The 72,004-nt window shown below is 37.4% G+C and overlaps 1 protein-coding gene across 2 annotated transcripts; it reads right to left on the bottom strand.

Annotated features, from left to right (window-relative positions):
- Window positions 1-12,316: 12,316 nt before the first annotated feature.
- On the bottom strand, window positions 12,317-71,621 carry RNF19A (ring finger protein 19A, RBR E3 ubiquitin protein ligase). Of its 2 annotated transcripts, none has more exons than XR_014291665.1 (11): window positions 71,372-71,621; window positions 46,552-47,317; window positions 34,940-35,148; window positions 29,933-30,077; window positions 28,930-29,092; window positions 25,565-25,679; window positions 24,897-25,058; window positions 22,836-23,049; window positions 21,190-21,333; window positions 14,219-20,529; window positions 12,317-12,883 (listed from the first exon to the last, which is right to left on the bottom strand). XR_014291665.1 is itself a non-coding variant. In XM_082601835.1 (11 exons), exons 3-11 carry the CDS (start codon window positions 47,223-47,225, stop codon window positions 19,839-19,841), a joined length of 2,517 nt encoding a protein of 838 aa, XP_082457961.1. In that variant the 5' UTR covers window positions 47,226-47,317; window positions 55,144-55,220; window positions 71,372-71,621; the 3' UTR covers window positions 18,330-19,838. The 2 variants fall into 2 exon arrangements, 1 of the variants encoding a protein (XP_082457961.1); XM_082601835.1 differs by lacking the exon at window positions 12,317-12,883 and adding an exon at window positions 55,144-55,220 and having other exon boundaries at window positions 18,330-20,529.
- Window positions 71,622-72,004: the final 383 nt, after the last annotated feature.

Genomic DNA, 72,004 nt, shown 5'->3' with positions numbered 1-72,004 from the left:
AATGTGAAAATACCTTCTCCAAGACACGTTGTAATGAAACTACCAAAAATCAAAGATAAAGAATTCTAAAGGCAGCCGGGGGGGAAAAAAAAAAGTGTAACCTACAAAGATACATCCATTGGGCTATCAACAGGTTTCTCACCAAAACCCCTGCAGGCTAGGAGAGAGTGGGATTACATATTCAGAGCACTGAAAGATTAAAAACTCGCAGCCAAGAATATTCTGTCTAGCAAAGTTATTCTTCAGATATGAAGGAAAAATAAAGACTTTCTCAAGACAAACAAAAGCTGAGGGAATTTATCACCATTAGACCTGCCTTGCAAGAAATGTTGAAAGGAGTTCTTCAAGCTGACATAAAAAGAGGCTCATCAATGACATGAAAACACCTTTATGCCTGTAAAGGTGAAAAATACATGCTCAAATTTAGAAAATTCTAATCCTATAATAAGACGGTGTATTAGCCACTCAATTACAGATAAAGGTTAAAAGAAAAGAGTATTAAAAGTAACTATAGCTACTATAATTTGTTAAATACACAACATAAAAAGATAGATTGTGACATCAAAAATATAAAAGGGGGGATAGTGAAGGGAGGAGTCTTCATGGGTGAATGAAGATGCTGTCAGTGTAAAATGGACTGTTTCACCTATGAGCTGTTTTAGCTGAGCCTCATGGTAACCACAAAGCAAAAGTCTAGGGCAGATTCGTGAAAGATTTCAAAAAGGGAAAACAGCCTATCACCATGGAAAATCACCAGTTTACTAAGATGAAACAAAAGGAAAAAGAAACATAAGGAAAAAACAGAAACAGAGGGGAAAGAAACAATGCAAATAGAAACCGGAAAGCAATCAATAAGATGGCAATAGTAAGTCCGTACATATCAATAATTACTCTGAATGTATGGATTGAATTCAACAGTTAAAAGGCACAGAGTGGCTGGATTGATTAAAAAAACAAGACCCAACTATATGTTTCCTTCAGGAGACTCACTTCAGCTTTAAAGACACACAGGTTCAAAATGAAGGGATGGAAGATATTCCATGCAAGTGGAAACCACAAAAAGTGGGGATAACCATACTAATATCAGACAAAATAGACCTTAAGCCAAAAACAATAACAAGAAGCAAAGAAAGTCATTATGTAATGATAAAGGGGGTCAGTAAGCAAGAATTTATAACAATCATAAAGATGTATGGGCTTAATGTAGGAACACCTAAATATATGACTAAGTGGGATTTTATCCTTGGGATACAAGAATGGTTCAACACATGTGAGTTAATAAATCTATATACCATATTAACAGAATGAAAGAAAGAAATCACATGATCATCTCAACAGATGCAGAAAAAAACCATATAGCAAAATGCGACATCCTTTCATGATAAAAACCCGCAACAGATTGGATATGGAAGAAACATACCTCAACATAATATAGGCCATATGTGACAAGCCCATAGCAAACATACTCAAGAGTGAAAAATTGAAAGCTTTTCCTCTAAGGAACAAGACAAGGATGCACACTCTCACCATTCTTATTCAATACTAGTATCAGAAGTTCTCACTAGAGCAATTAGGCAAGACAATGAAAGAAAAGGCATCCAAATAGGAGAGGAAGAAGTAAAATTTTCATTATTTGCAGATAGATGATATGCTTTTATATACAGTCAGCCCTCCGTATCCATGGCTTGAATTCTGGGGTTAACTGAATCTACAGATTTAGAATCCATGAGAGGTTTATATAAGGGACTTGTGCATCTGTGAACTTTGGTATTGGTGGGGATTCCAGAAACCAGTCCCCCACAGATACCAAGGGACGACCATATAGGAAATCCCAAAGTCTCAACCAAAAAAAACTGTTAGAACTAATCAACAAATTTAGTAAATTTGCAGGATACAAAATCATCATACAGAGATCAGTTGCATTTCTGTACACTAACAAACACCTGAAAAATAAAACTGTCCCACTCACAATAGCATCAAAAGCAAAATACCAGGAATAAATTTAATCAAGGAAGTGAAGGATCTGTACAACGAAAACTACAAGACTTTGTTTAAAGAAATCAAAGATGATGGGCTTCCCTGGTGGCGCAGTGGTTGAGAATCCACCTGCAGGGGACACGGGTTCGAGCCCTGATCCAGGAAGATCCCACATGCTGTGGAGCAACTAAGCCCATGTGCCACAACTACTGAGCCTGTGCTCTAGAGCCCGCGAGCCACAACTACTGAGCCTAGAGCCCATGTTCTGCAACAAGAGAGGCCACCGCAATGAGAAGCCCGCGCACCACAACGAAGTTAGCCCCTGCTCGCCGCAACTAAAGAAAACCTGTGCACGGCAACAAAGACCCAAAACAGCCAAAAATAAATAAATTAATTTTTAAAAAAGAAAATCAAAGATGACTCAAACAAATGGAAAGATACCCCACACTCATGAATTGGAAGAATTAATATTGTTAAAATGTCCGTATTACCCAAAGCCATTTATAGATTCAGTGCAATCCCTATCAAAATTCAAATGGCATTTTTCACAGAAATAGAAAAAGAAATACTAAAAATTTGTATAGAGCCACAAAAGACCCCTATAACCAAAGCACTTACGAGAGAGAAGAGCAAAGCTGGAGGCATCACACTTTCTGACTTCAAACTATACAATAAACCACAGTAATTAAGACAGTATGGTACTGGCATAAAAATAGACACAGACCAATGGAACAGAATAGAGACCCCAGAATTAAACCTCCACATATATGCCAACTAATATTAGACAAGGGAACAATAAACACCCAATGGGGAAAGGGTAGTCTCTTCAACAAATGGTATTGGGAAAACTGGGTAAACAAATGCAGAAAAAAGAAATTGGACTCCTCTTATACCACTCAGAAAAATTAACTAAAAATAGATCAAGGACTTATAGACCTGATACTTTAAAGTGCCCATCAACTGATGAATGGATAAAGAAGATATGGAATATATATACTCAAAGGAATATTATTCAGCTGTGAGAATGAAGGAAATCCTGTCATTTGTGACAACATGGATGGACCTTGAGGGCATTATACTAAGTGACATAAGTCAGAGACAAATACTGTGTGATACCACCTATATGTGGAATCTTAAAGCTGAATTCATAAAAACAGTGTAAAATGGTGCGTATCAGGGGGTTAGGGGTGGGGGAACAGAAGAGATGTTGTTTAAGGGTCCAAACTAACAACTAGTAGATAAATAAATAAGTCCTGGAGATCTAACACAGCGTAGTGATTATAGATAACAATATTGTATTATAAACATCAAACTTGCTAAGAGACTAGACCTTAATTAGTCCCACCACAAAGAAGAAATGATAATTATGTGACGTGATAAAGGTGCTAGCTAGCAGTACCACAGCAATCATACTGTAGTATATAAATGTATCAAGTAACATGTAGTACACTATAAACTTATACAATGTTATATGTCAAATATATTTCAATGTAAAAAAAATTGCAGGTGATATTTTTTTTTAGCTTCACTTTGTGCCGGGCACTGTGCCTAGTTTATCATACATTGTCTAGTTTAATCCTAATAACAACTCTGTTACCGATGAGGAAACCATGGCACAGAGAAAATTAAAAACAGAAAATTTAAGTTAAATTAAATCCTTATGAATTAACAAGGATTACAAATGCAGCAAATGGCCAGTCCAAGATTCAAACCTGGGCAGTCTTTCTTTTGAACTCATATGCACTGTGCTGTGTAACGGAAAATTTTAAATATATGAATGGAATAATGAGTAAGGTGCCTGGTCTTTAAGAGTTACAGCTTAGTAGAGGCAATGGATATGTAAATTTACCAACTTTGGTACCCAAATAGAGGTATCAAGGAGTTAATGTTGCAGCTTGAGTTTGCCATTTGGATGTGAGAAAAGGATGTGCCAGGCACAGGAGATAGGAGACAAAAAGCATCAAGATGCGTAGTGATGGGGCTTCCCTGGTGGCGCAGTGGTTGAGAGTCCGCCTGTCGATGCAGGGGATACGGGTTCGTGCCCCGGTCCGGGAAGATCCCACATGCCGCGGAGCGACTGGGCCCGTGAGCCATGGCCGCCGAGCCTGCGTGTCCGGAGCCTGTGCTCCGCAACGGGAGAGGCCACAACAGTGAGAGGCCCGCGTACCACAAAAAAAAAAAAAAAAAAAAAAAAAAAAAAAAAAAAGATGCGTAGTGATGGTGCGTGTTGAATGAAAGGGTGAAATATGTGGACCCGTTTGGGGAACTGTATTTCATCTTAGTACTAGTGGAGCCTATGTGATAAAGCCTGAAGGAATTACAATTGGATAAAGTAGATAGCTGCATGCTGCACATGAAATGGTAGCTATATCGGAGTTTTAATTATACAAATAGTTCTTTTCCTAGCCAGGCATTACCACTCTTAACCAGTACCTTGTTTTCTTCCCCTTCTGGGCATACCCAGAACGGTACTTTTCAGCCTCTTTGTGATTGGTTGGAGCCAGGTGACCTCTTCTGCCAATAGGGTAGAGCAGGGGTCCCCAACCCCCGGGCCGCGGACCCGTGCTGGTCCGCGCCTGGTAGGAACCGGGCTGCACAGCAGGAGGTGAGTGGCGGGCGAGCGAGTGAGGCTTCACTGCCGCTCCCCATCAATCCCCGTCACTCGCGCTCAGCACGCCTGGACCATCCTCTCCGTTCGCTCACATTACCGCCGAACCACCCCCGTCAGTGGAAAAACTGTCTTCCACGAAACGGGTCCCTGGTGCCAAAAAGGTTGGGGACCGCTGGGGTAGAGGTAAAAGCTGTCCGTCACTTCTGGGCCAGAGTATGCACGAGCTGGCACAGAGCCCTCACGCTCAGCCTTTTCCCTCGCTGCAGTGACTGAGAAGGCCTCATGTTCCAGTTAGTGGGTCACAAGATGATGACCCCTCCAGCAGCCTGGTGCTTTGAGTGTGGGTCTGAAGCAGAGGCCTGCTAATCTGCCCTGGACGGAGAGCATAAACAAGAAAGAAGCTTTTTTGTGTTGGGCCACTGAGATTTTGGATTGTTTGTAATTATATCCAAAGACTTAACCTCTCACAGTCTGTTTCTGTATCTCTTCCACCTTAAGTCCTTAAATCTTTCATGAGTTCCTGGCCTGTAAAGCCAACTTCAAATGGTTCATCTCCACCTGGATGTCTCATTACTACAAATGTAATGTCCCCCAAACTAAACTCTGTTCCCTCAAACTTAGGCTTCACTTGTTTGGTGAAAGTTACCAGCATTCATACACTGGCCTCGGCCAGGAACTTTGGCTTCATCCTAGACTTTCCTTGCTCTCTCAAACTCCAATCCAATACTTCATCCAGGCAACTTGTTTCATTACCCAGTATGGCGCACTCACTCAACACTGTCTGCTTTCAGGGCTTCCCTGGTGGCACAGTGGTTAAGAATCCGCCTGCCAATGCAGAGGACACTGGTTCGAGCCCTGGTCCGGGAAGATCCCACATGCCGCGGAGCGACTAAGCCCGTGCACCACAACTATTGAACCCGTGAGCCACAACTACTGAGCCCACGTGCCACAACTACTGAAGCCCACGCGCCTAGAGCCCGTGCTCCACAACAAGAGAAGCCACCACAATGAGAAGCCCGCGCACCACAACGAAGAGTAGCCCCCGCTTGCCGCAACTACAGAAAGCCCACGTGCAGCAACAAAGACCCAACGCAGCCAAAAATAAATAAATAAAATAAATAACTTAAAAAAACAAAACAAAAAAACACTGACTGCTTTCGCACGGAATGTTTCCCTGCTCCCGATGCTCTTCTCTCTTCCCTCCAAAAAAACCCACAAGAGTGAATTCTTAGTCATCTTTTAAAATCCAGTTCAAATGGATTTTAAAATCCAGAGGATTTTCCTCACCTCCCTTGGCTGAGTTAGATGATCTGTCTTTGTTTCCTCACGGTGCCATGTGCACAGTTCTATCATAGCTCTAAGCACTGCTGCGGTGTTCTGAGTTGACTTGTCTATGACAGAAAATGTCTGGTTTAGTTCTGTTGCCTATCTTGATGAGCAAAATGCCGGACACAGTAGAGACTCAATAAATCTGCATGGAATGAATGAGAAGCATTGCTAACTTTATCATTATATGTTAGGGTACATATATTAAAGTATTTCAGGAGAATATTTTCACTTGTTATATCTGATGGGTTGCTGTAAATCATGCATCCAGAAGTAGAAAAGTCTCAAAGTAATTCTCTATTAGAGTGAGGCTGATTTATCATCAAAGTTTAAACTCATGCCTTAGGGACCTTTTTAAGCAGTTTCTAGACTAGGAGTGAAGGACAAAATAGTTAAAACAGAAAAGAGAAAAAAAACACAGGCTTTGAAAACTATACATGACAATATACCTGAGCAAATCATAATAATTAAGTTTGCATATTTTTAAATGATTAGTAGCTACCGTCTCGCTGACAATCATGTTTGTTGTGGAATAACCTATGAAAATACCTTTTAAGCTATACACGACACAAGAGGCTATCATTATTTCTGGTTCATGGACAATATGAAAGCTCCCTCTGTATAGAACCTGAGTCTAGGATTCTACGTCTCCTAACTATGGCCCATCAGTTAATGTCCAGCCTCTGCAGTTGTTACCACATGATCCTATGGTCCACTGCCCTGGCCACCCTCAGCCTCCTGACCTTAGCAGAAATAACTGAGGCCATCCCATACGACTGCTCCAATCAGCTTCCCTTCCTCTTGGCTTATGACCAAATGTTCCCTGCTCCTTCTCTCTCCCAGAAAGCAGTATTCCTCTCCTTCCTGATGCTGATCCTTATCCCACCCCCAAGAATAACCTCTTTTGCATCTGCAATATGTCCCTTTCTATTACTGCCCCCCCCCAGCCTACAAACTGACTCAACTCTTCCCACCTAAAGAAGAGCCCCTCTTTCAACATCCAAGCTTCCATCCTTTTCTACATGTTTTCAAAAATAGATAATTTTCTCCATTTTCCCCACCTCCTAAATTTCCTTTTTTGAAAGAAATTTGGCTTCTACCTCCCATCACTATTGAAACTGCTCTCAACAACCTGGATCAAATCCAGAATTCTGCCTTTTCTTAGTCATAGAATTGTGTTATACTCTTGTAGCCTAAAGAAATTTTTTAGAGATAGTCTCACCTAAAGCTAATCCCTTTATTTATACTGAAGCCCAAATAAGAACACAACAGAATATTGTATAGTATGAAACGCTGAGAAGTGGTGACTGCATTGGTTTTGCCCTTTTGCTGAGCCTTGTGGGCAAAGGAGGTGAAACTGGAAGGTGAAGAAGCAAAGCTTTAAGAGCAGCCATAATACCGAATCTAAACTGGCTAATATACTTCTGAATTGCTCAGAGTGAGCGCTAGTCTATTTAGGCATATTCAGAGAGTACCTCCTTCATGAGCAAGATCTCGAAATGCAAAGGGCTGTACACACTGCCACTGCAAAGTGGTGAATATTTTGAGAATCTGATGTTTGTCGGGAAAGCTTCAAAAACATGGAGCTTTAAGTTTAGCCTGTTCATTTCTACTTATACATCTTGGTGAAAATTCCCTTCATGTGACCAATTTGTGGTGCCTCGCGATTAGGGATGGTGGACTCCTCACTAAAGGCCTTCTCAGAAGGGAGTAAAAGGTTTGATGCTGTGTTGTGTGCAAAGAGATTAATCATGAGTTACAGCAAAACGTACATTAGACTGAGTTCAAAGATAGTTTATTATACTTGCTTTTCTATTATTTCATGGGTTTGCTATCTAGAAACAGGGTGAAGCAAAGCGGGTTCATTAGGAACTTGTTTTACTCTCCTATTAGCCAGTGGGCACCACCCAGACCAAAAGGACCCCTAAGGACTGATGTGGAAGTCATGGGCCGCTGCCTCTCTCAATTTCCCACACAAGAGACGTCTGTTAGCGCGAAATCTGTCTCCAGAATACAATGCATTTCGTCAAGTTTATCGGTTTTGATACCTTTTGCCAAAAATCAAATAAAAGAGATGGTTGAAGGTTAATTTATAATAAAGATCAGTGAAACAGCAGCAGGAGACAGAGCTGCCCCTTCTGTTTTTCTGGGAAACTGCTTTAGTGCATAGACTTTGGCATTAGATAAACCTGGAATTAAATCCCAACTCAGGATTTAATTGCTACTCAGGAGCTGTATAAACTTGAAGACTTTAGATTCCTCATCTGCAAAATGAGAAGGGATACCTTCCTACCACTTAGGGTTGTAGGATTATGTAGTTCTTGTAAAATGCCTGGTGTTACTTCATAAGTTCCTTATCTTACCTTCTATGTATAGAACTCCTTTCTTCCCATAAGTATAATGATCTCATCTATATTGTTAGAGAAGGATAATAAAGCTATTTTCAAATATTAGGGACACCTTTATATTTACTTACTGGGTAAGTCACACACATTAAGACCACACCAATAGAAATGGGATAGCCAGAGAAGTGGTCTGGTGCCATCTCCTGGAAGTCAGTCAGGTCACAACAGCCAAGAGATTACTCCACATGTTGAGTTTAACAACCTATTTGTAATAGCATGTGTCTTTTCCAACCTGTCACTGTTTTGAGAGTGAGCCAACACAGATGTATATTCAGAGTCTGGCATAGGTTGGTAGGTGCTTAGCAAATGTTGAATGAATGAATCTAAAGAACACTGCCCTAAAAGGTACCCTGGTTTCCAAAATTCAGATTAGAGAAGTTCCTATCACTGAGAACTTTACAGTGACACTCTAAATATTTCTCAAACAGTAGTTCTTGGAATATTTGCATCAGAATCACTTGGAAATCTTAAGAGTCCAGGTGTTGGGAATCTAAATTTTAAAATATTTCTTGTGATTCTTAGGCAAGTTGGAATATACACCCACTGTCCTAGAAGCTGAATGTGTAATAACTAATTAATATCTGAGTTGCATAAGCATCTAAGTGAACTAAACTATTTATGATCCTCTGAATAAAGTATCGTAGGGGATAAATAAAAAGATAGCTCCTGCTTTTAATGAGCTTATGACTAATTTGGAAGAAAAGGAAAATAAAACCAAGTTCAAGAGACTCTAGTAGGAAAAAAAAAAAGCATCAATATAACGTTCAAGTGTCAAAGTTATTAAAAGGGCCAAAGTTAATCAAGAACATTTTCAGGAAGAGGTAAAATCTAAGCCATATTTTTAAATTAACTTGGGTTGATGAGAAGAAAGAGCTCAGTCTGATTGAATTACTTTACTGTAGAATTTCCAGTGTCACAGTGCACTGGAAACTTAGTTTGAAACTCTGCCACTGTCGGCATGCTTCACTGTGAAGTGGTCAGAAACCAGTCAGGATACTTACAAACCAAACTTGGTTTTCTATTTTTCTTATTTTATATGTGAACTATATCTCAATTTTTTAAATTGAGGGGAAAAAAAGCAAACCATCCAATTCAGACAACAACTTAAGGTCAAATTCCAATCATTTCAAACAGGTCACCCCCTTTAAGTGTGTCACCCCTTTAAGCATGGTCACCCCTTTAATTTATCAGAAGGAATAAAAGCTATGGATGAGTGAAAGACTAAACACTTCCATGCTACAATGGGAAACGAGGATGTCTACTCTTAACCATTCCCATTTAATGCTGTATTGGAGGTTGAAGCCAGTAAAAGAAGGAAAAAAAGAAAAGTTACTAAAGGCTTCCAGACTGGAAAGGAAGAAATTAAGCTGTCTTTATTTGTAGACATGATCGTCTGTGTAGAAGAATCCTAGAGAATCTGCCAAAAAATTATTAGAATTAATAAATGATTTAGAAGTTTGTAGGATTTCCAGATCAATCTACAAAAATTGTATTGCTATACAGGCAACCTTGGAGATATTGCAGGTTTATTGTGAATATCACAATAAAGTGAGTCATATGAATTTTTGGGTCTCCCAGTGCATATGAAAGTTACATTTACACTATACTGTAGTCTATTAGGTATGCAGTAGCATTATGTCTAAAAAATTGTATGCACCGTAATTAAAAAATACTCCATTGATGGGCTTCCCTGGTGGTGCAGTGGTTAAGAATCCGCCTGCCAATGCAGGGGACACGGGTTTGAGCCCTGGCCCGGGCAGATCCCACATGCCGCGGAGCAACTAAGCCCGTGGGCCACAACTACTGAAGCCCGCAGGCTGTGCTCCGCAATAAGAGAAGCCACTGCAATGAGAAGCCCGCACACCACAACGAAGACCCAACGCAGCCAAAAATAAAACTAAATTAAATAAATTAAAAAAAATACTCCATTGCTAAAAAATGCTAACCATCATCTGCCACAAAACTTCAGTTTATACAAACACCATATCTTCAAAGCACAATAAAGCAAAGTGCAATAAAACAAGGTATGTCTGTATACTGTTAATGAAAAATCAGAAATTGAGATTTAAAAAAAAATCTACAGAAACAGTTTTTGAAAACTACAAAACACTGTTTAAAGAAATTTAAAAAACTAAATGGATAGATACAATGTATTCATGGATCAGAAGAGTCAATATTAAGATGCTAATTTTCCCCCAATTAATCTATACATTCAACTGAATCACAATAAAAATCCCAGCAGGCTTTTTTGTAGAAATCTAGAAATTCCAGTATAAAAACAGTATTCAGATCACAGGGAAAGGATAGATTAACAGTGTCATCACAAACAGCTTTCTAAATGGAAGAAAATAAGTTTGGACCTCCATATTACATACTAAACATAAATTCAATACAGATTAAAGCAAAGGTAAAAAATTAAATAACAATCTCTCAAGAAACCTAGGAGACTAAGTATCATTTAGGAGTAGGGGAGACCTTAACCATGATTAGAGGCCTGAAATATACCATTAGACACATTTGAAAATTAGAGCTTTCATATGGCAAAAAAATAATATATATGAGTAAAGAGTGTATGGGGAGCCTCTGAATTATCTTTGCAACTTTAAGTTTAAAAATATTCTAGGGCTTCCCTGGTGGCGCAGTGTTTAAGAATCCACCTTCCAATGCAGGGGGCACGGGTTCGAGCCCTGGTCAGGGAAGATCCCACATGCCGTGGAACAACTAAGCCCGTGTGCCACAACTACTGAGCCTGCGCTCTGGAGCCTGTGAGCCACAACTACTGAGCCTGCGTGCCACAACTACTGAAATCCGCACACCTAGAGCCTGTGCTCCGCAACAAGAGAAGCCACCGCAGTGAGAAGCCTGCGCACCGCAATGAAAGAGTAGCCCCCTAAAGCAGAAACTAGCACACCATTGTAAAGCAATCATACTCCAATAAAGATGTTAAAAAAAAAAGAGTAGCCCCCGCTCACCGCAACTAGAGAAAGCCCGCGCACAGCAACGAAGACCCAACCCGGCCAAAAAAAAAAAAAATCTAAATAAAGTTGAAGAAAAAAATGCACAGCAAGAAAAGTTAAAGTCAATAATCAAATACTAGATTTAGAGAAAAATATAATAAAAATATAACTTAATAGTAATATATATAATATATAGCTATTATGATAGCTATAATATATAATAAAGATATCTTTCAAACTGACAAGGAGAAAACAACTAAAAAAATACAGGCAAAAAATATTAAAGTCACTTTAGAGAACAGCAAATCAAATACCATCATTTCCCTCCCCCCATAAAAAAGAAAACCACACAAAAAGATGTACAAATTCCCTCATAGGGATATGAAAAATCAAGTAGTAGGTATTACTTTATACCAAACAGCCTTGCAAAAACTATAAAGCTCCTAATATCTATTGTTGGTGGAATACAGGGGAAAGAGGACTCGTGTATTGTTAGTAGAATTGGAAATTGTGACATTTTGGGGAAGGCAATCTGATAATCTTATTAAAATTAAAAATACATATACTTTTCAATGTAGCTATTTGATTTCCATGAATCCATCTCCCATACTCCAAACCACCAGAAAACAAGGACTTATGTATGAGGATGTTTCTTGCAGTGTTTGTAGAGAGGAAAACAAAACAAAAGAGACACAAAGTGAATACCCATGAACATGCAGCCATCAAAACGAATGAACTGGAGCTATATCACGTGACTTGGACTGATTTCTGAGATATTGAGAAAATCACGACAATAATCAATACATATACGCACTGTGTAGGATTATATGAATGTAGAGAAAGCTATGCTATCACACATACTTGGTCATTGCAGTGGTTATGGGGGAAGGTAATGTGGGAAGAAGGGTAGAGAAGGGAAGGGGGGAGCAAAGAAAAAAGAGAAACGAAAAAGGGGGAAGGGGAAAGAAAGTCTTTTGTGCACAGTTTATTTAAACTCTCAGTAGTACTTGTCTCTAAAACATCAGTTTGCACATTACCTCTAAAGCAACGATGATTTCTTTATTTAGCTGAATGTATTACATTTTCCTTAAACAGAAAAAAAAAGCCCCCGGAAACAGAAGTAAAATGCCTTGGCTATTCCAACCCCGAAAAAAGATGTTCCAGTGGCTGTCATACATCCTAGAATATTTATGAATTAACCTATTTGGCATAAAACCTTGTTAAAAGTTTCAGCCACTGTCTTGTTTCAAAACGTATTCTAGTGGACAATGTAATGAAGTGACTGGTCACCAACTCTGAGGCCTTGGTCCACAAATATTCTCATGTCTTTGCTCAGTTGTTCTGTCCCGTCATAGCAAGCTTATCCTCAATTCCTTCTCCGTAGATGAAGTACTTATTAAGCACACAAACAGGAAAAAGTAAAGATACGGTTCTTGCCTCCGAGCCTACAGTTTCTTTCTTTTTAAGGTTTCTGGTTTCCTAGTATCCTGAATTCAGAATTTGGAGGCACCTGGTACACATGGGGTTGTGAAATATCTAAGTTTTACCTCCTTCATGCAGGCCAAAAGGTAGCAGAAATAGGTGCTCCAACATCATTAGGCAAAAAGCTGCAAAGAAAAACAATAAAAGCAGGAATATGTCAGCACCAGACAACCAGCAAATTGCCACACTCTAGGATTAGCAAACTCTGTGATCACAGAGGAAAGAGCTTGCCACGCCTTGCTGCTCCTATTATGTAAATGAAAAGGAATTGCTTACTAACTCTGAAAATGTGGACCTCCGTGGTATAAAAAAAAGAAAAAAAAAAAATTCAGAAGGTCCAGACAGCCTTAATAACAATTTCTACCAAACATTCAAGGAAGACATAATTCCAGTCTTACATACTCTGACATTGAAGTTTATCCCAGGAGCTTAGTTTAACATTTGAAGAATCAAATTCACTATGTTAACACATTAAAGGAATAAATCACAATTACATGATAGATGACCCTCCCCCCAAAATAGCAGCCAATAAAATTCAGCATATTTCCCAAGGTAAACATTCTTGGCAAACTAAGAGTTAGAAAAGAATTTAATAATTTTGATAAAGTGTATCTACAAATATATCTACAAATATAACTGAAATATAAATATCATAATTAATGGTTGAAATGTTAAAAGGGTTCCCTTTGAGATTATCAACGAGTTAACAATGCCCCCAAAACCACTGCTATTCAGCATTATGCACTTGAAGTCCTAGCCAGTCCAAATGGGCCAGAAAAAGAAACATATGATGCGGCGATCAAAGAGGAAGATTTGAATCACTGTTCTGCCACTAACCAGCAATGTAATTCTGGGCAAAATGCTAACTCTGTATCTCAGTTTCCTCATCTGTAAAATGGGGATAATGAGTACCTCCTTCACAGGGTTGTTCTAAAGAGTAAACAAGAATATTTTAAAAGTACATAGAAAGTGTTTGACACTACAAAGCACTGTAAAAGTGTTTGTTAAATAAAAAAAATTATTCACAGATGATGACTGTGTATAGAGAAATCTCAAAGAATCCAGAGATAAACTCTTGGAATTAAGAGAACTGTTCCCTAGATGCAAAATCATTACATAAAAATTAGCCACATTTCTATATACTAACAAACAGAAAATGATACCTAAAGAATCAAGTACCCGGGAATAAAACTTAAAAAAAAGATGTGAAAGATCTCTAGAGGAATAATTATAGGTTCAACGCAATCCCAACCAAAATTGATGGAATGCAATGAGGTTATTCTAAAATGTTTATGGAAATGTAAAGTGCTAAGAACAGTCAAGACACTCTCCAAGAAAAACAAGGAAGTGTAAAGTGCTGAGAACAGTCAAGACACTCTCCAAGAAAAACAAGGTGGCCAACATATTTCTAGATATCAAACAAATTCCAAGACTGATGTCTAACTCGTCCATTAACTCACCTGGGGGGAAGATCTCTTTCAGGAATGCTCATCCAATAGGTATGTCTTCATAGTTCCTCCCTCACTTCCTTTAGATCTTTGTACCAATGTCACCTAAGAAGACATCTTTCCAGTTTGCCCTGTATAAAACAGCACTACCCAATACTTCTGGTCACTTTTCCCCCCATCCCGTATTTTCATAGCATCCATTATCTGACATTATTTTAAGGTATGTGTGTATGTTTTATTTATGTCACTCTCTTGACTATAAGCTTGCTGAAACCAGAGAATGTTTATTTAGTACAATGCTGTATCTCCAGATTTACTCTTTGTTGAATGAATAAATTGGCAGAAATCACAAAGATTCTCACTGGCATAGGAAATGTAGCGATTAAATTTGAACTAAACTTATAAATTGCAAACTCTCCTTCACTATTCATATATTAAATGATGGCTACCAAAATGCTATAACTCTCCCCAGGTTTAGAATACTATTTTGGGCATCCAGAAACAACCAGTATGTAAATACTGGCTTTAAGCAATGATATCTCATACTTAATTAAGGGAAATAAATGAAACAAGCCCATTAAAAGAGCCATATAAAATGTAGCTGAAAATCTTAATTGACTCTAAAATTGGCAAAATGATATAAGGAGTAGGAGTTTAGGTATTTTGCTCATGTTACATATGAATTAATAGCTCTGATGGTTTTCAACATATATTTTATCCTTTGGTGATCAAAGTTTATTTTTTTATTTTTTAATTGAATATAGTTGACATACAATATTATGTTAGTTTCAGGTGTACTACATAGTGATTTGACATTTACATACATTACAAAATGATCGTTATGATAAATCTAGTAACCATCTGTATCCAAAGTTATTACAATATTATTGACCATATTCTTTATGATGTATATTACATCCCTGGGGCTCATTTATAACTGGAAGTTTGTATCTTTTAATCCTCATCACTTACTTTGCCCAAAGCACCCTCCTTCCCCCGAATCTGGCAACCACCCATTTGTTCTCTTTATCTATGAGTCTGTTTTCATTTTGCTTTTTCAGATCCCACATATAAGTGAGATCATATATTTGTCTTTGACTTACCTCACTTAGCATGATGCCCTATACATCCAGCCATGTTGCTGCAAATGGCACAATTTCATTCTTCTTTATGGCTAATATTCACATGGAAAAACCGGAATGAACTTTTGGCCAACCCAACATGTGTGTGTGTGTGCGTGTGTGTGTACACACACACACACCTTCTCTATCCATTCACCTACTGATGGGCACTTAGATTGCTTCCGTATCTTGCCTATTGTAAATAATGCTGCTATGAACATAGCGGTGCATATATCTTTTCAAATTAGTGTTTTTGTTTCTTCAGAAAAACACCCAGAAGTGGAATTGCTGGATCATTTGGTAATTCCACTTTCAGTTTCTTGAGGGGCCTCCATACTGTTCTCCATAGTGGCCGTACCAATTTACATTCCTACCAACAGCGCAGGATGGTCCCCTTTTCTCCACATCCTCGCCAATACTTGTTGTTTTTGTTGTCTTTTTTTTTTTTTTTTTTTTTTTTTTTCTTTTTGCGGTATGTGGGCCTCTCACTGCTGTGGCCTCCCCCGTTGCGGAGCACAGGCTCCGGACGCGCAGGCCCAGCGGCCATGGCTCACGGGCCCAGCCGCTCCGCGGCATATGGGATCCTCCCAGACCGGGGCACGAACCCGCATCCCCTGCATCGGCAGGCGGACCCTCAACCACTTGCGCCACCAGGGAGGCCCTGTTGTCTTTTTGATTACAGTCATTGTGACAGATGTGAGGGGCTATCTCATTGTGGTTTTGATTTGCATTTCCCTAATGATAGTGATGTTGAGCATCTTTTCATGTGCCTGTTGGCCATCTGTATGTCTTTTCTGGAAAAATGTCTATTCAGTTCCTCTGCCCATTTTTTTAACGGAATTTTTTTTTGATATTCAATTGTATGAGTTCTTTATATATTTTGGATATTAACCTCTTATCACACATATCATTTGCAAATATCTCCTTCCACTCAGTAGGCTGCCTTTTCACTTGATAGATGGTTTCCTTTGCTGTGCAAAAGCGCGTGGGTCTAGGACCTGGGCTCCTTTCGAATTTCTCCCTCTGCACGGGGACTCTGAGCACGTGAGACTTTGCATGTGCCCTCTAAGAGCAGAGTCTCTCTATCCTATAGCCCTCCAGCTCTCAAACATAAGCTCTGCTTTTCAGAATCAGCCTGTTTTTAAAAAGCCCTATTTTCACAACCAGATGTCCTGGGGGGGCTCATCTTTTGGTGCAGAACTCCTGGGCTAGGAGCGCAACATGGGGCTCAGACCCCTCACTCCTTGGGGAGGACCTCTGTGCTTGTGATATTCCTCCCATTTGTGGGTCACTGACCTGGGGGTGTGAGTCCTGACTATACCGAGTCTCCACCCCTTATACGCATCTGTTGTGGCCCCTTCTTTATATCTTTAGTTGTGGAAAATCTTCTCTGCTAGTCTTCGGGTCATTTTCATAGATAATTACTCTGTACGTCACTGTAATTTTGGTGTGTGCCCGTGGGAGGAGGTGAGTTGAGAGTCTTCCTTCTCCATCATCATGGGGAAGTTCTCCAAAATTTGTATTTAACTAGACAATATGCTATGGAAAATCTTACATATTTACAAATTAACCCAATTTCTGGTGAAAATAAGAAAGATGAATTGTATATATTTAACATAAAAAGCTTACTAATTCAGTGCTCTGAAGCTGGAAATTTGTACATTTAAGAGAATTCAGTTAAACTGGTAGCCCACACAATGAACAGTAGGGTGTATGATCACTATCTGTGTATTCCTTCTCTCACTACTATGCGATTTTCCCCTTAAAGAAAGCAAAGTGTAAAGGGCTTTTAAAAGATTTTGATGTGTTAAGGCCTGTCTTGAACTGTGGAGTATTCTCTTACGCTATGGTAGCCCAAGGTTGAGCTCCAGAGGAATCTGGTTTGGTCCTTAATTAATCCAAGTTTGAAGGAACTTAAGTCAGTTGAAAGGATTAGACCATTTTTAAAGTGAGACTGAGGCAGTACTGGTTGGGGTACAACCAGGAGAGGGATGGGGTGCACTGAACGCACAGGCCTCCTAACTCGGCACCGCCTTTGCTGTATTCCTCCTAAGATCATTTAGCTTTCCATTTACTCTTTAGCTTTTTACAGAAATGTCAAGAAGGCAGTCAACATATTCATACATATTATTTTCATGAAGTATTACCTATGTAACAGGAAAACAGAAAAAGCATCTATGTATGTTATAGAGGCTATGAGAATAGAAAGCATTTCATTACAATTATTAGCTTGAATTTAAATGGCTCTAGTTTCATAATCTAATGTTGCCAGAGTAGAATCTCTTAAAACAGTCTTTTAAGACCTTTTTACTTTTTTTTTTTAATCTTTTTCTTTTACAAATTTATTTATTTATGGCTGCATTGGGTCTTCGTTGCTGCACATGGGCTTTCTCTAGTTGCGGCGAGCGGGGGCTACTCTTCGTTGTGGTGCGCGGGCTTCTCATTGCAGTGGCTTCTCTTGTTGCAGAGCATAGGCCCTAGGTGCACGGGCTCAGTAGTGGTGGCACACGGGCTCAGTAATTGTAGCTCGTGGGCTCTAGAGTGCAGGCTCAGTAGTTGTGGTGCACGGGCTTAGGTGCTCCACGGCATGTGGGATCTTCCTGGACCAGGGCTCAAACCCGTGTCCCCTGCATTGGCAGGCGGATTCTTAACCACTGCACCACCAGGGAAACCCTACTTTTCTTTTAAGATGAGGATTTATAATGCTTATCTCTTCACAATTTAAATGATAGATCTATTTACTTTTCAACCAACATACTTTAAAAAAATGAATTTATGTTGATGAATAAAGCAGCTTCTTTCTGGAGGAAAGGCAGGTATTCGACATGAAGAAAGGATAGTTTCTAACATTATTTGTTGAGAAGTTCAGCAGATGCTTCCCTCTAGGCTGAGACTAGAATGCAGAATCCTCTCAGTGGCTTGCAATATTTACGAATTTGTCACATGGCAAATGAATATTCCTGTTCTTATAAAAACGTCAGTGCACAAACCATAGGCAGCGATACATTAGCATTTACATTTATTTCATGTATGCAGTTTACACGCTCACTATTGAACAAAATTTGAATGCAGACAAATATACAAATACCATAATAAGCATTATCAAGTAAAATAACTGGCACTAGTGTTATAAGCATATTAATGGGCCTGGTGAGAAAAATGATGAAAGAAGACTGCAGCCCATGGCATTTTCCTTTTTATCAGAAGAAAAAGCTCTGTAGCACCATAATGGTAATACTTAAAAGAAACACATAAGATGGAATATTTTAACTGCTATCACTGAGGTTAGCCTGTTTTATTTAAGTGAATTATATTGGAAGTTAACAGTATAGGCAATATTTTGGCCAACTTCTGTTTATGTCAGCTGAACATCTTCCATAAACAAAAGCAAAGGAAAATAAAGCCAGCCATACACAGACCCCTCCTTAGTACTTGGTACAAACTCCGCTTTGATTTCATGATTAGAGAAGATATACATGTGCTAAAAACTGAGGTTATGTAAAGTTATTCACTAAAGCCTGAGTGTGTCTTTGGTAGGCTAATACTTTTTCAGCATTGTTATTGTTAATCATATTTATGTTTCTCTATACTGTATTTTTCTACATAATCCAAGGTGGCTAGAGAGGACATTATGGAAAACAATACAGCAAAACCCTCAAACAAGTAGGCCCTTAAAATCTACTCTATTCTGAAGGCACCAAGAATCAGTGGGGTGCAAACTTCCCCTTAGTGAAAGGTGACTTTTTTGTAATACTTACAAACTAATGGAATTTTATTTTGCAGTTTTATATATTTTATTTGGTGCTGTCAGTATACAGTATACAGTATTACCTACCTTTACACTTTTCTTCTAAGATGGCAACAATATACAAGATATATAGGGTACCAGGTATTTCTATTTCAAAGTTGTGCAAAAACTGCCACAATCTTGCTCAAAGTGTCTAAGTATCCAAATGGTAGCAAATGGGCTGCATTAAGCTGTATATATCCACACTGCATATGAAGAAAAAAATGAAATTTATGCCCAGTTATGAATAGAAATGTTACAAAGTGTATCATATACTGCGAGTAACCTGCAAGGTTCTTTAAACAGTATCTTTTAGTGGTTTCAATAAAATGTCACTAACCACTTAGCCCTAAGCCTCAAGTTCTCTTCATAAGAATGCTGTAGAACTGCATTAGTATTTTATATTGATTATAAATTAAGCCAAATTTCTATCTAAATACACAAGTATGTGCTTCAAGCAATGTTTTGTGGCAAACACACAAAACATAATTCTCTTAAGAATTATTGTCCTTACAATAATGCACTTTTAAAGCCTTCCTTTCATAGTTTGGTAATTAAGATCCACATGAAACACAATGCTTTGCTGAACACAGAAAATGTATCTGCATTATGATGATGCAACCCAGCGTTTGCTGGCAACTTGAAACTTAAAATAGTCACGTGCAGTTCAACCAGCTCCAAACAAGGTTTTTCAAGTGGTAATTATTTTGCAGCACTTATAGGTCTATATATCAGTCTGAATTGCAACTTTTAATTCCATGGTCTGATGTGAGTGGTTGTTATTTGCTTCCTTTAGTGCACTGCCAAAATATAAATCAATATTGGTTTTTATTCCACTGTTGCCATGTTCTTCAGCAATATGATTCAACTGTGGAACTTCTGAACATGAAGCAGTTTTAGTAAGCACAGAAATGCTACACTGATGGGGGGAATTTTCCAGACGGTCGTTTTCTACCTCAGGAAGAATGTTAACAGTAGCAAAGCGGGTGTGATAATCAGTGGAACCATGACTACAAGAAGTTTTCATGCTTTCTAGGTCAGAACAACTAAATTCAGAAAAATGACTAGAGTGGGAATCTGCTACAGAAGGCATACTGTCACTGAGGGATGGCGCCTCGAATTCACTTGAGTTCGTACTCTGTTGTTCTAACAACTGTGCATCCATGTCCTCTCTGGTCTCATTTATCTTCATGTTACTCTTTTTCCTCAATTTACCACTTTTTGATTTCTTTCCTGCTGCTGCTTCTTTGGACCACTTGGTGGCACTGGATTTACCTTCAGGCAAGCCACTGGACGAACCCCCAGGATGACTTCGGGTGGCACTGCCATCCTCCACACTGCTGCTTCCACTGTTGTGCCTGAATTTGGATGGCTTTGACTCTATATCTACCTGAACCTCCATACTGTTGCCTTCTCTGGAACATAAGAGTAACACATATAAATTTTTGACTTCCTCTTTTTAAAAAGAAAAATGCAAATGACAGCAAAGGGGGAGAGGCTTCTGTGTGAAAACTTCAAAGACTATATAAAAGCTATTAGAACAAATTAATGCAGGATACATTCTACTAATAGAAAAAAGTTGCTTGAAATAAGAGGACTATCTTTAAAATAATACTTCAATTTAAAATATATAAAACAGAAGCAACTACATTCATTGCTTATGCTATTCCAGGTACTACGCTACCTTCTCCATTTTTTTTCCAGAACAGTTGTATTGAGATATAATTTGCATATCATAAAATTCACCTGTTTCAAGTGCACAATTCAGTGGTTTATAGTATATTCACAGAGTTTGCAACCATTACCACTATTGAACTTCAGAACATTTTCATCATCCCCAAAAGAAACCCATTAGCAGCCAGTTCCCACTCTTCCCTCCCCCCAACCCCTAGCAACCACTAACCTACTTTCTGTCTCTATGGATCTGCCTATTCTGGACATCTCACCACTTTCTTTTTCCAGAGAACCTAATAGTAGATAACCATTATTCACAATAATTTTGCCTAATGATAGGGATAATTCTTTACAAATTAATTTAAAAAATACTTCTGACTTTATAACAATTTTTTCCTTACTTGTCCAACGGGATGTAGGAATTCAGAATGGATCCTGCCATTGCCTTGGTGCTGGCATTATCACTAACTGTTCCCAAACTGACTGTGCCAGATTCTCCACTTAGGCTGTACCGTTCTTTCTGTACATCTGCTTGTACTTCCAACCTTAAAGAGAGGGGTATTAGAAAAAAAAAAACTACATATAATATCAACACTACTATAATATGAGAATGTATCTTTAAATAATTTAGTAACAAGAAGCTATTTTAGAAACAACTATAAACATTATTTTTTTAAGTTTCCTTTTATTTGATTATTCAAATTCTACTGCAGTGCAGCACATTGAACAGTACCAGCCATCCAGATAAAATGGTAAAATTAGCTGTCTGCCAAGTAAGGTAATAACAGAGTAATACAAAAAGAACATAAAGGATTTTAACTTAAACATGCTCCAATATTCTTACTTACCATGTGGTGCTTTGCTTGCCACATTTCAATGCAAAACACCAAATCGGAATACATTAAAAACCATTCTACATGACAAATCAGTGACTCAAAAAATCCTGGGCATCTATATATTAAAAATGATTCCAAATTTAACACCTGACTCTTTAAAAAAGACATAATAGGGATGTCCCTGGTGGCGCAGTGGTTAAGAATCTGCCTGCCAACGCAGGGGATACGGGTTCGAGCCCTGGTCCGGGAAGGTCCCACATGCTGCAGAACAACTAAGCTCGTGCGCCGCAACTGCTGAGCCTGCTGTGCTCTAGAGCCTGCGAGCCACAACTATTGAAGCCCGTGCACCTAGAGCCTGTGCTCTGCAACAAGAGAAGCCACCGTGGTGAGAAGACCGTGCACTACAACAGAGTAGCTCCCGCTCGCCGCCAACTAGAGAAAGCCCTTGTGCAGCAACGAAGACCCAATGCAGCCAAAAATAAATAAATAAATTTATCCAAAAAAAGAGACATAATATACACCACTATAACTTAAGAGTTTGTGTTTAAAAGCACACTACCTAAAAATAAGATAAATATAACTGATTTATCTTTTAATTCATGTGCTCTCCCCTACGTTTAAAAAAAAACCCAAAGGTAATAAACAGAAGTAAAGAAAAGTGAATTAAAGAGGAAACAGAAGAAGATAAAAATGCTTTAACTTATCCTACTTATCTACATGGCTTTGGGTAAAAGACTTCGTGAGAATTAAATAACCATTAATACATAAAAGGACCCAGGCAGACTCTCTCGGCCTCAGTTCGTGCATTTCCGGATATCCTGACTCCACCTGCTCCCCCCAGGCTTCAGCCAGCGTCTCATTTCCTAACAGCTGTGGCCACCTCCAGAGGTAAGATCCAAGCTTAATCACTGCCTTTACAGTATTCACCGAAGCAGCTCCAGCACTGACTCATAACATAAAATCTGACAAGTGCAGTGAAAAAAATGGCATAATGTTATCCCTTAGACTTGGTTTTTACCTCATCAAATCTCCTTACTCACTGTTTACCACTAAATTTCAGTTTTTGAAACCCTACTGTTTTCAACCCTGACACAGTAAGATTATATGTCATCATCATGCTTTGTGTTCAAAACCCTCCTCATCTATAATAATTAATAATTTGTAGTTCAGGCAAAAACAAAACAAAACAAAACAAAGCATAGTTTTCTTACCTATGAAAACAGTTTACCATGGCACTTCCTGACAGACTCCCTGTGATACTGGCTCCAGCAAGCGCCATGGTGCTGGCCGTTTCACTCAGGTTGTCCCGGATGGCTCCTATTCGATCCATGTGGCTTCCACTTGCACTCAAACTGCCGGTCAAACCACCAACACTTCCTTCCCCTATGCTAGGGTTGTGTCTTGCTTCTGCTACTGAAGTTGTGTCTAAATGCAAATATTTCAAAGAAATTAAATAAGTGTGATTATTGATTTCCCTCTCCATAAAGTCTGTCATGATTTCAGATAGGACATATTTTCATATAAAGTATAAAACATACACAGGAATAGAAAAGGTGTCTGGAGTCATAACATAACCGTGGGATAAGAGTAAAGGGTAATATCTCACAGGGTCAAGTTGGATTAAGGATGCCCTCAGTTTTAAATGGTCACTACAGGCATACCTTGGAGATACGTATTGTGGGTTTGGTTCCAGACCATGGCAATAAAGCAAATATCACAATAAAGTGAGTCATGGATTTTTGGGTTTCCCAGTGCATATAAAAGTTATGTTTACACTATACTAAAGTGTGCAAGAGCATTATGTCTAAAAAAATGTATATACAGTGATTAAAAAAAACTTTATTACTAAAAAAAAATACTAACCATCATCTGACAACTCAGGGTTGCCACAAGCCTTCAATCTGCAAAAAATGCAATTAGCTGCAAAGTGCAATAAAATGAAGTATGCCTGTACTTTATAAGAAAATCGAGAAGATTTAGGAATTCTATAAAGAACCTGATGGTTGAAGAATTTAGCTGACTTTGAGAAAAATTATGTGACAGTTTTCAATAAAGGTGTCATTTAAAGAGCTTAGTATTCTCTAGGTCAATAAGAATGGGCCAAAAGTTGACTTCTTGATATATTCCACAGTTCTGACTGTCTACAAGCTATTTCAAGACCTGATACCACTATATTCCAATCTTACAGTACTTTTCACAGGCTTTATATTGGAGGATTTATTTATTTGCTCCAATATTTGAGTTCCTATTATATAACCCAACTCTGTTTCTAAGTACTAGGGACACAGTGGATCAAAGAGACGAACAACCTGCCCTCAGAAAGCTTACATTCTAGTTGGGGAGAGCAATAAATAAAATTAGATGGTGATAAATGCTATGAGAAAAAATAAAGCAGAGTAAAGGGGAGTGAGTAAAAGGCAGTGAGAGTGATGAAGAGTGCATGTGCGCACTCTTTTAAGAAATCCCCACAGCCACCCCAGCCTTCAGTAACCACCACCATGATCAGTCAGCAGCCACCAACATCCAGGCAAGACCCTCCACTGGCAGAAAGATTATGACTTGCTGAAGGCTCACATGATGATTAAAATTTTTTAGCAATAAAGTATTTTTAAATTAAGGTAGATACTTAATATACAGTACAGTGTAAACATAACTTTTATATGCAGTGGGAAACCCCAAAATTCATGTCTTGCTTTATTGTGATATTTGCTTTATTGTGGTGGTCTGGAACCAAACCTACAACATCTCCAAGGTATGCCTGTACTTCCCTAAGACAATTTCTTTAACGAGAACTGTGGGAATTTCTTTTAAAAGAACATGCACATTTTAAAAAGCTTATTAACTTGTACTCCTAATGGTAGTCTATGAGGGCCTTTATATGTTCCAGTTTTTGTTATAATTCCTATTTCTTTGAATAACATTAGGTTAAAGATATTTTCTACTCATTGGGCATCTGCATTTCTTCTTTTATGAACTGCAGTTCTCTTCTGTCCTTTTATTACTGATTTGTAACATTTTACACAAAATTAAAGATTAAAAGTCTAGAATTTCTAAGACATTACATTTCCATCGGAGGTTACAGGTACCCAGAACCATTCCACCCTCTTTCATCCATTCACCTTTCCTCAGCAGCTCATTTCTCCGAGGTGCTTCTGGGTGAATACTATCAGGGCTAGTAAGAGAGGAGTGGGAATTCTGACTTGCAGGTTACCTACAGCCTTATGCTACTACTACGAGTAAGTACATTTTCTTCCTTTGCTGAAAGGACTTACCTACAGCTGTGTTTGTCCCACCAACATTTATATCATTTTCATCATCAAATTCAATCCTGACTCCTTTTCCATTGCCTGCTGAGACCCCACAACCTCCGCTTCGACAGAGAGAAATCGGAACAACACCATAGACATAAGCTAACATAATAGGAACACCAATACCTAAAGAGGAATTAAATTGGTCATTACAAACCAAAAAATAAATTACAGAAACACACATTTCAGAAAGTCTTTTCAAGAGAAGGTGTACAGGAGAAAAGTGTTAGGGTTCTGCAACTCTTGCCAAAAGCGGATTTACCCAACTATTAAAGGATGCAAGCAGATTCAAAGCTTCTAGCCTCAGGTGACACATATGAGGTTAAAAAAAAAGATGTAAAGCTTTTTTCTTTTTCAGTGCCAGGGCTCTAAACGGTATTTTGGTGGGGAGGAAGGGATATTAACCACTAATAATTTGCCAACTCTCCCTAAGGCTAGGCTCTTGAGTTTACATTACTTTTAACCAATATAGTTACAGAATGAGAGGCTTTCTGTAGGCTCAAACTGCCCCTAAATAAATAAATAAAGTAACTCTCTTATCTTCAACAATATAATGCTGTTTTTCAAAATTCTTCCACAAAACTTTAATTCTATAAAATTTGAGGTAATTAGAATTTTTAAGCATTTCTTACCTACAGTCACTGCAGCTACAACTGGAGATACGATTACAGACAATGTTACACCACCTGCTATGGCCAAATTCCGTTTGTGCTTTGAAACATCCTTGCCTTCATATCGATTGTGAATCTTGAATTAGAAAGAAAAATGGGGGTGATGGGTTAAAGAAAAAACACATTACATACTTAATTTAAATGAAATAGACCTACATCTGTTAGAAGCTTAAAGTGATTTACCTTATAAATTTCATAGTTAAGATGCCAAATTCAAGGTAAACATATTATTGTTCTTAAACCATATTCTTATACATAATTTGCTCCTTAATAATAATTTGGTTACATAAGACAGTGATTTAATAGATTTTACTCTGTGTTTAAACAATCTTGAGTAAAAGTAGTCCTTATAATCTTATTCAAGAACAGTATAAATCATGTTTTGAGCAAAGAAGAAGGAATTAAGAACATTATTTTCAACATAGTTATGAGTTGGATGTCTGATCAACAGGATTACTTCTAAGAAATGTATCATTCCACAGAATTCTAAATAAGGATCCCTAATTAGTAAATATTGGCTCCTAGGAGAGGTTTACACAGTCTTTAAAAAAAAAAACAACAACAAAACCTGACCTTAAAAAGCAGTACTAATAAGCAAACATCACTAAGTAGAATCAATTTTTTTCTCAGATCCATTTTTATGAAGAAAAATGTTATCAAATGACTCAGGATCCTGGGCTCTCATTTATAGCTCAAAGTAAGGGGTACAGAGAGAAAAAAAGAACAAATAATGTTGCCAGAGGACAGGAGTTAGATCTACTTGGCATCTTTGTAGAGTACAGATGTTGTTAATAAACAGAACTTAATATCACCTTGAAAGTTACTTGTGAGATATTATATGAACTTCAGGAAATAGCTCAGTATCTTTGTTCTTGTGATTTTCAAGGGCTAAAGCTAATAAAGTACATTTCCCCCTGTTTCAAGACAGATTCAAAACAGCCTCAAAAGTGTACAGGTAGTCTCTAAAGTAAAATACTTGACTTAAAAACAATATTACAGGGCCTCCCTGGTGGCGCAGTGGTTGAGAGTCCGCCTGCCGATGCAGGGGATACGGGTTCGTGCCCCGGTCTGGGAGGATCCCATATGCCGCGGAGCGGCTGGGCCCGTGAGCCATGGCCGCTGGGCCTGCGCATCCGGAGCCTGTGCTCCGCAACGGGGGAGGCCACAACAGTAAGAGGCCCGCATACCGCAAAAAAAAAAAAAACAATATTACAGATGAGGCATAATAAAGTAACCTATCATTATTATGTGGTTATTTTGAAGGCTGTAAAGTACAATGAATCTTATGGGATGTATTAAACAGTGAAAAAGCTGGGATGGGGAGGTGGGCAAAACATGCATGGGACAAGGAACATTTCTATTTCCTAGTCAGAATTCTGTTTCCCAGAACTGACTGTATGTTCCAGGGAATGGGTCTCTACACTTCCTAAATAGTCCATACAGGCAGAGATGGCAGACCTTCCCAAAGTACCTTTCATTATCCTTCAGTACTCTAGCTAATACCTGTTCCTCGCCACCCCCATTCCTACAAAACTCAGCACTGAAGCAGAAGAAAAGACAAAGCTACAAACTGATGGAGCAGACTTGCAAAGGCAGGCTGCCAGGAGAAAGAGTCTTCCAGATAATTCTGCATCCTCAAGCACCAATGTTCAATTACAGTGATCATATTGTCCCACCACTTCTGGTTCAACTTAATTTTTTCTGTTTTACTATTTTGTGCCACATTTTCTATTTGTTATTGTAAAGAAAGGCTCAGCTTTTAGGTACTTTATCAATTTAATAGGTTTTCCTGGGCTGGTTTATAACCCTACACACCCCAGAGAACACTGATTCAATGGAAAACTAATTCATCAACCTGCAACCATTTGAGTACAGGTTTGAGAAAAGGAGACTTGTTACTGCACCTAAGACTGAACAATGAGGTAAATAATCTCTCCTCTATAAATTATTTGTAGGTGTATGCAGTACAACAGTCTTTTTTTCCCTTCTACTTCTAAGTATCTGAATAGTTTTGTTTTCGGCAAAACCTTGCTTTGGACAACTTATGAAAAATTATTATAATCAGTATTATGTTTGGGACTTTAAACAATTACCTTCTGAAATAAACATTTGGCCCAAAAATATCTGTTTGTCCTCAGTCTCAAGCTAATTAAAAAAATAGTATGTACTGTTATTTCTGATTATAAAAGTAATATGTGTTGAACATAAAATAACATGGCTGTTGTATGAAAGAGGATCAGCCTTGTCTTGAGTCCTGAAAGTCAGAACTAGAATTAAATGAAACAATTAAAAGGGAAATGGATTCTGACTCAACATAAGAATTTTCTAACACTTACAGCTCCCTGGCAACAGAATGGGCTGCCTCATGAGTTGGTGGTTTCCCCATCACTGAAGTGCCCAAATGGATAGCTTGAAATTTATCAGGGATCTTATATAAAGAATTTGTGCATCTGGGTTTATATCCCAGCTCTGCTTCTTCCTGTGTAACTAAAGATAAATTACATAAATTTTCCTAAACTTCAATATTCTAACATATAAATTGCTGTGAGGTTAAAATGAGTCAAAGTATATAAAACATCTACCACACAGTTAGAACTCAACAAATGTTAGTTCCCCTTTTTAAAATTCCTATACTTTGTTCTGCTTGGGTACACGGTTGGGATTAGATAATTTCTGAGGTTACTTCTCAATTCTGATATTCTACTAATTTAGGCAGCAGCAGACTTTTTAGCCACTTTGTAAATTATCCCTTTAATCTTTCAAAAAAGAATTATTTGCTTAGCCAATGAAGTATCACTCAGGCCAGTGGCAAGTATCGGGTGTTCGGACTTTCACAAAATTGTTGTAATCTACAAAGTAGTGTATTTACTAATAGCAGTAATCTGAAGAAAAAAAGCTTTGAATTGAAGTTGGAAATAATTCAGGAATTGGCTAATTATTCTTTGCCTGAGGGCGTATGTTATTTCTCTATTAACCTTATAGATCTGACTTTACAAGGACATAACCATGAGAGAAAATGTCAGGTGTGGATTCTTTAATATTTTATATGTAAAGTTTATAATGCAAATGTACTTAAGTTTTCAGATTCAGATAATTTTAAAGCAAGTCTACTTTTTATGCATACATATAAGCTTGCCAAACACTGAAAATGTATTACCTTATGAAAAAATTGTAACTGTTTTACACTTAAGATACTAAAAATGACCTTTGTCTTTCAAAACAAATAAACAAATAAAAAAACAAAACAAACACAAAGCAAAACCATCAATCCTAAATCTAAAGATTTAAAATAAGATAATAAATTAACAAGGAATCAAGCATTTTACCTTACGGCCCACATATACAGGAATGCCAATAATCATGGCAGGTATAGCAATGCCAGCTATTAAAGCAATTCCTACGGGAGCACCAACAAGTGTTCCCAGCTGCCATAATATTTTCTTCTTTCGGCTCCAGGGTTTCTTCCCCCAAAAAGTACATCCTGATGGACTAAAGGAAAAAATTACAATGTAAAGTAACTGTTGCAAAACATCACAGTAACAATTTACTACAATACATTCAGCAATAACTATAAAAGAATTCTCAAATTTAGGAATGAGGGTTTTTTTCCCCTTTCTTTGAATTCTGAGTTTACTAAAAGCTAAAAAATCAAGGCAAGAACCACCATAAATTACGTTAAAAGGATACTGATAACTGGGATTCAGGTTAAACATTTATCCCTAGTCCTCCATTAGCCTCAAAACCTTAGGTTAGTTTTTGAAGAGTAAATTAATGCAAAATATGCTTATTTTATCCCTGTTTTAGGCACATAATTATCTGATTATATCATAAACTCACTTTGTGGCCTAAATGAGGAAATTTATGAGAAAATTAAATGGAAATACTTATGACCTACCATAATTACATGGGGTATTAAATGCTAACTTTCTAGTTTAACAAAAAACAAAGCCGGGAATTCCCTGTCAGTCCAGTGGTTAGGACTTGGCCCTTTCACTGTCGGGCCCACGTTCAATTCCTGGTCGGGGAACTAAGACTCCACAAGCTGCGTGGTGCAGCCAAAAAACAAACAAACAAAACAAAGCCAAACAAAAAAAAAAAAAGAAGAAATTTCCGTTTCCTATTTTTGACTAGTTATTAATCTCAAATGACTGGCACAATAATTGGGTTCCTGTTAAATTTATGTAGCTAGAATAAAATAGATCTCTTCAAGTATCATATAAATTCCAAGCTTAAAAATACTAAGGATAATAATGCTGTTTCCAAAAAAAGTCCTTTTGTCTTACAATATAAAATTATATTTAGATATAAATAGCCCTTCTATAAGCTTACCTTAGATAATGTAAATCCGAGATTTCTTTCATACACAACCAACAAAACTCACAACCACAGACAGCACATGTCATGTGATTACAGCTCCCATCATTCATCTTTATTATATAAGCAGCACACCGTGGACATGGTTTTATATCATCAGCTATTAGGAAAATAGACATGTTTAGTATACAAGACTGGTCTAAAAATAACAATTTCTAGTAGATAATCAATTATAGCGCTGCCAAAATATCTTAACATGTATAGTTTGTTAACCGATAGCTTTAGCCTGCTAATTTTAGTATATAAAGCACTTTTTTTTCCCTTCCAAGGAAAGGAACATATTTTACATTAAATTTTCAAACTGTAAACATTTTTTCAACAGTAGCAGAACAATGAGAATAAAGAATAACGAAATAATAAAAAGAGAAATGAGAACCAAGGGCAGCTCTAGGCAAACCGGGAACTATATAAAGTTTGTCTTTGTCCCTACCCCATAGCTGTCTTCAGTGAGCAGCACTTCAAGTTCTAGGACTTTTCTAACCATCTCCACTTAAATTAAATGTAGATATTCTGTATACTATTCCTTTAGTGAATGAATACTAACAGCAAGTGACAATTCGATAGTAACCTGAAGCACTACATTAAAAAAGCACTATGAGTTTACTTCTCTCTTCTAGGTAACATCAACTATAGGCACTGTAAAAATAATACAGGTATCTGTAGAAAAGCAGCCTTTTTCTCATATTTTAATTCATACAACAGACAGATGGGCCTTGCAAAGAATCAGAACTCAGATAAAAGGGAGGAGGTAAGAGGTTAAGTAAGGGTTGTATGGTTATAAACACTTAATGGAAAATAGTTTCAGAATTAAAGCAACCATTTGTTGGTTATGCTCATGACCGTTTTTAATTAGTTAACTTCGTCCATTTTATTCATTTATTCAAATGCTGTGGTATGCTTCATGTATAGTAATATGGTTACAATGCACAAAGATGCCAAGTTACAATCAAGTGGTACATAACTTTAGGAATGAGAATAAGAGCTATCTCAAATTATGCAACTATTTTGAACTTTGGCATCTATTTAAATAGCAACCAGTAATTATTTACTGTTACTAGTAATCACCTGTATTTTCGAACTACACATAAGACAGTTAAGAAAAGATATGTATAGTGCAAGCCACTGAATTCAAGTATTTCTTTCAATTTCTTACACGATAAGCATTAAGCTATATTCTATTTTCCTTTCTACAAGTTTTATGGTCAAATTTTACCTGTGCTTTATCAGTGAATTCAGGTTTCCTTAGTGCTTCATTTAGGGCCAAAGCTGTTTTTTAACTTAAGAACTGGTCGATGCTCACAATTACTGTTTTAACGATTCAAACAATTTTGAGCAAACTGACAACTCTATGCAGCCAGACCAAAACACATAATTACTAGAATATAAAAATTTAAAAATCCATAAGTCATGATTTAAATGATCCAAAGAACACAAAGTCTGCATGAAAATGTTTTTAACACTAGGCATGAATGAAAAAAAGGTGGCTTTTATAGCTAATATAATAGCTAGTACATTAAAGAAATGCTAATACTCTGCTTAAGTGGCATATTAATTGATAAACTTCCTCATTTCAGAGTATTCTCAAATAGTAAATATCCTAATCAGAGGTGAGAGTAAAAAGACTCAGGCTTTGGCTCTGACATATGCAATCTTCAGAACAAACTGACAGGTGATATTCCCATTCATCTTCATGGTTCTAAAAACATAAAAGAGCCTTTTAATATGCTAAGATTACATGTTAGAGAATTAACACCATAAGCAATCTAATGATATGTGTCTCTTTATATATTTGTACTTGCATGCTTTCACTCTCTGTATACTTGTTTGTCTACAAAAAGCTGTTTTGTCTGCTTTGTCTCGTTTCTGGAACAACAAACCAGAAAAAAATTTTTTACCATGCACGTTATATAATGTATTTCTCTCAAAATAGTCTCTAAATGCAAAAATCCTAAATAAAATTGTTTTAATGATTAGATGGTCAAATGATGCCCCACTCCCCAAGCATCAATTAATCCACAGCTCCTTTATACAAAAAAAAAAAAAGTTTTCCATTTCTATTTAAAGTGTTTGGCAAAGCTTTTGTCTTTTTAAATTACTATATTTCTATTTGTTGTTAAAATATGTGCCATTGTCATATTAAGAAAAAAACACTGGGTTACCAAATATTATGTTCTCAAAACTTGTTTTAAAACTCCCCTGCCCCTGCCACATTGCCTATAAAGACTTACAACAAAATGTTAACAGTGATTATCTTTAGGGGTGGTAGTAATAGGGGATAGGGGTAGGTGGGGAGCTGAGCCAATTAAATATATTTTTATAAAGGGGGAGAAACATGGTAACAAAAATGAAAAATATGTGTTTCATTTAAAATGCAGTAACTCAAAGTGTGTTAACTCCCTGGTAGCTATACGAGTCTCATGTAGATGCAATACTGTCAGAGTTTAAAGACAAATATAATCATAATAGAAATTATTTAATGTACCATATAATTAAGCATACTTATTTAACTTCAGGTAACTGATTAGAAAGAAATAGCCAACCAATTATTATTATTATACCAAGCAATTATTATTAAAAGTGCAGACTATCTTTTAATGTATCATGATGATGAGACCAAAAACTACCACAATACCTAGAACAATAGGAATTAATAAAACTATTTCAGATGGTAGTTTCCTTTCCTCTTGGTCTTTCCACGAGTCAGTGAAAAGCCAAGTTCAAGGTTTTAATTTTTTTATAGATTACATCAAGGAAACTACCACTAAACTTTTGTTCTGAGAGCCTTTATTTTTGGAACACTGTAGGTGGAAATGCATGTACCTTATATTTTCAGAAAAATGAGATAAGATTTTTAAATCAACATGGAAAAATTCCAAATGAAGTTTATTTTTTAAAATAATCACCTTGGGAGGGAGGCTATTCCAGCAATGCTACTATTTAACCCAAATCATTTGGAAGTTTTTCTTTCATAATTACTTTCAAAGCTACTTTATATATATAAAAAGTCACACTCATGATCATATCAGCACATCTTACTTTGGATCCATACCAAACCAGTGATTCAACTTGGTATGTTACACTAGGTGTTAAACTTAGCTGCAAAGGAACTTTTGGTTATCCCCAGAAATCAAACTCACATTAAAGGGATAATTTTAAGTGAATGTATAAGGGTTATGACCAGTAAGGCATTCCAGGACAGCACTGCTAAATAAACATAAAATCCCCCACGAGGACTATAAGGAAGACCAACATTCATTGGGATGTGACTAAATCATGATGTTTACTTTAAAATTAATAACAAAAGTCATCTCTTAGTCATTTCTTTTCTTTTTTTTTTTTTCTTTAATGATGGTTCAGATATATGCAAATCTCTAGCAGGGGACCGTGGTTTCTCTAAGTTTCCCTATCTCATATAGCCAGAGCACTTACTATGAGCCAGGAAATGTTTCAACCTATGGACTTAAGTATTATTAGTATCTTTATCTTATAGATGAGGCAAATAACTTGCTCAGAGTCACACAGAGAATAAGTGAAGAAGCTGGAATTCGAATCTAGACGATGATTCCAGAGTCCACTCTCCTACTCTATATGTCTGTGTGTCCTGTAAGCGATAAATATCCATCCCCACTTAGAGAAGAGGGATATCATTTCCAAGGGGACCACTTAATAGCTATAGCTGACTCTACAGAGGACAGTTTAGGTATACTCAGGTCCTCTCTGAATTGCTTCTGAACCAATACCTACAGATTATTATTAATACCTTTGGAGTTCTACCCCAAATCTTTAGGAAAGGAAATAAAACAAGTCAATCAGTGAACAAGCATGAAAATCCATGTCCATTGTATAAAATATTAAGTGTTGAATTTAAAGTTTATTTAATTTTAAATTCAACTTTAAATATTAAGACTTTTTTTTCTAGTAGCATAAAGTACATGACTATTTTAATACACTGCTGGTAGGAATGTAAATTATTTTCTTGATAAATTTCTGTATTTTCCAAGTTTTTTCCTTTTATAATCAATGAAAAAAGTTAATATTTTTCTAAAAATGACTGAAGTTCCAATAAACAGTGAAAATTCTATGAATGTGAAATATTAGTTTTTTGAATTTTTATTCAAAGAACATTAAGATGGTCAGACTTTTAAAAAATTTTTTAAGATTTATGAGATGTATATGTTTGCTCATGTATAGATCTCCAAGTAATTTTTTTTTTTTTTTTGCGGTACATGGGCCTCTCACTGTTGTGGCCTCTCCCGTTGCGGAGCACAGGCTCCGGACGCGCAGGCTCAGCGGCCATGGCTCACGGGCCCAGCCGCTCCGCGGCATGTGGGATCCTCCCGGACCGGGGCACGAACCCGTGTCCCCTGCATCGGCAGGCGGACTCTCTACCACTGCGCCACCAGGGAAGCCCCTCCAAGTAATTTTTAAATTCCTAGCCAAAGACACAAAGTTCTTAGTGTACTCCTCACTAAGGTATGATTCTGAATCCCTGATCCTGGAATTGGTAATATCTGTAAATAAAAATTGTATTTCACAAAACATGTAAATGAAAAGGATTCCAAAAATAAATACTGTTTTAAATCTGTAACTGGGTGATATTTATACAATGAGAAATAATCTCTAAGGGTAATATATTCAAAATTAATATATTTTTTTAAAATAGTTGCTAAGCTTTGCATAAAACACCTTTATAAACATCAGTTTCAGACCATCTTCAGCTATCAGTTATATAAATCATCACTGCCACTTCCTTTCTTCCTTTTTTTTGGACAATAAAATCTTTCCAACTCAATACCACTTTCTTCTACAGAAAGAATGAGTGCTTCTGGGACAGAAATGCTAACACGTAAAACACTTTTGAAAACTGAAAGGATACAGGGACTGAATATTGCATTTTTAAATTAAAATAACTGGTGTTCTATATGTGTCAAATATTTACTAAAAGAAGTGAGATGTAAATACCTGCTGCTCCAGACTCTTGACTATAACTAATGGACGAAGAACGTATAGTTCTCAGACGTAAACTCTGGGCTCTCTCCTGTCGAGCAGCATCACAGGTCTGATTGGGGTGCCAAATCTGTTTACAGTGGTAGCAAAACTCTGTTCCACAGCCTTCTCGCCCACAAGTTAATTTTGGACAGCTAGCACATCCAAATGCTATCACAGCATACCTTTAAAGAACAAGAAAAAAGATTTAAAATGTGATGTAAAATAAGAGATACTCATTAAGTAAAAATACTATCCAATTTATATGCTATTCCTGAAAAAGTTTTCTATTTATGCATGAGCTAACAGTCATAAACCCTAAAACTATCTATCTCATCAATATAAAAATGGGGAAAAAATAAATAGTTCACAAATGAAGACATATAAATGCCTAAAAAAATTATTAAAGTTTAATTTTCAACTTAACTTTCAACTTTTAACTAGGACACCAAACTGTATATATAGCCTAGTCCTAATTTTATAAAAATTCTATTAAGTTAGTATTATATGCACATAGAAAAGACTAAAAAGAAATATACCAAAAGTCTTAACAGTAGTTTCCCTGGTATTAGGTTTTTTTCTTCTTTATATACTTACATATTTCTAATTTTTACAACTACTTGTTAACGCTAAAATCAGAAAGATAAAAAAATTACCTATTTAAAATTATAATGACTATGGATCAGCTCTACCTATCAGTTAATGGCAAATGAGGCCAATTCATACATTTTGTGAATATCTTGTGTTTATGCATAAATTCTCATATTTTTGTTTTTAAGATGCATGGCAGAAGTTGTCTTTGATGCCAATCTCCTAGTAAAAGGTATACAAACTTTAGTTTTCCATCAGGAAATTTGTTATTTTGCTTCAGAAAAAAAAACTGAGAACAGCAGATTTGTGACTAATATCTGTTTTCTGAGTTAATATTTTTGGCACTTTAAGAATTTCTGACTTAAAATAAATTCTGGGCACTCATTTATCCCAGAGAAATGAAAACTTATGTTTACACAAAAGCCTGTATACAAATGTTTACAGCAGCTTTATTTGTAATAGCCCCAAAACTGGAAACAGCCCAGATGTTCTTCTTCAACAGGTGAATGGTTAAACAAATTATGATGCATATATACCATGCGTACTACTCAACAACAAAAAGGAACTACTGACAAACTTAACAACTTGGATGAATCTCTGGGGTATTATGCTGAGTGAAAAAAGTCAGTCTCATACTTTATGATTCTTTTTTTTTTTTTTTTTTTTGCGGTACGTGGGCCTCTCACTGTTGTGGCCTCTCCCGTTGCGGAGCACAGGCTCCGGACACACAGGCTCAGCGGCCATGGCTCACGGGCCCAGCCGCTCTGCGGCATGTGGGATCCTCCCAGACCGTGGCACGAACCCATGTCCCCTGCATTGGCAGGCGGACTCTCAACCGCTGCACCACCAGGGAAGCCCTATAATTCTATTTATATAACATTTTTGAAATGACAAAATTTTAGAGACGGAAAACAGATCCGTGGTGGCCAGCAGTTAGGAATGGGGTGGGGTCAAGGTGCAGGCAGGAGCGAGGGATGTATTTAAAAAGAGCAATATGAGGGATATTTGTTGTGATGGAATTGCTCAGTACCTTGACTATGGTGGTGGATATGGATACACAAACCTACAGGTGATAAAATGGTATATAAATACACACACAAAAATAAATACAGGTAAAACTGGGGAAGTCTGAATAAGATAGGTAGATTGTATCAATATCGATATCCTAGTTGTGATATTGCTTTATAGCCTTGCTATAATGGTACCACGGAGGAAAACTGTTTGAAGGATATATACAGAATATCTCTGTATTATTTCTTACAACTACATATAAATCTACAATCATCTCAATAAAACTTTCAATTAAAAAAGCCTAGTGTTTGAAAGAGACACAAACAAGTCATCTATGCATAAGAGGCTTTTGTAAATATCAAACATTTTGCCTAGAAATTTAGGGGAGTTTTTCAGGGCTCCTCTTCTTACTGGAATAAAATTTAAATAATAGTTGTAACAGAGATTTTTATTGAATTTCAAGAAAATCTATTAAATTGTGCAAAATGTTAAGAGTAAGGAAGTTTCTCCAATTTTTGGACCTCTTGCTTCCTTAGTATCTCACCCTTTAAACTTAAATTTTACATATGAAATTCCAATTTATTTTTGATAGGCCATTTTCCAATTACCATTGTCTATCATAAATGTGTTCAAACACGACTGAATTAAAGGCAATTTAAACCAACACAGGGTAATCTACAAAAGTTCCATTTCCCTGACAGCTTATTCATTGCAGTCTCAATAAAAAGAAAACAATTCTTGAAAGACTCTTTATTTTCTCCCAAGTTATAATCTAAAGCAGTCTTTATAACAGTAGTAATTTCAGTGAAAAGGAAATGGCATTCTCTTCTAAACCTCTTCTCTATCGTACTTTTTCTTGAAAAAAGGAGGGAAGGCGAGAGACAGAACGGGGAAACCCGTGTGTGTGTAGGGGACTATGTTAAGACCAACTATTTTTTTAAGTCAGTCACAATTTATAAAAGCAGAAGAAAAGTTCAGACTACCAAACTCCACTTCTACCACTTATTACCTGTATAATTTTATGTAAGTTACACAATCTCCCTACAACTAAGTTTTCCCAAACATAAAATAGGGATTCACTAAAGTTTGGCTTAGCCTCAGTATTCAGCCAAAAACAGCTTCAGCTTTGGCCTTGACCTTTAGAAGGCCAAATAAGCAAATGACTGCTTCAATGACATTTCTAGTACCTCTGCATTTATGCTTGATTAATGACCATTACCATTTCTACATCTTTTAAAATAATGTATGTCATTTAGACTGAATATTAATATCTGAATATTCATTTTAAAATAAACACCGATAGCCTTTCTAGACATAAAGTAAAAATCTTACTGCTTTATATGGTGAAATCTTACTGGACAACTGAAGTATAAATGTACACCGTGCTGCAAGAATAAAATGCAGTAATTCTTAGTGATGATTGTGAAAGCCAAATTTAGACACAAGCTTAAGAACTTTCAAATAATTCAATAGGGAAACAGATTTACAGTAAATATGAACATCGAGATTGCTTTAACTAGGTAAATCTAGGAAGAAGATATCCTTTCTGAGAAAACACATACTTACAAACATATATGAGGTAGGTTAGCAGAACTTCGGCTGTATCGTAATCCTAACCTTTGAAGAGGCTGTGCAGTGCACTAGTGTATCACTAAGCGAGACTCTTAAGAACTGACTTAATTTCCAGTTGGTGATTTAGGCTATCTAGAGATAGCCTTTCAAGAAAAAGCCCTTTTAGGGAATTCTTCACATCTTGACAAGAAGAATTAAAAGCAGAATGTCAATTTTGCCATTTCAAAATTTCACAAGTTCCAAAATTTGGCAAAATATTCATAAAAACATGAAGGGTTATGGTGAAAAAACTGAGGACTCATATTTTCTTCTCAATAATCAGATTTCCAAAGAGCTTTATAAACTGCTTTAAGATGAAAATTACTTAAAGTTTTGAGTCTAGAGACTTAAGCTTGTTGAAAATGACTGCTTATAGATATCTATTTAGAATTTTTAAAATATGCAGTGTAATTACCGGGAGCAAACTAACAGCTGACATGTTAGCTAATTAGTTAATTACCATTCCCGCATCATGATGTCAAACATTTAATATGATGGCTAATTTTTAAAAATTAATTCTTAAAATAAAATTTTATATTTATTCCTGTATCTCAAAAGTTCATCACTGGTGATATTTGACTTTGACCTTGAATACTGATTAAACATCTGGCCACTTGGCTTTTGTGAAAATGTAGGTTTTGATGTATCTCAAAAGTTAGGACGTAATAGGGCTTCCCTGGTGGCACAGTGGTTAAGAATCCGCCTGCCAATGCAGGGGACACAGGTTCGAGCCCTGGTCCAGGAAGATCCCACATGACGCGGAGCAACTAAGCCCGTGCGCCACAACTACTGAGCCTGCGCTCTAGAGCCCGCGAGCCACAACTACTGAAGCCCACGCGCCTAGAGACCGTGCTCCTCAACAAGAAAAGCCACCACAATGAGAAGCCCGCACACCACAACGAAGAGTAGCCCCTGCTCACCGCAACTAGAGGAAGCCCGTGTGCAGCAACGAAGACCCAACGCGGCCAAAAATAATAAATTAAATTTTAAAAAAATTAGTAATAACAAAAAGTTATGTTGTTTAAATAAAACAATGTGTGTGAGTGTGTGTGTGTGTGTGTAGGGAGGGAGGGAGAGAAAGAGAGGAGAGAGAGAGAGAGGAGAGAGAAAGAGAGAGGAGAGAGGGAAGGAAAAGAGAGAATTAGTTTACAGCACATCATATGTACTCAAATGTTAGAGATAAAGTACATCAAACTTGTTTTACGCTACTCTGCAGTATTTTTTTAAATAGAAAAGCTAAGATGTCCTACTCCAGAGCTAAACATTTAAGTCCCATTCAATCTAAGCAAATTCCAAAGAAAAACAGGATTATCTTTAACAATACTAACCAAATATTTTCATGACTGTGAATTTTGATAACTATAGAAGTTAGGGTATTTTGTCTAGAACTTTTTTCTTATGCTAACAATTACTGAGAGTTTACTATGTAAGTGTTCCGTTTTCATACACATTCAATCTTAGTAACTGTGTTAAGCACATTCTATTATATAATATATTGAGCAATTAAATGTACCTAGCATTCACATATTTTGAAAACAGAATGCCAGGACTCTTGAAGATGATTTTCATTGTGTGAGAGCCAAACTTATTTTCCACTGGAAATTATAAATCTCAAATTATAATGGAAGCAAATGGTAAAACTAAATTAAATACAAAATATTTGCTTTAAAGAAAAATTTCAATGCTCTAATGCATTAGGTATTATTTGAGAAAATAACAGGCTCAGCAGAAGGTCACAGAAATAACTGAATAATACTAGTTGGCTAACTAAACATCTCTGGCTTAAACAGTACACAAATCTTGGTTCAGAAGATAGTTCCATTTCCTTCTATGATCCCTTATTTAACTCAGGTCTTACTTTCTGTCTCTATTTTTCAGCTGAAGATCTCTAGTTACTTGAAATGTTTAAACCTTTCTACTTAGCAGCAGTGGAGGGAAAGGAAGAAAGTGGGAAAGACAGAAAGAGACTGAAACAGGGCAGTTTTTCCAGAAATATTTTCTATTTGTTGGATTGTTAATAGGTGAAACATACTAAGAAAGAACTCAATGGTCAAGTTAGGGACATGCTAAGCAAAATTAAAGTACTTTTTTGTTTGTTTTTTTACTATAGGATTTGCTAAAATAATTTTTAACATACCAGTAATGTACATATATAGTAAACATTATTTTCCAAATTTATTTGACCATGACATGTATTTCCTGGGAGTGTTTCACAGTACTAGAGTTCCACAAATTAGCACTGAGGAGGTAGGAATACCAACTAGGGTCGTATACTCTGCCTAGAGCAAATTCCTCCTGAAGGAACAAGTAAGAAGAACAAACTACACCAAACGTGAAATGGAATCCTAAGAAAGATATAATAGTCTCAATAAAAAAAATTTTTTTTTTTTTTTGGTACGCGGGCCTCTCACTGCTGTGGCCTCTCCCGTTGCGGAGCACAGGCTCCGGACGCGCAGGCCCAGCGTCCATGGCCCACGGGCCCAGCCCCTCCGCGGCATGTGGGATCCTCGCGGACCAGGGCACGAACCTGCGTCCTCTGCATCGGCAGGCGGACTCCCAACCACTGCACCACCAGGGAAGCCCAATAAAAATTTTAATTAAAAAATGAGAAAAAAGAAAAGAAAGATTATCCAGGAGTCCAAGATAACTTTTCCCCCAAAAGCACAAAGCTTTAACACAACCTTTAAAGAACAAAGAAAATATAATCAGAAATACCAAAATTACTTGATCCAGTTAAGGGGAAAAGTCAAGTTTTATATTCAAATCAATAGGCTCATGATTCCATTAGCAAGAAGTTACTATTATTCTGTGGAAAAGGAGTGACTTAATATATTTGAGAGACGGTCTAGACAAAGTAAGGCTCATCTCCTGGTTCCCCCTTTCAGGATCTCCTTTCCTAGAGAGGATGCTTTCTGTTCTGCTTTCCAGTACATGCTGTAGGGGAGGGGAGGTCGACGGTTGTAGAGAACCGCCCAGATTATTTGCAGAAGTCTGTCTAATTTCAGGGTGGAGTGTTAGGCCATTTGGGATGCATATCTAAAGCTAACTTCTTTAGCTAATTAGTAAAAGAAAGCTGATATGTCTCCTGGGTCTTATGTATCAACTCGGTTCTTGTTTTCTCAGACACATGTACTTGTTTCCTCGGGAGAAAATCAAAGTTGGACCTGCTCTCTGCTCTAAAAGGTTAGCCTACAAAAGCATTTCCAGCATGTCAAAAGACGGGCAAGTTATGGCTAAAACCCTTCTTTGGAGGATGGGAATGAGAGTCATATAGATAGAATAAAATTCTAAAAATACATGTTCCTTAGTTCCTAAGCCTATGGTGCCACTCCATTATGAACAGTACCCATTATGAACAGTATCTTCCACCAGAGTAAGTTATTATTTAGAGCCATTTAAATGTCAGTAAATCAGCTCAAAGCTTAACAAACCTGATTATAGTTGAGCACACTGCTTAAAAATGGTTTATTAACTGTTCCTAAGACATATGATTTACATTAATGACATATATTCAGATTTGTTCATTCAATAACTCTTTATTGAGCATGCGGTTAACCTGTGGTTATAAAGAAAAAAATACTTTTTATTTTTACTCTTGAGGGGCTCACAGATATTAAATCATTACCTATACTCTAGTATAATAAATGTTCCTGCATATTCAAAGCTCCCCAGCAAAGTCAGAAGCACTCACACGAGATAACATGGATAATGTGTGCTAGCAGAAGGGTAGTCTTAGCCAACCGAAACAAGTGATGACAGAAACCAAGATGCCAGGTTTTTGCTATCTGCCTAGACAATGTACAAACTAAGCCTCCTAGGCAGAGGTAATAGATATTTTTATCCAAGACAGGTCTTATGCTTCCCCTCCTACATGTCCCTCACTGTAATTCTTTTCCTCAGCCATGGCCAGATTTTTCTCTGAACCTGTATAGACTGGCATGTTCTAGAAGCAGTCCAGGTAACTTCACCCTGGTTAAATCACAGCACACACGTTTGGCCTCCTAGACCCCTTCACAAGAGGGGTTCAGAAACACATACTGTCCTTTAAACAAGCTTAATCTGCCCTGGCCCTCAGAAGAGTGGAAAGACTGTTAGGTCAGAAACCCTCAGAGGTCTCAAATAGAAACCAGGTCAGGTTTTCTTTCTACTCTGAGTTAAGGGCAATATTTCTCAGTGTGTTAAACTACATGTTTAAGTAAAATTGGTGTCAGATACAGAAAATGGTCATTTTGGTAAGTATCAAAAGCAAGAGGAAAACATAATTTCACATTTAGCATTTCTGGAAAAAAGTCTTTCAAGTGTGTTGTACAATGAAAGGGATTAAAATACTACACGCATGCCTGTGGCCCTAGTACATACTTACTGGCTATGCATTATGAATAACTGTCAAACAGTCAGATATTTACCAGTATCCCCTGTGCCAGATTTCAGTAATAAATAGAGTTTAAATAAGAAATTTCTCTCTGTGAATCCAAAGATTTTAATAAGTTCCAAGAGGGCAGAGATTTTCATCTTTTGTTAGTTATTAAAAATCCCCAGTACCTCACACACGGGTGCAGTAAATATTTGAAGAACTGTCTGATTTAAAAAAACAAAACTTCAGAAATGGAGATGAGGAATGATAAATAAGAACTATAAAAACCTTACTGTGTGCTAGGAATTATGCTAGCAATAACATTAAAAACCTTCTCAATCCTTAAAACATGATAGGATAAGAGATTCAAAATCAGGTCTGTCCACGCTCATGCTAAGCACAATTGTAATTTGTAATGAGGTCTTATGCAGTATTCTATGTTTTCAAAGCATATGTATAAATTTTGTCAGAGGGTGATCTTTTCCACGTAACACAACCATAAAACCTATAACATAATCAAGTATATAAAATATGCTCTTACTAATCTAGTGAGCCAGCATAAATTGAATACAAATGAAAATACATAAAGTAATTAATCTCTGTGACATGTTTTCTTTGTCCTTTGTGCGTAAGGCTAACAACCACCAAAACCAAAAATTAATTTATAGCCAAATTAATCATGACTAATTCTCTGTTAAACTTATGTAACAATCAAGTGGTTTTCATAATAAAGGAATATATTAAAGTAGGTGTTTCTATTATTTTAAGATTATTTTATACTTGAGTTCACATTCATGTCTTCCTCTCCAAAATACTTAGAATACTTAAGCCATATTATTTTTAACAATGATGTCTCAATAAGAAAATGTGCAAAATACCTAAGAGTATGAGATTATGAAAAAAAATTAAATTTACTGAGAAATGTCATATATACCAAAGGATTTATAAAGAATAATAAAATGAATACCCCCTGAATCTACCACACAAGTTAAGAATAGTATCAGTAGGGTGATCATATAATTCACAACCTGACTGGAACTACTGAAAAAGAAAGGTAATGCTATTAAAATTTACACCAGTACAATAAGCATCAATTGGAACTATCTTGGGCAAACCAGAACCTATGGTTACCTTGTTTATCTGTGGCTTTAGAAGTTCCTTGATTGCCCCTTTGAAGTTCACATCCCTTCTTCTTCCTCACAAGAGGTAACCATGAAACTAAATGTATTTATCCATTTTACTGTTAATGAACTTTTTTGTTTTGTTTCTTTGCTATTATGAACATTCTTTTTTTTTTTTTTGCGGTATGCGGGCCTCTCACCGTTGTGGCCTCTCCCGTTGCAGAGCACAGGCTCCAGACATGCAGGCTCAGCGACCATGGCTCACGGGCCCAGCCGCTGCGCGGCATGTGGGATCTTCTCGGACCGGGGCACGAACCCGCGTCCCCTGCATCGGCAGGCGGGCTCTCAAGCACTGCACCACCTGGGAAGCCCTATGAACATTCTTAAACATGTCTCTTAACTAGATGTCTCCTGGCACACAAGTGAAGAGTTTCTCTGAGGCATTTAACTAGGAGTGGATCTTCTAAGTTATAGGGTAAATGTGTGTTCAATTTTACTAAATAATATAGCAGTAAGTGAGCTAATCAATCTATATTTTCTTTTAGTTTAATTTTGTCCTTTTATTTATATAACTTACCTCTGTAATCTGTTTTGATTTTGTTTTAATTTATTATATGTGGTGACAATCTAATTTTTTCCCCTCAAATAGCTAATTTTCACAATTCTATATGGTGAATAATCAATCCTTTCCCAGTTGGTTTGGCATTCTTCCCCCCATATCAAGTTCTTTTTTTTTTTTTTTAATAAATTGTATTTATTTTATTTATTTATTTTTGGCTGCATTGGGTCTTCGTTGCTGCACACGGGCTTTCTCTAGTTGTGGCGAGCGGGGGCTACTCTTCGTTGCAGTGTGCGGGCTTCTCATCACGGTGGCTTCTCTTTGTTGCAGAGCACAGGCTCTAGGTGCACAGGCTTCAGCAGCTGTGGCACGCAGGCTCTAGAGCGCAGGCTCAGTAGTTGTGGCACACGGGCTTAGTTGCTCCGCGGCCTGTGGGATCTCCCTGGGCCAGGGATTGAACCCGTGTTGCCTGGCAGATTCTTAACCACTGCGCCACCAGGCAAGTCCCCAAATCAAGTTCTTATACAAGTGAGAATCTATGTCAGCCCTATCTATTGTGTTCTATTAGCTTGATAGTGTTGATATTATCCACTATGATGACATGATCCATCAACCCAGCACGAGAGAACATACCTATTTAGTGACCAGAAAGCTTGTGCCCCTGGATTTACTCTCTCAATCTCTCCTGTTCACAGATTCTGACACGAAAGCCTCCTTTTAATTTGTTCCATCATTTTCACACATTTTCTTTTAAAGCTATTAAATGCTTAAAGGAACTTGTGAAACACCTCTTATCCTGGGGTTCCATGAAAGACAGTTAGAAAATCACACTTTGTCCAGATGAAATGCAAAATACCTCTGTTTGAACTCTTGCTATAGGGATATTTGCTATAATGATTTGCAAAAGCCTTTTTTTTTTAAACCTAAAATTTGTAATCAACTTGAAATCTACTCTAATGAATGTGCACACCTGCACTAGTAAAAATATTCTGCAGGGGTCCACAGGATCAAGAGTGATACAATCGTACCTAAGCTCTTCTCTAGCTCAAATTATTTAAAGGCACTGTTCATTATCCCTTTTTCTTCCCATCTTTTTCTTGAGAATTTAACCCTTCACAGGTCCAGAGTCTGCTCCTACCATACACCTGGAAGCACAGCCAACCTTGGCCCAGTTTAGATAGTATCTTTAATATATTATTTTGTTATTTATGTTACAGTACAAGCATCCTGCAATATAGGAGATCATAATACAAATGTGATACTGAACAGTACCTCCAAGTCCTTCACACAACTAATGAATTCATAGAATGTTAAATAATTAGATAATCTAATATTTTTAATGCTTTATGTTTCACAGAAATCCCTGGTAGACAGTCAAGTGCTAGTGATACCTGGGAAAACTGGTGGAATCTGCACAGGCTAGAAACATACTATTACCTTTCTCACTTAAAATTATGGAATTCATAGACTAAATACAATCTGAAAATATGCTGCTCAATAAGTTTTTAATAATGGATTTGATCAGAGTCCTGAAATTGTCATTTGATAAATCAAACTCACATTTCAGCCTTGTCTCTGATTATACCCAGATAATCTTGGAAGTTCTGGGTTTTCCCAAACTCTTATTTATAATCTCTGGCTTACTAATGGTATGCTAAACTCATCCAGGGTTTATGGCTTTCCTTATTCGTGAAAAGCATATGACTATTTTTTTCTAGTTGACAACCATACACGGTAAATACTCTATTAACAGGAGCTGCTGTTAACATAATAACCAAATATACAAGCAAAATTATTTTACTTTAAATATTGGGAAAATGGTATTTGTAATTCAAAAACTTGAGGCAAATGAAGTATTACGTAACCTCTAGATCTTGTGTCTCAAGAACACATCAACACATGAACACATCATACTGTGGCACCCATTAAGGTGCCTTTCAAAAGGGTCTTTAAGTTTATACAAGTGACTCCCCCACCAAAAGCAAACAAACAAAATGTCTGATCATTTCATCTATTATAACAAAATAAAAATTCTCCAAATGGATGGGGAAAATCAATAGGACTAGATCCTGCACTCTACCACCTTATCCTTTTCTTCTGAAAACAGTCTTAAGTGAATATATGATGCAAAGACAATATAAAAATGAGTAAGACAAGATTCCTGCCTTTAATATCTAACATTGTCCCTGACACATGGTACATACTCAACATATTTTTGTCTACTGAATGAATGAATTACCTGGCATGTTAAGATTTTTCTTTTGAGTAACAGTCAGCAAATTCTTATTTTATCCACAGAGAAAAAAATTAACTCAAGAAAAATCAAACAAAATCTTCTTACCCACAGTCTGGAGCTGGACACCACCTACAATCAGGATCTGCAACGAGCCACCGTCTAAGCATAAATTCTTCATATTTTTCCATCAAGACATCATCACTCAATATCAAGCGAATATCATGGGGATTAAACCGTTCAGTACATTCTGGGCAACTGATATTAACCCTACTTTCAGAAATTTCTATCCTTAGGTATTGTCGTAAGCAATCCACACAAGATCTATGATGACAAGTCATTATCTCAGGAAACCTGTCTTTAGAATGCCGTAAAAGGCACAAGGGGCACTCTATAAAGTCTCCAACTTGTTTGCTGATAGAAGTTAATCCATTGTCAGAGGAGGTATTTGTAGAGAAAATGGAGTTCTTATCAGTACACATTTCAGAATGTATACTTTCAATACTCGCAATTCCATCCACCCCGCCATTTAGCTCCCTTGATTTACGTTTGTTATCCTTTTTCCTCCGGAACAGAGAGCCTATTGAAATTCTTCTTTTTTTGGGTGCCTTTTTGACCGAAGGCAAGCTCACAGATGAAGCAGAAGACTGAAGATCTCGATCTGAACCCATTTGCCGATGTAAACTCATGTCTAAAATGCTCATTAGAATTGAGTCAGGGTCTGTGTTTACACACAGCCCTTCATTATATTTAGAGATAAAACCTGTTTCTTGTTCTTGCATTCAGATTAAGTCATGATGTAAGAAAATCCTATTTGGTTCCTTCAGAGAATTCTTGAAAGAGTTCAATTTATGGTAGACTTATCACAGATGTTCTGAAAAACAAAAGAAAACAAAAACACCAAGATTATTTAATTGCATGTTTCTTAATAAACTTACAAACCCTCTATGAAACTTCAAATAAGCATGTTCTTTAACCATTAGTTTTTGGTTTTGATTTTTTTAAATAAGGCCAGTTTATTGAGTAGTCTACAAGAGAATATAAAACCAATGCTGATATAACAAGGATATTACTTAATCTTAAGAGTCTAGATTTGAGCTGACCTTATTCTTAAAATCTTGTACAAAACTTTTGATTTTTATCACACTCAAACCTCAATGATTCCCACTGCCTTTAGGAGTTTAAAAAAAATTGACAATAAAATGGACATGCAAATACAAATGGCTAAGTAGAGCTTACACGATCGTGAAGAACAAAGTGTGTGGGGGGTGGGCCGGGGTATGCTCTTACCCTGCAAGATATAATGACTCATTATAAAGTTACAGTAATTAGGAAGACAGTGTGGTACATCACCAAGATGGATACAAAGACCAGTGGAACAGAACACAGTCCAGGAAAAAAGTCCCACATATACACATGGATACTTGACTTATTGCCAAAAGTGGCACTGCTGAGCATTAAGAATGGCCTTGTCAAAAACAAAACAAAAACAACATAGTACTGTTTTACTGGTTACCCATCTGAGAAGAGAAAAGGAACTTAACCTATAGCTAACCCCCTGCATAAAAATCAATCGATGGTTCATAGATCTAAATGTGAAAAGTAAAATCATAACGCTTCTAGGAGTTGATAGAAGAGAATATTTCAACGAAAAGAGTTCTTAAACAAAACATACTAAAGTACTTACCATAAAATGAAAGATTGTTAAATTGGACTACAATAAAATGAAGAGACAGTATGAAGGGAGTGGGAGAAGACATTCGCCACATAAAACTAATAAAGGACCAGTATCCAGAATATGGAGAGAATACTTAGATGTCAACAAGACAAAGCAGACAATATAATAGAAAAATGGGTGAGGGACATAACAGGCACTTCACAAAAGAATATGAAAAAGTGCTCAACATCATTTGTTGTACACATTAAAGCCACACTGAGAGACCACTACACACCCAGCAAAATGGCTAAAATTCCAACTGACATTTCCAAGTGTTAGCAAAGACGCTGACTGCTGGTAGGAGTTTAGAAAACTACTTTGAAAAACTGTTTAACAGTATCTACCAAATTTGGACACATGGATACTCTATTACCCAATTTATACTCCTATACATGAATGCACGAGAAACGAATGCATACATGCACCAAAACGTCCACATAACAACATTCACAGCAACACTAGTTATAATACGCCCATACACTGGACACAACCCATATTTCCATCACCAGTGGAATGGATAAACAAGTTGTGGTATATTCATTCCACATTCTGGTATATCTGGTATACCAGAAAGCAATGAAAATGAACAAAACACTGCTACTCATAAAACAAGAATGACTCTCTCGTAAGAGGATCTGTACTGTACAATTCCATTTAAATAAAGTTCAAAAACAGACAGAGCTAATCTGTGATGTTATAAGTCAGTACTGTAGCTACCTTTTGAGGAGAGGCACAAAAGAAGAGGCACAGGTATAGTGGTTACAAAGCTATGTTCAGTTTGTGATAAATCACTGACCCACAGACTCATGATGAATACATTTTTCTCGGTGATTGTTATACCACAATTAAAGGTCCAAAAAAAAACAACCAAGCTCCCTGAGGTGATAGCCACACATATTTCACTCAGGCAAATTTTACTCATGTCTATCAGTTTATATTTTCCCATCATCTGCAGCATATTCCCTTAATTCTGAGGGAAATATAGAGTGTGATGGTAAATGAACTAAAAATTTCTGCATATTTTCTTCTTTATAGTTATTATTTTCTCTTGCATCTCAAAATGCTTTCTGTACTCCAGGGTTCAATATATGTATCAATGAACAGAACTGTAGAGGGAATCTATCTTGGGGATTCTGTCCTAAGAATTTATCATTTAAAACATTAAACCAGTGGTATTTAATGAATACCAGCTGGAGAATTTTTCAAAACACACTTTTAGAAATTTGATACCCATATAATTCATTATCTAAAAAAGAACCTAGTAAGAGTGAATGGAGGTGCTATTAATATTTAAACTAGGATAACAGGGGCAAACTAGAACATACGGTCATCCCACTTAGGAAGACTTTCTAAAACATTCTGCAAATAAACAAATAGGCATCAAAGGAAAAGAAACAAATTTGAATACTAAAAAATTTAATATTTTTATATGGCAAAAAATACTATAAAGTAGGATGACGTGATAAATTAGTAAAACATGTATAACAATGAACAAATTTCCTTAGTATACAAACAGCTTTTACACATTAGTAAGAAAAAGATGTACAACCTAGTAGTAAAATGAGCAAGGATATAAGGAGGAAGTTTGGAGAAAAAGAATTACAAAAATTAGGAAGATAGGAAACAGTGTTCAACAACACTAAAGAAATGAAAATTCAAACACTAGATACACCATCTGTACACATTAGACTGACAAAGGTTGAAAGAGTTGGTGAATGTGTATTGAAAGAAGCACCTCACATATTGTTGGGAGGACTGCAAATCAGCACAACTCTGGGGAACCAATTTGGCACTATCTATTAAACTTCAAAATGGAACTGTTCTTTGACCAGCAATCCTACATGTAAAATTTATCCTTCAGAAAATATGACACAAGTGTGCAAAGAAATATTGTGCAAGGAAACTCACTGCAGCCTAGCTGATAGAAGCAAACAAAACAAAACAAGGCAAACAAGCCCCACACAAAACCTGGAAATAACTTCTGTCTCACAGGGAACTGGTAAAAATAAAGGAACCAACCACAATTTACATGTAATGATAAGGAAAAGATCTCGCTACATAATACTGAGTGAACAATAATAACTGCAAAATAGTATGTATAGTATGAATCCATATGTGGAAACAAACGCACCCACAGAGGTTTACATGTACCTACACAATTTCTGGAAAAATGTTAAACCATTAACAATGGCTACCCTGGGGAGAATAATCTTTAGTATTCACTTTCTGCTTTCTGCATAGTTTACAATTGTACCATGAGCATCTATTGCATATAGTTTTAAAAAAAACCAGTTAACTGAATCCCACAAACGACAACAAAAAACATATTCCACTCTAGAGCTACCCAATCAAATTGAGGATGTGGTCCAGAACTTGTATATTTTGAAAATGTTCCTCAGTAATTTAGTTGCACACGCTGGTCAAGAACCACTAATTCTAAAGAGAGTCTGCTAAACACTTTCACTTAAAAACAGAATTCTATAGGCTTGGCCTCCAAAACAAGGCTCCTTGTTTTTCATTAGTTTAGGTACTAAAAATAAAAGTGCCATTAAAAAAAAAAAAACCCTCAGTTTATAGTCATTTTCAGCCTATGGGGCTATAGTGAGGTAGTACTTAAAAACCTATGTATAGAGATAAGAGAGACATTTTTAAAAAACCCACATAAATTAGTGACTATCCTGTAGAAAAAATCCACGAAAGGTGTCTAAAAGCATGTGACTCAACAGTATTGGGAATGCCTCAATCAAGGGGACTTTGGCTTAATTTCAAAGTTAAAGTCTAAGCCTAGCATGTGCTAAATAAACCCTGAGGTTACCACCATAAACAAGATAGACATGGGTCTCTGTACTCAATGCGATATGTCTGGAGAAGAAATATATATCACAAAACCAATAGTTATAAACTTATATATATTAAATTTGTCTCTGTTACTACAACTCTTGAAAACAGCCGAGTCCATTTTCACCAGATTTAGAGGGAGTCTTTCAGACATTATGACAAACTATAGGCTATTACAGAATTCATCTTAAAAAGAAAGGAAGCCATCTTGCAAGCCACCTACAAGATTAATAAGAGGCCCTGCATAACAGCAGATTCAAAAGATATAGTCAATATTTCACCCCACCACCCCAAAGTGTGGACATATTCGTACCTCCTTCCCCTCCTCTCAGTGATTTACAATATACAAGTTTTAGCCATATACATAAAGTTTAGTCTAACTTTGCAGATGGGGAATCAGAGACTCAAGAGTATTAAGTAAAGAACTAAACCTAATTATTCTAGTGGTATATGAAATTAAGATTATATGGTTCACCCACAACAAAGAGTTTTTAATCAAACTGTTTATTTGCATAAACATTTAGAAACTAGTAAACTAACTTGGATTTCTGAGACTATACCCTTAACCACCAAAAAACCAAAAAAAGCACTACAGAAATTCTGCCAATTTGAACAGATGACAAAAATGTGTGAAATTATTAAAAAAAAAAACTTTCAGTGATTTAGAAACTTATTTTTAGAAAAAGCTGATTTTATTCTCCAATGAAAAATAAAAATCTATTATTTGCATCATTTAATATAGTACTATTCTTTTTGAACTCAACTTTTTAAACTATCAACTGTATCAATCTGTAAGTACTATTGTTATGTTCGGCCTCATAAATGCACACACCATTAAGACAAAAATATTATTTGAGTTCTAAAACAAAAAGCTGGGTTCCTGGTTGGAAAAAGAAGGGAAAATACGTTGTATATAATAATACCACTACACAGTAGAGTTTTAAAGTGCTTTTAAAGCACTTTTGATTTAAACTTCATTGCCCTATGGAATGGGTATTATTATCCTGATTTGATAGATGAGAAAACTGAAGTACAGAGAGGGTAAATATTGCACAGTTAGGAAATAACAGGGTTCAGGGTCAAATTCAGGTCTTCTGATATCTCAGCCTCAGTACCATCATCTGTCTGCAGCTGCCTTCATGAAACAACTCCAGTCACTATCAGTATATCAAAAATTGTCTCAGAAAACAAAAGACAATTATATTTTACATATCATCTAGGGCTGGTCTTAACTATCCCTCAATTCCATGCCTTATTCAAGCCATTCCCCCGTCTGAAATGCCACTCCCTTTTCTCTCCTCCTAACTAAACTGTTACTCACATTTTATAACTCAGATAAGAAATTTTTACAGTGTTCACTTGTTTTTCTGCCCTGATTACCTTCAATGTTTTAATAAGGTTTTAAATGTAGAACTTGAATATCTTTGATTTCTTTAATACCACACACAGCCAAGATGGAGTCAGGAACATAGACACTGTGAATAAATACCAAATGAGTATTTCTTAAAATGACACAATGTCACTGAAGTGATGATATCATTTCATAAGCACAAGAAAAAATCTTGTTATTTCACTGTCATGCCTCCTAGGCATATACATGTTCTACTTTTTAAAACGTCCAATTAGTTCACACCAAGTTTACAAAGACAAATATGAGGTCTACTGGATCAAATGCAAAATAAATTATGTATTAAAAACCTAGAGTAGTTTACATCATTTCAGAGCAGGAACAGGAGAGGCAGTAAATGTACTTCATGATATAATTTGAAATATATACAACTCCTAATAATCCCCAACTTTGGATACTCTTTAAACTGATTTACTATCACAAGGATTTGTCGAAGTACAACACATCGATAACATGAAGAAAAGTAGTGGGGGAAAAAGATAACTGAGGTTGGCCTCCATGATGTTATGGCTGTTGGCTTAGTGGGGATACCTTTCCCCTCTAAATAAAAGTATAGATCTGTAATTGCAGATGCTAGAAGAGCTTAGTGAAACAGAAAGGAGAGTAAAATATAAGTAGACCCCATATTATGTATTTTCAACCAAGTATCTAAAATCACATAGGAGGCAAATTCTCTTAACACCAATGTCACAAGAAATTCCAATCACCTGCTAATTAAAATATGAGAAATGGCTCTCTTTTCCCCTCTTTCCCAGTCTAGCACAACTCCAACAAGTAACGAAGACTCTCTGCCAATTGCTGCTACACACTTTCATCCCCCTGAAGAAACTGGTTGAAAAATTAGTTTTTATCACTGGCAAAGGAGCCCCACCTCCTGACCTTTTTATGTACTTAAATTGAAGACCAGCACCTGAGACTGGTATGAAGGACAAAGACGTGAACCTGCTTACCTAACCTTCTCTAGCCCACAGTGTTTATACCTCTTTAAAGTCAAGATCTCTTTGATTCGAACTTTTTTGTACCTCTTGAGGAATATGGAATTAAGAAATAGGAATAGCCCACAACAAAGGTATTTCTACCACATGTCAAAGCTTTATGGACCAAAGATGTAGTAGAAGTGCTGATAACTTCGTACTGACGCATCATAAAATACATCTAATTTGGCAGCATGCTATTTTTTATTCTTCGTAAAAATTATGGAAGTTGACCATTCCAGGTGAAGCACCTAATAAACAATTACAATATTGTTTGACATGAAAATGTGCTGCAGATTTTAAATGCTCAACTTATAAACACAGGATAGATAAAAACAGTTAGAAAGCTCAAATCCATACAAAATAGTAGCCCATGTTTGAAAACCTGTATGTATCAGTCAGGGTCCTGGCAAAAAAACAAAGCAGTTTCAAAGAGATAACTGAAGGGCTCATTTACAAAGGTGTGGGTAGGGTTAAAGGAACCAACAGGGATGGCAAGTCTTCAGGAAGCCACTGCCAGCCTTCTGAAAGAAGGAGCAGGGAGAGAGCCGTCCAATGGCAACTGGAAGAATAAATACCCAGCTTCTCTCTTCTCTGGATCTCCAATATCCACCAATGCCTCACACTGGCTAAATCCAATCAGAAACCAACAAAGGAGCCCAAGTGAGGCAGTCCTTAGACTAGGTCAACCTCCTCTGGGGCACAGAGAAAGTCAAGGAAGGATGAGGAGTGGATCTGGAGGGGCAAATAAAAAACACCCAGTCTGGATGTATAAAGAAGAGAATTTGGGAGTCAAGACCTGGTCAGCCACTGTTAGTTATAAAATCTCAGATAATGTCCATTCCTGAGTCTGTGATCTCCACTACAAAATATGGATGATACCACTTACTTCAAATAGATGTTATGAAAAGAAAGTGAAATTGGCACGTGCTAAAACCTGGCACTATGCTAAATGTTAGCTGAAGTGAAATGTAAGACAAGCTTTGTATCTCTAGTACCTAATACAACTTGTAACTCATTGTAGGTGCCTAATAAACACTGGATAAATAATGATGCAGAACACACATAAGTGGAAGTGAGGAACTGAGGATTCTGTTCATATCTTTGCTTTTGGCTTGTTATTGCTGTAAGATTCTCTTTAAGTGATACAACCTTACTACATCCAGCTTTTAAACTGTGAAAAGAATCTTTACCCCACAAGTGCCAGAGCAGCCGTCCCCAAGCTTTTTGGCACCAGGGATTGGTTTCGTGGAAGACAATTTTTCCATGGATGGGGGTGGGGACACGGTTTCGGGATGATTCAAGTGCATTACATTTATTGTACTTTATTTCTATTATTATTACACTGTAATATATAATGAAATAATTATACAACTCACCATAGTGCAGAATCCCACCATAGTGCATAGTGGGAACCCTGAGCTCATTTTCACTTGCCACTCACTGATAGGGTTTTGATATGAGTCTGCAAGCAATTGATTTATTATGGTCTCTGTGCAGTCAGACCTCTCTGCTAACGATAATCTGTATTTGCAGCCGCTCCCCAGCGCGAGCATCACTGCCTCAGCTCCACCTCAGATCATCAGGCACTAGATTCTCATAAGGAGCGCATAACCTAGATCCCTCGAATGCGCAGTTCAAAGTAGGGTGTGCGCTCCTATGAGAATCTAATGCTGCCACTGACCTGACAGGAGGTGGAGCTCAGGCGGTAATGCGAGCGATGGGGAGTGGCTGTAAATACAGATGAAGGTTCGCTTGCTCACCTCCTGCTGTGCTGCCCGGTTCCTGCTGTGCTGCCACTGGCAGTGGTCCGTGGATTGGGGGTGTTGGGACCCTTGTGCTACAGGATAAATAAGACGTGGTGAATATCTTGACATTATACAACTTCAAGAATTACAGATTTAAAATATTCAACCAATAAACATCTCCTAACTACAAATGTTTTAGTAGCATCTATTAACCACCCACATGCCTATGTGATTTAAGACTCATGAAAGGGTATTCTGGAGATAGAAGGCTAGGCAAAATAAAGTTTATAAACAACAAAGAAATTAATTTACCAAGAGAAAATCCCATTATACTCTTGAATATCTGTTTCTGCCTCTGTTATTCAGCTAAAATTAGGTTTCTTCTGTTACTTCTCACAAAGGTAAAAAGACAGAGAAAATCCAATAATTTTGTGTTGATAAATACTAAGTATAAGAGCAAAGAGTACCTACAGCTTCTGATTTCAATTTCTTTTACTGACGTCTGACACCCAGATGTTCAGCACCTCTAAAACATGAATGTAATAAAAGTAGAATGCAAAAACACTTAATAGCACTGTTGAAGAGAACGGAAAGAGGATTAAGTATAAAGTTGTTTTTGTTTGAAATGAGGAGGGAATAGGTACAGAGATTCCCAGCACTGTTTCTACTGATCATTAATTCTGATCACTAGTGAAGCCTGAGCTATCTCATACTCAAGTGAGAATCAAGAACATAAAGAAACGAGACTTTCTATTTTAGATGCTACTAAAATACTATTTTATATTACAAAAGCATAACAGGCCATTAAACTTTTTCAGCCATATATACTTATGTTGAGAGGTTGAGAGAAGATGAGGAATAAAGAAAAAATTTTAATGACTATATATTTGGTATTATATGTGGTTCTCAAATGTTTCCAAGTCACATTTCATTTTCTGTGAACTAACCACATGTTCATATCCTGCTGTTGGTATAAGGCCTTTTGTGTAAAGGAACTTTGTTATTATGTGTCAAATAATTTTTTTTAAACTGTATGGTAATTTTCCAACGTAGGAATTTAAAATTTTGTGTGTGTGTGTGTGTGTGTGTTCAAATTCACATATCTTTCTCTTTATGACTTTTGGATTCTATATCTGTCTTGGAACATCTTGCTCACTCCAAGATTATATTTTTAAAATTCCCTCATGTTTCTTTCTGGTACTTCTATGCTTTGTTTATTGCTTACATCTTTCACCCATTTCAATTTATTTTCATGTTAGGACTAAGTAGAGATCAACATTTGAGTTTTTCTAAATGGCTAGCTAGTTATCTCAACACCAATTATTGAATAATGATCTCCTTTCTACCTACCTCTGACCTAATTTGGTAGGCTACTTCTTGGTGTATGAATTTCTTGCTACCGAGGTGGTATGGACTTCCAAAATATGTTCTGGAAATAAACTACCGAACTATTTCATTCCAATTTATGCTCCCACCAACTGGAAAGGTGCTTACTTCTCTGAATTCTCATCAACACCCTATATCATTTCAATAGCTTTTTCTAAGTGGCAAAAAAAAGTAAGTACTTTCATTTCCATTTCTTTGATTACTAAACAAATTGAACGTTTGTTCACGCTTACAGCCCTCTTTATTTTTTCAATGATTTATCTGTTCATATTTTTTACCCATTTTAACACTAGAACATTAATGGTCCTCTTTGATTTTAAACCTTTCATATTTACTTCCTCTTAATATTTGCCCTTTAATTTTGTGATTTTTGAAGAAGTTTAAGATGTTTATTTAGTCACATCTACCAAGTTCTTCTTTCATTGCTTTATATGCTTACAAAGTATTTTCTGAGGATAAAATCTATTTATAGACATATTTACCATTTCTGGTACTGTTCATTCCTTCTTGTGGATCCAAGTTTCATCTGACGTCTGATGTCATTTCCCTCCAGCCTGAACAACTTCCTTAAGCATTTCTTGGTGTTGCAGGTTTCCTAGCAATGAATTCTCTCAAGTTTTGTTTATTTGAAAAATGTCCTTATTTCACCTTCATTTTCATGGATATTTTGTTCTGAATATAGAATACCAGGTGGATAGCTTTATCCTTTCAGAACTTTAAATAGGTCATTCAATTGTCTTCTGGTCTCCAATCATTTCTGATTAAGTCATCCTTCACTGATATTTTAATTCCTCTATAGTAATGTGGGTTTTTTCCCCCTTTGGCTGCATTAACATTTTCTTTCCATCTCTGACGTGCAGCAGTTTGATTAAGATATGCCTAGATGTGGTTTTCCTTTTATTTATCCTAGTTGGGGTTCAATGAACATATTTTTTACCCTACTGTCTGTCTATGTCTGTCTCTTATCTCTCTGCTATTCACATGTTAGTTTTTTTGTTTGTTTGTTTTTTGCGGTATGCGGGCCTCTCACTGCTGTGGCCTCTCCCGTTGCGGAGCACAGGCTCTGGACGCGCAGGCTCAGCGGCCATGGCTCACGGGCCCAGCCGCTCCGCGGCATGTGGGATCCTCCCGGACCGGGGCACAAACCCATGGTCCCCTGCATCAGGCGGACTCCCAACCACTGCGCCACCAGGGAAGCCCCACATGTTAGTTTTAATACTGTCCCACTGGCCATCAAGGCTCTGTTCATTTTTTGTAATCTTTTTATCCATTCTTTGGATTGGCAAATTTTGTTGATCTAGCTTCAAGTTCATCAACTTTTTCCTCTTCCTTCTCCAAATCTGCTGTTAAATCCATTCAGTAAAATCTTTATTTCAGATATTGTACTTTTCAGTTCTAGACTGTCTATTCTTCTTTATAGTTTCTATTTCTCTGTTGAAATTGCCCACCTATTCAGTCATGATGATCATGCATCTCCCTTTAGGTCACTGAATATATTACAATTGCTTTAAAGTCTGCTAATTCTGCTAATTTTAGGGTCAGCTACCATTTTGGGGTGGATAGTCTTGACATTAAATCACGTTATCCTGATTCTTCACATGTCTAGTAGTTGTCTATTATAAACTGGATTTTATGGATGTTATGCAGTAGAGACTTTTACAGCTTCTTATCTGCTCCTAAAAGTGAGGATTTTTATTATACCTGGCAGTTAAATCACTGGCTAATAAAGTCAAACTTGTGGAGGCTGGTTTCATGTTTTAGAATGGGTCTCTGGGCACAAATGTTTAAAACCCCTTAATTTGGTGGGAATCAAACACCAAATTGTCTCCCCTGCAGAGAGTAGCAGGTGAAATCTCTAGTCAGCTTTTTCAGCCTAACTGCTATTATTTTCCATTGAGCTCCTTGGAATCTTTCTGCAGAGTTCAGGGGTCACCTGGGTATTTCAGGGGAGTTTTTTCATAGATTTTAGGGCTATCCTACTACAACTCCCTCCTTTCTGGGATTTATCCACTCAATTTCCAGCCATTCTGGCAGTCCCAAATTCCATCCCTTGACACCTTAGGCCAGTAAGACTTTAGTTTTCTGCTTGATTTTCAGCTGCCCTGTGCTGCATGAACTTTTCCTCAAGAGGAAAGCTGTATACACTTCGGGGGGAAAACATTTGGCGGTTTTCCAAAGGAGACCTTTACCAAAGGATCTGAGATACAGTATTCTTGAATCTGTATACGATGCTGTCATGGGAAATTTTAGCTTAAGCATGCATTAATTCATTATTCTTTATAATCATTAATTCATTTTCTCTTTCAACAAATATGTTCAGTGCCTATCATGTGCCAAATACTCTTCTAGGTGGTAGACATATAATAGTGAACAAGACAGACAAGGCCCTTGTTCTGTGGAACTTTCATTCTAGTGCATCCTAACCAAGCACTGAATAAAGACATTTCAGACTATGTCTTCCCCAAACAGTAATATTAGTGAGTTGGCAAGGATATAAATTATAATAGGGGCTTCCCTGGTGGCGCAGTGGTTGAGAGTTCGCCTGCCGATGCAGGGGACACGGGTTCGTGCCCCGGTCCGGGAAGATCCCACATGCCGCAGAGCGGCTGGGCCCGTGAGCCATGGCCGCTGAGCCTGCGTGTCCGGAGCCTGTGCTCCGCAACGGGAGAGGCCACAACAGTGAGAGGCCCGCGTACCGCAAAAAAAAAATTATAATGAAGTGATTCCCTTCTTTCATAAGCATAATTTTGAAAGAAAAAGACTTGATTTTATATTTGAGCATATATGATAGTCCCATAATCTGAACAAATATTTATCAATATCCCATTTAAAGCTTTTTTTCTAAAAGACTATACATATGTGCTTCTGACAGCACTCTATTTTTCACAGTGACAATGGTTTTCTAGCATAATAAATAGCAGACAATTTAAGTTGTACAAAGAAGAATCACTAGTTATCTGACCAAATGATCTAGTACAGAGAAAATTAATTTAGCTCACTGTGCATAACTTCAGAAACAAATATGGTAAATAAACAGTGGGGGATATCCTTGAAACTTAATTCACTTTTTTGGCCTTGCTCTTCCTCTAGTGTAAGGTTCCAAAGGCACTGAAAAAAGGAACTATTTATCTTCCATAGCATTTCCTATATACAGAGTTGCAAACAACATAACAAATTTAAATATGCCTAGGTACAATTTGGTAGTAGTTGATTACCAAAAAACGGAATTAATTATCATAAGCCATCCTTTGATCGGACCACAACTAGAAGTGATGTACTAGAAATGATGTATCTGCACACAAGCTAATTTTGGCCCCAAATAAACAGACCTTTGTACATCTGAACAAGAAGTTCATTAAGAGAAATTTGAGGCATTAAATTACTTGGATTTTCATATACAGCTTTCTCTGAACAGTGATAAATCACTAAAGTTCATTATAATGAAGTTTGATGTTGCTCAAAAAGGTTATTTAAATGTTTAAAGTTATTTTAAGTTACGTCATTCATCTTGTCAATGTCAAATGTGGAAATGTCATATTTTCCTCTAATAAATCTGTTCCCCAATATAGCTGGAAATGCAGCTACAGCAGCAGTGCAGGCTCTGGGCATAATCCTTGCTGTCCAAATATTACGGAGATAGACTCGCCTTCTAAATCTTATAAAAACTCTGACTTATCAAATATCTCTGTATCCAGTCTGTTAAAGTAAAAATATAATAGGCACGACAATAAATTTCTGGAGAAGGATAAAAATGCTTAAAAATAGCAGCTAATGCATGGGTAGGCTTCAGAGAAATCCATGAAATTTCTAAAACTGTATACTAAATTGTGAATATAGGTATATTCTAGAGATAGGATCCATAGCTTTCAAGAGATTCTCCAAGGAGTCTAAAGTATAACAAACGGTTAACTGCTACTGCTGAGATGGCAGAATTTAATTTGCCAGTAAAAGTTACCATCAGTTTCTGTAAATTGTGTCTGTTCTCACTAATTTACATTATTAGTACAATATTCATAATTATTAGCTCAGTTAGAACATACTTCTATTCCTTTAAGATCTGAAGTTGCAGTTCCTTCCAAAAAAGTTTGGGGGAACATTAAAAAACAACATTCATCCCTAAACAAATGTCTCAGATTCAGAATGCAAGAATAAATATAAGATATGTAGATAGCCTAGAATAACCCATCACATGTTTAAAAAACAAAATCTAACAAGTAAAGGCTAACTTGTATATTCAAAGGACAATTGAGTATAAATATAAAGATGTTATAAAGCAATAATGTCATCTTCACTTAAAATGGCAATTACCACTGAAAAACTTTTTTTTAAGTTTATCATTCCTTATAAGGTAAGCCAATAACAATATTCCTATTTAAAATGTAACAGGCACAAAAAAGTAAAATGTTTGATGCCCAATGAGAAAGAGTCAGCAACGGTGCTACAAATACAACCGAAAAGCCTTTTAATTACTGGAATGTCTCCTCAGAAACATGAGCCTATTATATGAAGATCTAAGAAATCTGGGTTCTATAGATAGCTACCAAGTGGTTTTGTGGCTTTAGTTCAGCAATAACCTCTCTGTACCATCTGTGGCAGAGGTGATGTTTTATACCCACCTGTTTCATTTTCCTTCCATTTGCAGCTAGATGCAGCCATGTATCCAGCCCTGGCCAGTGCAATGTGAGTACAATGATGTACGCCCTTTCCAGGACTAGCCCCTAAATCATCCTTTCAATCATCCTTTGAGCTCTCTCTCTTCCCTCACTAGCTGGCTGAATATAGTAATTTTAGTGATTGACTCCAAGTAGGCCTCTGGGGACAGATGAGTCACAAGATGGAAGGAATTGGGATATCTGAGTCATCCACACGGTTCTCTGTGTGAGTGAGAAATTAACTTTTATAGTGTTCCGCCTGAGATTTTGGGGTTGTCTGTTTCAGACACAACTATCTTACCCAAGATCAGATAAAATGAGGGAATAACTTACGAGTAGCTTGGACAGAAATTTTTAAAATACTTTACAAATATGGGGTAATGATAGCATCTTTTTATTCAAACGGTAAAGCACAGACTTTGGAGTCACAAAGTTTGGGTTCAAGTTCAGATTCTGTCACTTATTAGCTAGCTGTGTGACACTGCGTTAAATTACTAAGACGGTTTACTCAACTGTAAAGTAGGAATAATAAATAATCTACAGTCCACACGATTATTACTAGGATTAAATAAAATATATAAAGAATCCAGCATCAGCATGACATATTAATCACTTAACAAATATTAGCTATAACTATTACAAATATCTGAGGAGATGGCACAAATGTAACTGAACCATTTACTGGATAAAACTGTTTAAAAAGAGATTATCATGCTTAAGTTTAGAAATAAAATAAAACAAACTGTTGGCTCTGAAATGGCTTGTCTAATGTCATCAGAATAGTTAGCCATTTGCAAGTTTGGAATGCATCATTATGGTACACGAATTTCTCCAACATAAATATAGTTTTCAGCCTTGCTATGTTTATACAGCTACAAACCTATGACAAGTCATCTAATATTAAAAATGGAGTAAATAATTTCAACTTGACTACTTTTATATATGGGGGAGGTGGAGGTAACTCAACAGAGCATTAACATAGGCACATATCAGTTTCCAGCAAGTTTTTTGGAACGTGAATGCTTATCAAGACTCAAATATACTACCTTGAGCTCTATCCTTAACATAATTTCTATGATCGCCTAGAAACATAAACTAAAAGTTCAGAATAAACTATTCCCATATGCCACAAAGCCTCCCCAAAGAGATAGTTCTTAAACAGCTTCACAAACATACACCTGCTACATTTATCTATTTAAGCCTATTCTTGTTTGGGAGGTAGAATAGAATGGTACTATGTGGTTTTAATAATACTCATTACAAATAATACTCATTACTCAATCCATTACAAAAATAAGCTGCTGCAGAAAGAAAAAGCATTATTCATTCCATTTTCCAATTAAAGAAAAACGATTTAAAACATTTTGACTAGTCCATTCCAGGCACTCTTTGTTCAGAAGGGCAAACAATACACCAATAGGGAAAAGGTAGGAAAAGCATGGTGCAAAACGATGGGTATGCTAAGAGGGCCCAGAGACATGAAAAAGTTTTTAAATAGGTTTAAAAAAGATATCCAACTGTCAAAAAAATTTTTTTGAACTGGTTAAAATACTCATTGCTATACATCAACAGAAGGGAAATATTAACCTAGTCTGATGGTAGTCAAGTCTGTCTACTTCTTGAATTTCAACTTCCTTATTTGAAAGCTAAAGTGATTGGATGAGGTAATGTCTAAGGCCCCTTAGTTCTAAAAGACTATGATTCTAATATACAAATATATAGACAGCTGTAATACATACCATACTCTAGGGTTAAAAGTGGACAATTAATATTTCTTTCTGTTCTTTTAAAAATACCTCCAAATTCTGTACAGTGTTGGTGTACTCTTTGGTCTTAGTAAATCCAGTGGAATGAGTATTATCTTTGCAAACTGAATTTTACCAGTTTCATCACTAATCTGAATAATTCTACTATTTGTACAATTACAAATATTAAGTGTTTGGGCTAATTTTCTCCTTACCATTTTTTCTGGAAGCTGTTTTTTGTTTGTTTTTTAATAAAAAGTATTAAAAAGAATGTTTCCATCACTGCAGAAAGTTCTATTGGATAGTGCTGGTCTGGAGATTATTTGATTTATCCATACAGCTAATGTGGCAGAGCCAAAGTCTCAGTCCTCTTTCTACTACTTTACTTCCTCCACAAGACCTTCATTAATCACCTGGTTTCTGAATTATCACGTTGGCCTTGTGTTAAGTTCTGCTTACAAACATCCATTTGCTTCCAACAGGTAAACAAACTTTAAGCTTTGCATGGCATTCCACAATCTTACCTTAGTCTCTCACCATTCTCCTACATAAAAACACACTCTAGCCAACTGGTCTACTTGTTAAATATATTAACAAAACATAGTTTCACCTCCATGATGTTTCCTATGTCTTTGTCTCTGCCTGAATACTCTTTTCCACCTTCTCTGTTCTGCTTATTTAAAGTCCTACTCTTCTTTCAAGGCCCAACACCTACCTTATTTCCACAAATCATTCTAGGTCAGTAATTATAGATAAACTACTAAAAATTGTTTCATACTTTTATATAGAAGTTTACAATTTTCTTAATACTTCACCTAAATATTTTACTGTGATTCTTTGCTAGAATGTGGGAAAAAAGTTAAGCAGAGTATAGGTAATCAAGAGTGTGTGTACGTGTGGCACTGATTACAATTTTTTAAAGGGTGATCAGAGCTTACTGAAAAGATGACATTTAAACTAAGACTTGAAGGGAGTTAGCCATGAGGAAATCTGGGGAAAGAGCATCCAAGGCAAAGGCAACAGCTACTGCAAAGCCTTAAGGTAGGAATGTGCCTGGTATGCTCAAGGAATAGCCTAGAGGCCAGAATGTGGCCAGAGGGAAATGAGCAAAACAAAGAATATACGAGATAGGTCAGAATGTTATGGGACCAGGTTGTGTATGGCTTTATAGACCACTATAAGAACTATGGCTTTTATCCTAAGCAAGATGGGAAAACTTAGGGGGCTTCTAAACAGAGACAGTTTAGAATCTGAATAATTTAAAAGGATAATTCTAGTGTTAAGAATAGAATGAGAAGGAAGAAGTAAGGACAGTAACATGGAGAAGAGTTTAAAGGCTACTGCAATACTCTAGGAGAGAGATGATGACGGGCATAAGGATATCTTTTGAAACTAGAACTGACAGAATTTCCTGATGGATTCCAAGAGGATTTGCCCTGATTAACCAGAAGGCTGAAACTGCTGTCCACTGAAATGGAGAAGGCTGTGAAAAGAACAAGTTTAGGGAGGAGCTAAGAGCAGGGGCTCATTTTCAGACATTTAAGTTTGAGACGCCTTTAAATCTTAGGTGAGAATGTACAGCCAAATACCCACATGACAGGCATGGAGTTCAGGAAAAAGTCTGGCTTAGAGATAAAATTTTGGGAAGAGTTGTTATACGAATGGTGGGTAAAATCACAAGCATGGATGAAGTCCCCAGAGGAATAAATAAAGAAGGGTAAGGACTGAGCCCTGTGGCATTCCAACTTTAAGATACAGGGTAGAAGAGGAGGCTCCAGTAAAGGAGATAGGGAAGGTGGAAGGAATCACACCCTCATGAGACAAAACCTCTTGGTCTATCCCATCAGTATTACACTTGCCCTCTCCCCTAAATATAAACTATATCTTAAGAACGACCTGAGAGACAATAACAATGTAACTTACATGATATAAGCTACTTCTTAGGCCTGTTCAGACTTGAGGGTATTAAGACACTTCCTCTGATACTTCTCAGAATGGATAAGAATTCTAAAGGAAGGGCTGTCTGGTCTCTGAGAGTCACAATGCATGATACAAAACAAAGGTAAGCACAGATCTTTTTACTTTTGACTGTATATTAGTTTCCTGTTAACAAATTACTACAAAGTGGGTGACTTAAGACAACAGAAATTTATTTTCTCACAGTTCTGGAGGGTGAAAGCCTCAAATCCAGCAGTGTTATGATCCCTTTGGAGGTTCAGGAGAATCTGTTCTTTGCTTCTTCCAGCTTCTGGTGATTACAAGCATTCCTTGGCTCATGGCCACATCACTCCAGTCTCTGCCTCCATGCCTCACATTGCCTCCACCTCTTCTGTGCATCTTCCCCTCTTCTGTCTATCTGTAATTTCCCTCTGCTTTTCCCTTATAAGGACAACTTGCCATTGAATTTTGGACCCCTCAGGTAACTTGGGATGATCTCCTCATCTCAAGATGCTTAACTACATGTGCAAAGACTCTTTTTTCAAATAAGGTATCATTCACAGGTTCCAGAGATTAGTATGTGAACATCTTTTTGAGGGCCACCACACAATCTACTACATGACTCCAGAAATTTTTGCTAAGGTCATCAGTAAAGTGTGTTATGTTTATGCAAAAAGCCAAAGGATGTTCATCTATAATTTTTTTAAAGTTACTATTTTTTTTTTTTTTTTTTTGCGGTACACGGGCCTTTCACTGTTGTGGCCTCTCCTGTTGCGGAGCACAGGCTCTGGATGCGCAGGCTCAGCGGCCATGGCTCATGAGCCTAGCCGCTCCACAGCATGTGGGATCTTCCCGGACCGGGGCACGAACCCACGTCCCCTGCATCGGCAGGCGGACTCTCAACCACTGTGCCACCAGGGAAGCCCTATTATTATTTTTAATGAAAGGATATGGCTATAAGGAGATACCTATTTGATTTAGCTATGTATTTGATTTAGCTATATTTGGCTATGTGTAACTGCTTACCAGGTAACCACTGCAACCCCTGGTTTGGATAAAAGAATCAGTTATTGTGCTATATAGTACATATCCTGTACTATAGGATGTGATGATAGACTTTTCTAAATGTTTGCTTTATTTTCCCCACTTAAATGCACTTAATCAGTCCCCACCCTCTCTTTCCAAAGGACCTTATTTCATGATTTTGATTTAAGGATGCCTATGTAAGAAGTGTTGGTTATTCATGCAAACAAAAACTGAAGGATAAATTAGTTAAGGCAATAGTTAAATAGATCAGAGGTTTAAAATCTGGTTCTGGAGCAGACCTAGTCACCTCTCCTGACTCAGTATGTTACAAGAGCATCTTGTATTGATTCATTCATTGTAACTTATTCCAGTGTGGGAGGTAACAGAACCTCCGCACCAGTAGTCTCATTGGTACTTTTTCCTTCTGTTTTTATACTGAGATTTGCTATGACAAGTTACTAATAATTTAAAAATCTATTTTGTAATAGTCTTGTCTGAGTAGTTAAGAGTGTTTCAAAGACATAATTTATACTAATCAAATGAAACAGATGACAGCACATTCTCCCTCATTTTACAAACAGGGAAAGAGAGTGAGGCAGAGCCATCTGGGGAAAGTTGTACAAACGAAAGAAGTCAGGTATCCTGACTTTCAATCCAACTCAGTAATTGCAATTCAATGACATACGTGCTTCTGTATTTGGATTCAAAAGACATTTAGAAAGAGACTATCAAAAAAGACAAAAGAAGTTCTGTGGAAAGGAAAAAACATTTCATACAAAATACTCCTAGAGCTGTGCTGTCCAGTGTAACCACATGGTGGATCGAAGACTTGATATGAATAAAAGAATGTAAAGTCATTCACTAATACATGCTGAGACAATAAGGTTTTGTATATGTTGCGTTAAATAAAATATATTATGAAAATTAATTTCACCTGTTTCTTTTTACTTTTTAATGTGGCTAACAGGAAATCTTAAATTAATTTATGACTTACATTATATTTCTATTAGATAGCCCTGCTATAGAGTTATGAAATAGTTACATTACAATACATAACTTTATTCAATTAGCAAATACTTATCCAACACCTATCATTGTCAAGCCTTATGCTAAGTGCTGAGACCTTAAGAGTGAACAAAGATAATGGTCCCTGGCATCATACAGTTTACATTATCTCTTACACTTCTACTGTACATTTCATATGTATTATCTCATATGCATAAGAATAACTTAGAGTACTTCACCACTTGGGGAGCAAATGCCAATACCTGACTTAGAAATCACAAAATATAAATCATCAGTAGATTTATAGTAATGGCCATCTATTTTTGTGATATATTAGTTATATTATTATGCTATATACGATTTATCTGGAAGCCTAACACTATCTCACTCCCTATAGCTTCTCCTGGTTTCTTGTTCCTTCCCTCTAGCTAGTTTGCTCCCTCCTACGGCTCATCTCTACCAGAAGTCTCTACAACTGGCAACCTTGCTTGCTATTCACATTACAGCAGGGCTGTTTATACTTTCAGGGGTCTCCAGAGGAGGACAGAGGTCGAAAATGTTAAGTGTACGTAATTTTAAGGGGTTAAGTTCAGTTTTTTGAACCCAAGGCTGAGTTTTGAAGTTTCTTTTCGGCTTAAACAAACTAGGGTGATTTCTGAGGATTTTGCTTCAAAATTCAACGCACAAATTTATTTGAGCGCTAAAATAACTCCTTATTAGTTTTATCCTACTGAGGATTTCACAGAAGAAAACTCTACCCGGGGAGGGGGAAGGGGAAGCTGGGACGAAGTGAGAGAGTGGCATGGACATATATACACTACCACATGTAAAACAGATGGCTAGTGGGAAGCAGCCACATAGCACAGGGAGATCAGCTCGGTGCTTTGTGACCACCTAGAGGGGTGGGATAGGGAGGGTGGGAGGGAGATGAAAGAGGGAGGGGATATGGGGATATATGTATACATATAGCTGATTCACTTTGTTGTACAGCAGAAACTAACACACCATTGTAAAGCAATTTATTCCAATAAAGATGTTTAAAAAAAAATGCTGGTATACTCACACACAAAAAAGGAAACTCTACCAAGCAGGACTTCAAAAACAAATTAACAAGTAGCATTTCTCAAGTAAATGACTTTTAAAAGAAAATAGTAGGTAACATCAATAGAACAAGAATGTATAATGTTTTTTAGGCTAATATCCTAGCTTTCGAGAAATTGTCACTAATAAATTAATTGTTCAGGTTTTACTGACAGCTACAAAGAGAGCAATACAAACAAAAACTACTTTATCAAAAGATGCTAGTTTTTCTCAGTTTAATAAAGTATTACTGACATATGACAGCTATTGAGAAACGAACGAAGTATCCAAATTTTAAACACCCAAAATGATTTCACTGCCTTTTTCCTACCATCATCTGAAATACAGATGTGTTTAGCAAAGGAACAGTATCCCACAGTCTTTAGCTGTGCAGGTGTGGTTATATATATAGTCGTTTCAGGGTTATACAAAGCTAACAAAAGCTGGTACCTCATGACTTAAAAATTAAAAAGCCAAAGAAAAATAATTACTCCTGACTGGAGAAAAAAAATCACTTAAGGAAAATTTAGGTGATCTCCATAAGTAATCAGATTAACATTTTGCTTAAAAAAAGGTCAAACCAAAACCTTTAAGCTAAAGTACTTCATGTACGACCATGGGTCCTTTCAGACCATCATTAAACGACTAGTGCTAGTTTGCCAAACACAATGTCAATACAATCAAATATAAATTTAGAAATTCAACCTTTTTTTGGCCTTCAGCCCAAAATGGCCTAATTTTTACACGGGCTTTAAATGATAAAAGATCATAAAGCTTAACACGAAACCAGCCTGCATTTGACAATCAACTGTCACTTGTTAGAAGCATCAGAAAAACAAATAACAATTCTCTAAGATTTCCTTTATAACCCGAGTAGGGAAGAAACAGAAAGAGGCAATTCAGATATAAATGCAACAAAATGTATCCCTAGCTTACTCTCTGCCCAGCACCTGACCAGGGATTTTGACGTGTTATCACAAATATTTGTCTTCCTTCTCCTCCTTGAAAAATTCAGAAAACTACGTTTTTCAATCCTCAGCGCCCTCCAGATTGGGGGTGGGGGGGGTGGGTGGGCAGGGATGATTAGAAACCAAAGAATTTCTGTGATAAATCTAAGGAAGTATTAAGGATAAAATCAGAACCTGCCATAATATACAAGAGAGTCTTTCAAATGATAAAAGAGTTTGTTTTAAATTACCTATATTTAATTCCATCTAACAATCCCGTGAGAATAATCTTTCAATCTGATCCCATTGAAGAGAGGCGACCCCAAGTGTCTTAATTCACAACTGCAAAAATATGATCTTACGACTTCCTCTATTTCAAATGTGTGAAGTGCATTTATTTTCCACTAAAATGCTGAAGTAGCTTTAAAAACAGACAATAATCTTAGTATCTTTCATGTTAGGTAGAAAAAAAGTTTCATTTAATCAAGTAAAAAGGCACCCAAAATTCTACTAATCACCACCAAAATTTTTTAAATTCCAATACTGGTCTGAAGACAGTAAAATGGACCATCCTTTATATAAACTCTAATGATCAACTGAGGCGTCATTCAAACGAAAGAACAATATTTCAAGTAGCTACTATCTGGAGACTAAAAATTGAGTTGTGTTTCAATTTCTAAAATAATGTTACAGTTTTAAAAGTTAATCTTACTGCAATCCTCCTGGAAGTCACAGATATTGAAAAACTACACTAACATTAGTTGCCAAATGTAATTTTTTCCTCAGAAAGACACCTTGTGGTGACATTAAAATAGTTTCTGAGGACACATGAAATTTAAATTTCAGTTACACTGTATACAATAATAGAAACGGGAATAAAACTAACAAATAAAAAAAAACTAACAAATAATGTGGTTTAGGTCCCAAGACTTAATTCTAGATCTTTACCATGGAATTGCACATAGCAAGCAAAGAACATTTGAAAATAAGCGTCAACAATAGATCATCGCCATTTTCTAAATAGAAGTATTTACATTTTGATTCAGTTCTGACAGTTGGGTGTTAAGGAAGCATAAACAAGCCAATATGGTAATAACAGCTTGACTTATAAAGATGCTCATTAAGATGGTTAATGGCAAAACCGAAAATGAAACCTGGGCATACCGTCAGACTTCACATAACAAAAAGGGTCAAGGAATTAGGTTAAAATTAAAAATACATATGTATAAATAAAAAGACAGCCATGTTCCTACCAAAAAAAAAAAGAAAGAAAGAAAGAAAAGAAAAGAAAAGTGGAATGCTAAGGAAAAATCACAAACATTTTAAGGCAACCGATCAGAGGAAAGGATTGCTTTATTCCTCCACCGTTTACTAACATTTAATACTAGCGTTTGCAGCCAACACCTGGGTTTGAAAACTGCAGAGGCATTTAAATGCTGTTCTTTCCAATGTCCACCCAACAGGACGTTCCGCAACATTTTGAATAGTAAATATTAACCAGAATAAAACATCGTTCATATATTTCTACCTTCAAGAGCTAATGGGAAAAAAATAAGACCTTTCTTTCTCCCATATGTAGCCTTAACCATTCTCTCCCCTCTTTTATTTACTGCCCTTTGTCGCGAGGTTAATGAACCCTGAACTTATTTTCCTTCTTCCCATTAATGAAAAGGGTGGGGGGGGGGCAACAGCAGAGGGGAAGCCAAATGATAGGAAAAACTGGAAATTAAAAATAGTGGCATTACTGGCTGGATGAAGACTGAGAACTCTCTGAAGGTTTAGCGTGAGGGAGACAACCCTGGAGGACCCCTCTTAAGACATACTTCACCCTAAGACCCCACCATTTTTAGTCTGTTTAATTTCTGCTTTTGCAGGGGGTGGCAGTCCCCCGGATGAACGTTCCCCAGGGCCTGCCTCTCTTTTCCCCGAGGCCTCCAGCCGCCGGGGGTGGGAGGCGCTGGCCCCGGCTCCGAATTTGCAGCGAGGCCCGGAAATCGGTCCCGTTAGAGCCGATTTCACCCATCAGGAATGCGCTCCGCCCCCGCCACCTCCCCGCCGCGGCCGCCCTCCGCGTCGCCTGCTCCAGGGGCCGGGGAAGTGCAGGAGGGGAGCGCCGCCTCCGCCCGTCACAACACCGCCGGGTCGGCCGCCCTCGCCCCAGACTGCTCGGGCCAGGAGGACAGGGCTTGGGGCGTATCCCACGCCTCCCCTCCGCGCGCGCGGCCGAGGGGACGCCAGCGGTGGGGCCAAGCCGGGGACGCGGAACCAGCCCGAGGCCTGACCCCCGGGCCGCCCCGGCCCCGCGCCGAGCACGAGCAGGGGCGCCTTTCCCGTGGGATTTCCGAATCCATTTCCGTCCCGGGGAGGGGCGCAAGGGTAGCAGCCGGAGCGCCCCGTGTCGGAAACTGGAGCCGCCCCTGCCCTCTGGCTCCCGGGCGCAGCTTCCCCCCGTACCCGCCCGTACCTTCAACTCCTCAGGGAGACGCAGGGCGCAGGGCTGCGGGCGAGCAGGCCCGTCTCCTGGCGGCGGTAGCAGCCAAAGGAAGTACGGAGGAGGGTTCCTCAGACCCGCCAAGGCGCCTCTCAGCTGGGGCGGGGGGAACGGAGAGGAGGGGTCCAGACTGCCGCTTTCCCGGACTCCTCCTCCGCAGTTCTGTCTTGACTGCTGTTCCCGGGAACCAGCGCCGCAACTGCCATTCTCCCCCTCCCTCAGCCCCCGCTGTCTCCACCCCCTCCTCCCACTCCTTCCTCCCGCCCCCGCCCCGCCCCTGCGCACCGCCCGCGTGCCTTGCGTCATGGCGTCACGCCCACCCGGCCCGTCGCGGGCGGCTCTGGGACGCGGCTGTTTGCTCGCTCGTGTTCGCTCCGCGCACGCCCGGGAGCTCCCCGCCAGCGACTCGGGCGGCCCGGAGTGTGGCCCCTCCCGCCTGTCTCCCCGCCCGGGGCTGTCAGCGGCCCTTTCTGCCCATCATCCCGCAGGACTTCCCCGAAGCGGGCCGGGCTGTGGGGCAGGTGTCTCCTCCAAGGACGGGTGGGAGTGGCTGGAGGTGTAGGGAGATGCTGGACTTGGGGAGCCTGGCTTTCGGCGTTTCGCACG

Source organism: Mesoplodon mirus, assembly GCF_964341445.2.
Source record: "Mesoplodon mirus genome assembly, chromosome: 16".
Taxonomy (NCBI): domain Eukaryota; kingdom Metazoa; phylum Chordata; class Mammalia; order Artiodactyla; family Ziphiidae; genus Mesoplodon; species Mesoplodon mirus.
Note: the sequence above shows the minus strand (reverse complement) of the source record. Positions and strands in the feature narration are given on the sequence as shown.

Bases quoted from the DNA above. Each gene is read 5' to 3' on its own strand.
- RNF19A (XM_082601835.1), bottom strand. From the start codon at position 47,225: ATGCAAGAACAAGAAACAGGTTTTATCTCTAAATATAATGAAGGGCTG. The intron at 30,078-34,939 runs GTATTTACATCT...TTTTCCTAATAG, and splicing joins TCAAGAGTCTGGAGCAGCAG to CTGATGATATAAAACCATGT. The intron at 25,059-25,564 runs GTAAGAAATGCT...ATTCCTCTTTAG, and splicing joins TGTAGCTGCAGTGACTGTAG to GTATTGGTGTTCCTATTATG.